This window comes from Podarcis pityusensis, assembly GCF_964106645.2.
Source record: "Podarcis pityusensis genome assembly, chromosome: 5".
Classification (NCBI taxonomy): domain Eukaryota; kingdom Metazoa; phylum Chordata; class Lepidosauria; order Squamata; family Lacertidae; genus Podarcis; species Podarcis pityusensis.
The window spans coordinates 30,273,187-30,334,815 of NC_138032.1; the positions used below are offsets into that span (position 1 = coordinate 30,273,187).

At 41.8% G+C, this 61,629-nt stretch overlaps 1 protein-coding gene and 1 long non-coding RNA gene across 8 annotated transcripts; one reads left to right on the forward strand and one right to left on the reverse strand.

The window, feature by feature from the left end:
* Window positions 1–2,465: 2,465 nt before the first annotated feature.
* On the reverse strand, window positions 2,466–56,224 carry ACSL3 (acyl-CoA synthetase long chain family member 3). 6 transcript variants are annotated; one of them, XM_081006895.1, is made up of 18 exons: window positions 56,058–56,224; window positions 42,169–42,208; window positions 39,944–40,042; window positions 37,905–37,981; window positions 36,205–36,628; window positions 29,342–29,519; window positions 21,838–21,947; window positions 19,512–19,650; window positions 18,757–18,913; window positions 17,581–17,704; window positions 16,698–16,769; window positions 15,384–15,523; window positions 14,469–14,641; window positions 14,024–14,098; window positions 11,372–11,563; window positions 10,651–10,765; window positions 8,482–8,639; window positions 2,466–7,782 (listed from the first exon to the last, which is right to left on the reverse strand). In XM_081006895.1, the coding sequence occupies exons 5-18, from the start codon at window positions 36,577–36,579 to the stop codon at window positions 7,619–7,621; spliced, it is 2,172 nt and encodes a 723-aa protein (XP_080863021.1). In that variant the 5' UTR covers window positions 36,580–36,628; window positions 37,905–37,981; window positions 39,944–40,042; window positions 42,169–42,208; window positions 56,058–56,224; the 3' UTR covers window positions 2,466–7,618. The 6 variants fall into 6 exon arrangements, with proteins under 6 accessions (XP_080863021.1, XP_080863019.1, XP_080863024.1 ...); XM_081006893.1 differs by having other exon boundaries at window positions 42,169–42,213; XM_081006898.1 differs by having other exon boundaries at window positions 39,874–40,042; window positions 42,169–42,213.
* Window positions 43,258–55,079, forward strand: LOC308477923. 2 transcript variants are annotated; one of them, XR_013986753.1, is made up of 4 exons: window positions 43,258–43,531; window positions 45,307–45,427; window positions 49,527–49,706; window positions 54,578–55,079. It is a non-coding gene; the product is annotated as an uncharacterized lncRNA (long non-coding RNA). The 2 variants fall into 2 exon arrangements; XR_013986754.1 differs by lacking the exon at window positions 43,258–43,531 and having other exon boundaries at window positions 44,461–45,427.
* Window positions 56,225–61,629: the final 5,405 nt, after the last annotated feature.

Genomic DNA, 61,629 nt, shown 5'->3' on the forward strand with positions numbered 1-61,629 from the left:
CACTACACCAGGCATAGGCAAACTCAGCCCTCCAGATGTTTTGGGACTACAACTCCCACATCCCTGACCACTGGTCCTGTTAGCTAGGGATGATGGGAGTTGTAGTCCCAAAACATCTGGAGGGCCAAAGTTTGCCTATACCTGCACTACACATTATTATGGGAGAGGCTACAGAGGTAAAACCTACAAACTGCTACGGGGTTTTTCTTTTCTTTTCTTTTTGACAATCAAGCAGTATATAAATGTTATGAAATATAATAAAATTAATGTGCATCATTTGGCAACTGCTACAAGAAGCAATGACGTGCAAGAACAGACACAGATCAAATGCTGCAGAAAGCTTTGTATTACCTCAAACGCACTGTAGTTCAATGGAAAGTGTTTCTAGTTCAGCCAAGCATCAATGAGCAATATGATGTTAGGAGCGATGTAGCCGCTTGTACAAATCACTGTGTGTTCACTAGGGCTTTTAAACAGACAACTCCTGTCCAATTACAGCACCCCAGCTTCTGCCGGCAGTGTATACTAAACCTCAGAAAGAGCTGTGGAATCAGAATCAGGAAATAAGCACCATTTCCAATGGGACCAAACCCTCTATAAAAGAGTAGAGCTGCTGGACCATCTGGTCTACATCAATGTTGGCATTTTCAGTGTTGGCATTTATGTAACATTCTCAAGATTTTTTCTTCTTCACATGAAATATGCACATTCTGTATTTCTTGCCAAAATGTTCCCAGAAACCCGAAGGGGACTAAACACTGTCCGAGGAGTTGCGAGACTACAGCACGATACAACTCCACCTAATACTGCGCTTCGCCATTTAAGAAAATGCAAAAAATGCACAATTGCTCACAGGAATTTGGAATGGTGGGCTGCTTTTGAAAGCAAACTTTTTCTGGCCCTTGGGTTCTTATACAAGATAAGGATGCCTCAAGACACACCTCAGTTTCTCCCCTCCACTGCTGATGCTGCTGTTCACATAAAACAGACTAGGTCACAAGAACAGGGGGCACTGGCGCGTCATAAAGGCATCTAAGTCATAATGTCAGTCATAAAGGCATCAAAGAAGTGAGCGTTTTAGTCTTGAGTTGCAGACACTGCTTCCTCTCCCAGCTGAAGAAGGCATTCCCAATTCTGAGTTTGGCTGCAATGATATGCAGTATTCCAGGCTTTCTCAACTTTGGGTCCTCAGATGTTGTTGGACTACAACTCCCATCATCCAGAGCCAGCAGGGGCAGCAGTCAAGGATGATGGGAATGGTAGTCCAACAAGGCTGCTCCATTTCCAGGTGGGGTGGTGTTACGGACAGGCCATGTGGCCTCCTGCTAAGCCCCCGTGTCATCAGGGAGCCCCTGGCTGGACGGCGTGGCTTAGTGCTTTTAAGCAGCCTGGGGATCTCCCTTCTCGTTCAGGCTTCTGCAGATCTCCCACCCTCTCTTCAAGCGTTTGACATATCGGCCTTGCTATGGACCTCGGTTGGTCGCCTGTTGAGGCAGGAATTTTTCCACTTGGCAAATTGGCACTGGCCATTTGGTTTTCGCCTACCTCGTAGCAACCGTCACAACTTTTGGAAGGTTTGGCGATTAGGCATTGGTAAAACCTGGTTTGGGAGAGGGGAGGTGTGGCCATCACTTGCTCCTCCATTTTAAGGGTATTTCGTTAAAGGGATCTGGGAGCGTGGATCTTGTCCGAAGCCCGGGTAGGGGCTAGGGCCATGCCACAACCCCATCGGGGACACTGGGGGGAATTCTTAGTTGATGTACATCAACAGGGCTTCCCCTACCCCAACTGGACTACCTGCATGGCAGGCAGGAGTCAGATATAGTCAGTTCAGTGCCAATTCCTAAGCCAATACCGCTCACATTCTGTAACCAATAAAGTTGTGGCCCAAATTTGCCCATTTACCCTAATATACTGTGTCCAGGTGTTATTATTCGACATAAAGGGAGACCTTGGGGTCTTGACATCTAGGGACCCAAGGTTGAGAAAGGCTGGTATATGCACTTGGTAAAAAGGTAAAGGGACCCCTGACCATTAGGTCCAGTCGTGGCAGACTCTGGGGTTGCGGCGCTCATCTTGCTTTATTGGCCGAGGGAGCTGGTGTACAGCTTCCGGGTCATGTGGCCAGCATGACTAAGCCACTTCTGGCAAACCAGAGCAGCGCACGGAAATGCCATTTACTTTCCCGCTGGAGCGATACCTATTTATCTACTTGCACTTGACGTGCTTTCAAACTGCTAGGTTGGCAGGAGCAGGGACCGAGCAACGGGAGCTCACTCCGTCGCGGGGATTCGAACCGCCGACCTTCTGATCAGCAAGTCCTAGGCATGCACTTACTTGGAGGTAATTCCCATGGAGCAGGCATATAATATATAAGCTTGCACTGTCATTAATTCTATGAAGCAAGGAATAGGGTTAAAGGCCCTTCAGGGTGACTCTCTAGAAAAATACAAAACAGGAAGCAATTTAACTTGTGAAACTCAATTTTAATTTTATTTTTGAAGTGTAAATGTCCAATTACAAATAAATAATTCATACAATATAACTCAAGTTATGACAGACACATTTTCAGGCAGTTCAGAATAACAACCAAGATGAATGAATTTACATTAAATAATCAATTAGTACAATGAACAACTGGTCATCCAGTTATGTTTTCAGCTTGGTCTAATATGTGTACAGCCTTTTAAAACAGTTCTCTCCTTTTGCCACTTTAGAAGACAACAAATGCAAACAATTTTCATACAAGCCCAGAAGAACACACACATTACATTTACTTTAAAAATTTCAAAAATTAGTCAAATGGGTGAAGTGGAAGTCTTAAAGCAGGAAGAAAGAAAACCCAGCTTGTGGAATTTTTGCAGCCAACAGTTATTTTCTAAGGATTTCTATTCTGCTGAATTTGCTGCATAAATTCTCAAGCATTATAGGCTCAAGGAAGTTTTTATTTCAACTCTATACATTTTTCTCATCTTTGCTAAAAAGCAAAAGCCCAGAGAACACTTGTAGGCTTCATTTTGAGTTTTAATTGCACACTGCTTTTAGCTTTAACTTCAGCGAATTATTTTACTGCTAAAAAGACAGCTTCCCCTTGAGGTAAATAGATGTATTAATTGTAAACTGCAATAGCAGCAGCATCAGTAAAACCACATAAAAAGTGTTTCCTGACATAAAAGGGTACAATCACTGCTGCTTTATTCTTTTCTACAGAGTTTGCATGGGGCTCCATCACAAGACCTGGTGAAATGAATGACAGGAAGCAGTTTCTTTTGCATTCATTTCCACATGAAGCTTTGCTTCTCCTTGTTCAAGGATACATGCAGTATCTGGGGCAAAATGTATTGATTTTTTAAACCCTGAACTTTTTTTTTTAAATGTGGCACTTTTACAGTTCATTCTGTTTCCCCATAGTTTCTATCTTGAATGACTATGGACCTCTTCCCTCACCTGCAGTCCTGTGGAAATCACATTCTTGTGGCTTGAACCTTTGTGGTTTTAAGCTGGCAAGATCCACAGGATCACTCACATGCAGGTGGTCATATTATTCACCAGATCCCACAGCAATGTGGAATCCTATGGGAAGATAGATCCCCCTTGGCAGCAGGAAGTCTTAATCACATTTACTGCTGAAATCCATCTTTCAAAACTACATCTTTTCACTGAGACAGGAAGCGAATGGTCCCAAATGTGCCTGTGGGTCAAAGCTAAAGTAGCATATAGCTACATAACCATCTTACTACTATTTTGGAAAATGTGGGGAAGCAGCTACGGGAGCTGTACTCTTAAGCAGAGGGAGGAATTGCTGAACCCTGTCTCACTCCAGCCCATTTCTTTAATTCAGGACTGCTTCTCTCAACTGCTTTTCAAAATATCTTTTTGCTGTGTGGGTAGAAAAGTGGTGATAGAGGGAAGCAGAAAACTGCTTGAAGGTCAAAGCTCAAGAAGGACTTCTCCTCTGCAGCTCTTTTCTTTTTCAAAAAGATGTTTACACACAGTTGCCATGCAATGTCTAGCAATGGCTTTTTTTTAAATGGCAAGGCTCTTAAGTTTCTGAAGCTACACAACTGTGTTTCCAGGTCTGGTTGCTAAGGAAGGCCTACTGCCTGTGCTCACTTCTACTTCTGGTCCTGCTGCAGACCAGCCACAACGGCATGCAGCCAGAGGGATAAAAGAATGCTCACAGTTCAACAGCCTAGAAGATACTGCAGCACAAACAAGGAAAATAAAAAAGAGACTGCCAAAAAACAAACCCAAAAAACCCCACTCCTTTAATTTTGGTGATCAAAGACTATTTATGGCCCATAGTCTTTTCACTTTGGTTCTTTGCTTTAGTACCTGAATCTAAAAAAGCATAAAGAACCCTCCAGCATGAAAACCATTCAATGGAAATAAGAAGCTATTCCATGTAGCCACATGTTAGGCCATTTGGTATCTTCACTGCAAACAATAGCTGTCATATACAACATTTCTCCAATAAAGAGAGCACAGCGATGCTCAGAAAACTAATTTGTGAGAATTCTCAGAGATATGTTAGCAATGATTTTAAAAATCCATCTGTTTTAATGACACGGTTGAACCCATACAATCAGAAATGTGTCATCTAACGTTTTTAAAAAACAGAGGGCAGTATCTAACGTTTGTCATTCTCAGAGCAGACCCACTGGACTCAATGGACTGATCAATCTATTGATTTCAATTAGTTCTGGATTGTGTCACAAATGCTATTTCCCACAAACTGTTATTAAAAAAGGTGTGTAACATTTTTAAGCACAATAGAGGAACTAGATAAATGTGAAATTGAGCAATTCAAGATGAAAGAAATATTTTTAACACCCATCTACCTTATTTTTCTCCAAATGAGTTTTCATGGCCAAGGCAACTTAAACACCGTAATTTTTAAAATGATATCCAAAGTGATTTCGAAAATTAAAAAAATGAACTTCAATTACTCATTTGCAACTGTGGGATCTTGTATCTTAGCTTAGATCGGGCTGCCCCAACCTTGTGCCTTCCAGGCATTGTTGGACCATGCTGGCCCTGCTGGCTGGGGGGGTGATGGGAGTTGTAGTCCAGAAAATCAGGTGAACAGCAGGTTGGGGAAGGCAGATTTAGATAATTCCACCAGCCTATTTCGTTTTATAACATAAAAAGAATAAACCAAATGCAAAATCCTAATGCATTAAATGAGTTCCCAAGGAATACAGTAGTATCTTCAATTAGTGAGCCAACTCATTTTAATTATAGAAACCTACCTGACACTTTGCAATAGAACTCCATACATTAGGAGAACATATCACTCTATACACATTCTGTAATTTTTTTCTAATTAAAATGCAATAGTTAATTTGCCTCCCCAATTAAAGCTTTTTAAGAATCTGTGGCCACAGATTTTTTTCAAGTAAAGGATGGGCATGATTCAACCAAAATTAAGCATTTGTAAGCTCCATTGTTTTCAGTGGGAGAGAAGCAAGCTTTAATTCTCCATCAATGGGTTTTAAAGTGCTTAATGCTGGCCAGATAGTGTCCAAAATCTGAATATCCAATGCCCTACTACCAAGATATAGGTCCAAGGCCACTGTTTTTGTAATTTGATAGAAACCTTTTCAAATTAAAGCCTCTTCCACACAACAGACTTACTCGTGTATGGGAGAGATCAACCGTTGCACCAGCAGATATGCCTCCCCCCCCCACACACACATTCCCAGCCCCCAACCTGCTCCAGAGGATCACCCAACCCAGTAGCATTGGGGGGGGGGGCCCACAAAGGGGTTGTAGGGAAGAGGAGAGGAAGGAGAAATCTCATTTGTGGGATGTCACAATTGGATATCAATTACTCTACATCTTCTATATTCTCAAGTTGACCATAGCAATTATATTTGTAATATTGCCGGGGGGGGGGGGCGTGTAAGTAGATGAACCAAATATTGAAAGGTTTTCCAGACTGAGACCTTATGTGGCACTTAAAACTTTCTCAACACATTATAACAATCTGGAACTCCAGTTAACCCTCAGATGCCCACACAGAACTGAATCAGCAGGGGCTGCGCCACCACTTCAATGTCAGGAAAAGCGCAGCGTGCCCATGCCACTGCCTGCACACTGCTTTCCCCAATTCTACAGTCCGTCCTGTTCTGCTTCTACAGTTATCTGTGCGCACACCAGAGCATGTGGACTGGAGCCCAATGGTAGTACTTATAATGAAGCACACAAAGGAACACATTTTCAAACTGCAGATTTTGGGCACAACAATGACCCAAAAAAAATGTGACTCAAGGTTATTAGCTCAAATACGCTTAATCTGGAAGAATGTTTTCTTTTGAAACGAAACAAAAAACAGCAAATTCTATGCCCAAGTAACTTGCGTTCAGGAGTAAGGTACCAACAATGGGATAATTAAAGACGACATTTCCATCAGCACCCATGACATTGAGACAGACAATAGTAAACAAATCACCATCAGTACATTTGAAAATGTTCTCCAACGGCACAATCCACCATGAATTTATCTTGTGCAAACCCTCTACACACACACACATGCAATTCAAATCCATTTTGGCTAGGCTTGTGCAGGAGAACGTCGCAATCGACTGTGTTCTTAAAACATTTGGGCTTCAGCTAGACCTGAACTGGACTGTAACTGCTGATTTATACGCACATAATAATAATAAAAAAAGAGAGAAGCAGCCTGAATTGTAAAGCAGATAAAAATCAACACACATAAAAGTCCCATCTTAGTAAAGGACATTGTCAATCAGAATGCAATTCATTTAAAACTGAGTTGTCACTAGTTTTACCAAGTCAATTTCTTTATAAAATGGCCTCAATATATTTTCAAAATTGAACTATGTCTGTTAAACAGATTATTCACAGGTGTCACATCTGCTGTGTTAGAACATACTTTGCATGACTCAAGTCTCGTTCACCCTTGTTATGCAGGAAGGCCTGCTTATATAGAGCACTTTGCCATGACCATTTTTCCTTATTTCAGATAAAAATAAAATATATATGTAGGAGGAAATTGTCAGGCACATACTTCAGCTGTTACTTTATAAGTCAGAATATCAGACTATTTCTCTTGCAATTTTATACAAAACAATTGCACAGCAACAAATAATCTGGTGTTCTGGCCAACAATGATTTTCACCTATAAGTCATTTCATTGTACATAATTTCACATTGATACCTCTTTAATATTTAAATATTTACGTAAAAAAAGGCCCCCAAACTAATCATTTTGTATATAGCCAAGTTCTCCCTCTATATATCCAAACTTCAAAAAGTTACGAATGGAAACATTATACAGGATTTATAAATCAGGTTTAAAAACTTGAGGCTTCAAAATCAGGTTAGCCCAAAAGGACGTTTAGGAAAATCCACTCACTGACAAGGTAGCAGAAAAAAACTAAGGGAGGGGAAAAGGAGACAGACACCAATTTTCTGCCTTAACATTTTACTAATCCTGCCAGTTAAAGACGCTGATATTATCAGAAGAAACAGCATAAGCTGAGAGTGAATAAAGATGTTTTTAATGTTGGTCCCAAGTGATGAGACATGTGATTCAAGTATTTCCTATTTGATCTGAGCTCACCATAGCAAAGTGGTGCAAGAAAAAAAACCATTATTTTATTTTTGTTCCATACATTCGATTAATATCTTCCTGGTAGTGTGCAGTAAGCTCTTTCCGTTTTAGTTTGAAGGCATCTGTCACCAAGCCCGTCTCTGGGGTCCAAGGTTCAGGGCTCAAACGAATTTTGAGTGGGATTTCAAATTTCTCCAGATTAGCTACAATAACAGAGAGAGAAAAAACATCCAATTATACAGTGTATTACAAAGAGGACAGCACAGAGCTGGGAAAGGTGCAGAAAAAGGTCAACCAAAACAATCAAGGAACTGCAGCATCACCCCCTCTGAGGAAAGGCTAAAACATTTTGGGTGTTTAGCTTAGAAAAATGGGAATCACAGAGGTTTTGAAAAACAGGTATGGGGTGCAGAAAGAAAGCAAGTTCTTCCCGCTTTGACAATACTGTACTAAAGTTGGTGTCATCCAATGAAAGAAATGGGCAGCAAATTCAAGGCAGACAAATGAGGTATTTTACACAATGAATCATTAATTTGTGGAATCCCATGCAATGAGATGTGGTGATGAACATGAGCTTAGAGGTCTTCAACAGAAGATTAGTCACATTCATGGAAGATGAGTATGTGAATGGGGAATATGAACAGCAACAGCAGGGAAGAGCTGTTGCCTTAATGCCTTGGTTGTGAACTTCCTGAAAGCATGTGGTTGGCTAGTGTGGGAAACAGGATGTGGGAAAGCAGATGAAGCTCTTCTGTAATTTTTAATTGTTGCTTTTTAAGCAATTCCTCAACAACTAGTGGTGATGAAAACGAATCTAATCTTTTCAAGAAGATCCTATCACTTTTCTGATACCTTTCTTTAATTAACAGTTATTCTGCATTTTACTTTGCAACTTTGCTTACCTATGTGAGCAGCTTCAGCTATAATCTTCTGTGCTTCTTTTTCCATTTCAGGACTGTTACATATCTCCTCCACAGTTCCTTTAAATCCTTTCTTTCGTGCTAACTCTTTAAGTTCTTTATGGTTTGGCACAACAAATCCAATGACGTAAGACTGGAAACTAAAGAGAGAGAGTGAGAGAGATGCACACCATTTCAGACTGATGTTTATATTTCTTCTTGGCTTTATGCAACTTTTCGTATTTTACTATACAGTGGTACCTCAGGTTACGTACGCTTCAAGTTACATACACTTCAGGTTACAGACTCCGCTAACCCAGAAATAGTGCTTCAGGTTAAGAACTTTGCTTCAGGATAAGAACAGGAATCGTGCTCCGGCGGCGCGGCGGCAGCAGGAGGCCCCATTAGCTAAAGTGGTGCTTCAGGTTAAGAACAGTTTCAGGTTAAGAACGGACCTCCGGAACGAATTAAGTACTTAACCCGAGGTACCACTGTACATGGATCACATTTTTTCCTAAACTTATGCCCAAGTATAGAGTGGAGCACATGTTACTTTTGCCAAAGAGTTACTATTGCAGCGTGCACCCCATGGCAAGTTTACACTGTAAAGCCATCGTATCAGACTTGCTCAGACATAAAACCAAAACCATGGTTTGACATTACAGGAACAAACCTTTAAAGACCCTCAGCAACAGAGCCCCTGGGAAACCAAAGGAGCAGGAAATACTTTTTTTCAGGCAAAGAGACAATTGTTAAATCTTAAAAGGGCAAAGGGGACCCCTGACCATTAGGTCCAGTCGTGACCGACTCTGGGGTTGCGGAGCTCATCTCGCTTTATTGGCCAAGGGAGTCGACGTACAGCTTCCGGGTCATGTGGCCAGCATGACTAAGCCGCTTCTGGCGAACCAGAGCAGCGCACGGAAACGCCATTTACCTTCCCACCAGAGCGGTATCTATCTATCTACTTGCACTTTGAGGTGCTTTCGAACTGCTAGGTTGGCAGGATGTTAAATCTTACTGATTAGTTAAATCTTGTTTGTTAAGTGTCAGTAGGAGTTGATGGGGAACAATGAAGATTTGCAATTGCACTTTCCACAGGACGCACTAGATTAAAATGAACAAAAACCTGGAGTACTGTGTCCAGTTCTGGGCACCACAGTTCAAGAAGGACACTGACAAACTGGAACGTGTCCAGAGGAGGGCAACCAAAATGGTCAAAGGCCTGGAAACGATGCCTTATGAGGAACGGCTAAGGGAGCTGGGCATGTTTAGCCTGGAGAAGAGGAGGTTAAGGGGTGATATGATAGCCATGTTCAAATATATAAAAGGATGTCACATAGAGGAGGGAGAAAGGTTGTTTTCTGCTGCTCCAGAGAAGCGGACACGGAGCAATGGATCCAAACTGCAAGAAAGAAGATTCCACCTAAACATTAGGAAGAACTTCCTGACAGTAAGAGCTGTTCGACAGTGGAATTTGCTGCCAAGGAGTGTGGTGGAGTCTCCTTCTTTGGAGGTCTTTAAGCAGAGGCTTGACAACCATATGTCAGGAGTGCTCTGATGGTGTTTCCTGCTTGGCAGGGGGTTGGACTCGATGGCCCTTGTGGTCTCTTCCAGCTCTATGATTCTATGATTCTATGATTCTATGAAAACAAAACACCTCTGTCAGGCAAAAAGCTATTTCCTACTCTCTTCATTTGCTCGGTACCCTTCCTCCTTCCTAGGAGATCAGGGAAAGGCAATGGGTGAGCCTGGGCTTGAAGACACTCCATTTCTCCTTGCCCGACAGGACAAGATGTGGGAAGGAGAGCTTCAGGATTCCAGTATCTGCTTCCAGTGTGAACAGCTGTAACATGTAGCCAAGATCTAAGCTTATGGGAGTTCTGTAAACCAATTCAGCAGTTGGTCTTGGGACAAAAACCTATTAGCAGTTCCCTTCAAAGACAATTAAATATGGATGTTTTTGGACAGTAACTCACAGCTAGCTTTAATTTTTCTTCTTCTTTGCCATTGATTCACCAGCTGGTGATGAATGGATCAGAAGGAATTTATTCTCCTATCAAGTCTATGCAAATTCAAAAGGGCATGTGATAACTTTTCAGCTAAAAGCATATAAAAGTTTCTAGATGCAAACACTGCTCTAGCACAAACGCAAGATTACATGGGCTGTCTTACCTGCTCGCATATACACAAATATTATCTATCAGTGGAAGATTCTTCAAAGCAGCTTCAACTTTACCGAGAGAAACATATTCTCCCGCTTGAAGTTTTACAAGATCTTTTTTCCGATCTATAAAAAGGAGAAATAAAATTAATGTGATATTCATTAAAAGTTCAGAATACATTAAACACAGGTGTACAGGAGGAGACTCACTGCAGACGTGGAGTTTCTTTTATTTTTATTTACTTAACGGATTTCTATTCTGCCTTTTGTGAACCACACTCCACAAAGCAGCTCACAAAGATATACGAAACCATCCAAATCCTATACAATATGAAACCATTTAAGATATCCATTTCCTAACACCAAAAGCCTAATCATCAATATAATAGTAAAAACTAAAATACAGTAATGAAGCGAAGGTCTTCAGGACCAGCTTCACAGAATTCCGTAATCACTCCCTCTTCAGGGAAATCTGAGATTTAATTATCTAGACTGGATTTCTGTGGTTAACTTCTGCTAATGTGCTTAGCCCTTCAACAGATCAATCATGGGCTGGACTTTTTAAAAAAATGATCTTGCATTAAACCTTTTGTCTAGTGACTTCATAAAGTCCCACAACATGCATTTAAATCTTGAACATGCTCATATAAATCATAGAAAAACCATGTTCATGGCATGAAATGGTATTACTGCAATAGTCTAGCTCAGTCAAATATTACAGGATTAACTCACCAATAATTTTTAGACAACCATCTGCCTGGAATTCCCCAATGTCACCAGTGTAGAGCCACCTCTGTCCATTCTCATCTACCATGAAATCACTTCGGGTTCGTTCTTCATTTTTGTAGTAGCCCATAGTTATGTTCTGACCTCCAATAACAATCTCACCTCTAGGATATGGTTTGTCTGTGTTAAAGTATCCACCTATAATATAAATTCCATGAAGGGGGGGTTTTAATGTGTAAATATTTACAGTATATTTTTAAAATACAGAGTAGCCACATTCCAAAATATGTTATGCTATGTTTCAAGGCAACATAAACTTGAAAAGCGTAAGCAATAATACCTCAGAATGTTACAATGCCCAAACCACTGAGGATGTGCAGAGGAAGAGAACTTTGGGTGGAATTCACTGTTGCACTGTGATGAATGTTCCAACAGCGCAAGTATTACAGCTTGCCAGATAGAACAATCCCCCTTTCCTCCCTTGTGTGCTGTTCTGGGGTGTCTCCTGACCCCAGACAAGCCAATTTCAGGGAGCACAGGATGCGAATGAATCAATTTGAACTTCAAAAGCTGTCTAGAGATTGTACAGGTTATTTAGATAACAGATGAAATGAGATGCCACTTCACACACACTTAGCAAAATAGAAAAGGATATATGATGCAATGGGGCAAAACATGTGCTCTTCCAATATGCAGATTACGTTTCTCAACACAGAGGTTAGTATGTGCAGTGGCCCTGAAAGCAATGCCTAAGAACAAGATTTTGAGCCCAAGTCTTCCACATCTGAATCCAAACAATTCACTCTAACACACAGCTGCTAGGGTGCCAGTTTTATAGACCTAGTTGTCTACATTTATCTCATTAACAATGACTCACAGTTTCCATCATGAGGCTCAAAGTAAGCAGGGAAACAAATCAAATGCAGTTTACACTGAACTTTAGTGAATCCAGCATTTTGAAGCATTGCAAGTCCTTGTGTATGTTTCTCTTCGTTAATATTTCTTTATCTAGCAGACTTTATAATATAATTTAAAAGAGAAACAAAAATATATAGTGCTTGGATTATTTCTCCAGACTGCTGAAAATAGAACAAATACGCTGAAAATATTGCTGATCTTCTTGCCCTTTCTTTTAAGAATATTTATTCCAACATTTCTGTGCACAACACGACAGGTGATTTATTGAAAAACTGACACAAGATGTTCTGCTAGAAAACCAATGTATCATTTCTTCCCAGCATGAATTCAGGATTCCTATTTCTTATGGAATGCATCCATACTCATTTGCCTTCCATAAGTTGCAACTGGTGGAAACCACAGGAGAGAAGAGTCCTCTGGTGCTCAGGTCCTGCTTATGAGTTTGGCATGTATGGCTGGTTGGACACCATGAGAACAGGATGTTGGAGTAGATGTTCCTAGGTTCTTATGTTCCTAGGTTGACATTTCTCTTGTCTGAAAGATGGGAAATAAGAGCTCCAAAAACCCCTTGTGCCTATAACCTACACAGGGCAGACAGGGGAAGACTAGCAGTATCTAGCTATAAAAATATATTTAAAAAATAAGAAAAAATTGTCCAGCAGCACCTTAGAGACCAACTAAGAAGTGTCCATACACAAGAAAGCTTATACCAAGCACAAACTTAGTTGGTCTCTAAGGTGCTACTGGACAATTTTTTATTTTTATATATATATTTCTTCTGCATCAGACCAACACGGCTACCTACCAGTATCTAGCTATGTGTGGGCTATTTAAGGGGGAATTCTATGGAGACTTAAAACACTTCACACCTGGGAGAGAGGCAGCAGTACGATATTGTGCAGAATAGCAAGAGATCATAAGTTTCCAGTCTTAGGAAATGTAATTAGAGACAGGGAAAAAGGATTGTGTTTAACCCTTTGTTCTTTTTGCTCAATTAATTGACTAAGCTGTCTCTCCACCGACTACTACTTTTTGAGAAGACACAAACAAAACCTTGTGCTAATTGATAAAGTGCACCTTGCGGGAGGGGGGGAAGGTTTCAAGGGAAGGGTGAGCTGAGCAAAGGGGTTTTAGCTCTCTTTCCTCAGATGGCATGGAACGCAGATCATGGGTGATATTCAGCTGGCAGTGACGCTGGAGGAAAACAAGCAACCTGCCTCTTGACCTCAAGCTTTTCACCATGGAACATAAGGCATGGAAGAATGTGTAGCAGAGAGGACCTGCATTTGGGGTACTATGCGCCTAACACATGTCCTCCCAAGCCGAATTTTCTCTCTCAGAGACGTCGCTGTTTCCTCCCCTCCACCTGTTGCTAAGAGTTTCAGTGGGCTGCTTCACAGTCTTGGAAATAGTCAAAGGAAAAGGATCATTAAATGCAGGGCTACATCTTCAACCCAAATCAGGTGCCACTGGCTGTTTTTAAAGCTAATGCAGGGGAAATATCATCATGGGAAAGCTGATAAATGATCTCTGATGTTAGGACTAGTTCTGCTCTCATAGGTAGTTTATGAAACATCAGAGGGAGTTGCTTTTAGTCCAGCCACCAGCAAGCCAGCCTTTGGAAGCATGTTAATAAAGAGCTCACTGGATCACTGCCACAGTATTCGATTTAAACAAAATGCTTTAGTCTGTCTTCAAACAAAAGGATAATAATCACACATTGAATAAAGAACTTCCCACCTTCTACCCAATTCATGAGCTTGATTTCACAGCAAACCAAGGGTGCGCCCACTCTGCCTGTGGCATAGTCCCAAACTGAAATTTTGGAAAATAAAACATCATTAGGAACTCAAGAAGTACAGCTTAGAAACCATCGAAATATTTCTTTGAATACCTCATGCACCATTTGTTTTTATTTATTTAATAGAATTTGTATACCGTTTAAATCATAAAAACCTCTAAACTAGACATTAATAATTATCAAGCAAAGTCAGGTGTAAAAACAAGCTGAACTAAAAGACTGACAAATCAGCAGTTAAAAATACATTATTATAGAAGAAAATTCCATATTAAAATACACGTCAACTTTACAGAGATTTTGGAGTAAAGTACTATGACTTTACTGGTAACACCTAACTAAAGCTCTACACCTGGATTGGCAACTCAACCTAAACCCGCCACTTACCTTCTGTTATCGTTCCAGCCCCAGAGGATTCTGTTAGTCCATAGCCCTGTCCCACTGGGCAACAGAAACAGATGTTCATGAATCTCTGAGTTGCTGCAGAAAGTGGAGCTCCTCCACACAACAAGACCCGAATCTTCCCACCCAGCAGCATCCGGACTTTCCGGAAAATAAGTCTAAAAAGGTTGAGAGTATGTTTTTATTGCTCAATAAAAATAATATCAATAATAAAGAAGACACGGAAATCACTGCACATAGCAAGTTCTGCAACATATATGGCACAATTTATGTGGAAACTGTTCGATTTTGTATACTTTTTGATGTGTTTTGCTTATTATTTATAACTACTCCTGTAGTTAGCCACTTTGAGCATGGTTTTTCTATGGAAAGGGATCATATTTTTAAAAAATGATGTATTCTATGCATGCTTATGGAGAAGCAAGTCCCACTGATTTTAATGGGAATTACCGTACTTCCTAGAAAGTGTGTGTAAGTTTATAAACAAAGGCAGATGAGAGGGAATACAGACCGGGCAATACAGACGAGGCAACTGAGTAATATAAATGTTTTTTTCTTTCTTTTAAATACCTTATTATTTTTACTGTTTAAATTTGCATGCTGCTTTCCCACAGAAATATGCCCAAAGACACTCAGAAAACAACGGCAATACTCTTCAATTTATTTCCAGGCTCAATTCAAAGTACTGGTTTTGATCATTAATTAAGGTACCTATCCCCCCCATCCAGACTACCAGATTTGTGTATTGCTACCTAGCCCTGTCTTCTAATAGCCAGCAAAAGTGTCCTGGTTCCGTGACAGATTCAGCCATGCAGGCCGCTCTTCATCCGTCCATCTCCCCAAGTAAAATCTTCACCCCTTAAGGGGAAAAACACGCACACCACTCCATCAGTTACCTACCTGTCACACAATGGAGTAGTGTAGCCTTTTGAAATCTGTTCCATCTTGTAATTATAAGCCAATATAAACAGATTACGTTGGAAATTGGACATTTCGTTAACTCGATTCATGACATTTTTGTAGATTCGATCCATGATTTCCTAGATACAGAAATGAATTAGGCATATCAAAGCAAGCCAACAACAGGCGATACATTTCGATTTACTGCACAGGTCTCTGAGGGTATTAGTATTAGAGAACATTAGAGGGGGCAGGCCAAATTTGACAGGTGGGCTTTGGTTTTCAGGAGTTCAAAGAGCAGTGTAGGGCTGCTTGAAAGCCCTTTGCGAACATCCCCACGTAGCTCCTGAAACCTCCTAAAACAGGGCCATTAGGAACAGTGCCGTGCTGTTTACAAAGGGCTGTTTAAAAGCCCTTTCCCTAACCATTCTGCACTGCTTCCAAAGTCTTCAGAGGTTTGAGGAGCAGCACAGAGGTTTTAAAGAGCAGTGCAGGACTGTTTGGGAAAGGGCTTTCAAACAGTACAACACTTTAACCGCCAGCTTTTGGAGGTTCAAAGAGCAGCACTGGGAGAAGTTTCAACTGAATGGAAACAGCTTCCCCCTCCTTCAGCAAGGTGTGCTCTCACCAGAGCTCACTTTAAGCTCCCAACTGTTCCTCTGAAGCCCCATCCTTACCAACATCATGGACAATTTCAGGTCTAGAGGTCTAGAGTGGGTGGACATGGCTTCCTAAAAAATGGCCTGGTGGGACAAATGGGGAGGCCTGGCATGTCAAGTTTTGCCTGTGGGCCAGCAGTTCCCCGCCCTTGATACACAGCATGAACTATAACAGAAAGCTTGGCATAAAACAACTTCAAACGTTAACTGTTTCCCCCTCAAATCTATCTGCTCATACTACTTTTTGAGGGGCTGCACTGAGGAGGCGAGAGGAGGAAAATAAGCTTTATTCCACTTGTGATTGTCAGGAAACATGTCACAGTAAATATTAATACTATGTTTTAAGCAACTTATTAATAATATAAATTGGCAGGATTAGTTTTATCATTGTTGTTGATTGAAAACATGAATTCACCCAACCATGTGGATATTTCAGGGAAGTTCCAGAAGCAGGAGGCATTTAGTGAAGCAACTACAGACCTGTCATGAGATCCTGCATATTATTCCCATGCACAGTCCCATAGTGGAATGAAGGATTACATGGGAACCGCTTAAGCAGGCAATAGAGAAATTCCTAAGGTACTATACTACCTTCAAATCATCATCTCATCGTATGTAACTCTTGAAAAAGGCAGGCTTCAAATGCACAACTTACCGGCACAGCTGCCATTAGAGTTGGCTTCAGTGCAGAAACATCACCTTTACTTCCTTTCTTTATTTTAGAGGACTAAAAGAGAAGTGAATAAAGCAACATGTAACCTTAAGTTAGTCTTCATCAAAAATCCTCTTGTTTGCTCGGCGTAAAAGATGCACACGCTGAAAAGAAATCATGTTTCACCATAGCGCTGGGTCAGAAAGCATCTACGACATATTTTCGTCAGAGATATTGAAACAGGGTACTTAAGAGGGTATCTCTTAAGTAGACAAATACTTAATTTCACATATATTTTAGACAAGTTTAAAAATGCATAATTTGATACTGTGATCCAAGGTTGTTTTCAGTGGGTAGTTGGACACAAAATGTTGTGTGTACAGTTGGAGAGTGGATGATGCAGATTTTGAAAAAAAGGGGGGGGGATTAGTCACGTTATGCTTGTGTGTTTATTAAGCACTTACATGCCAGGCAGTATCAGGGCAGAACGTGCACAAATTATAAGGGTAAAGTGCACTCAGTTTCCATGCTTAAAACAAATTGCCCAAATAATACAAAGAACTTTCTTTTAGGACAGAAACACCACTTCTTTACCTTCATCTTTGGGCAGGCAACCCTTCCTTGTAAATACCCTTAAAGTGCTTTTTTTGTTTCCGCTGAACTAAGGCAGATTCATAAATGAATCATTGCTGCATAGTAGATCAGAACTACTGACTCCCATGAAGAAGCCGCCATTGATACAAGGTCTAAGCAAAGCAGACTGTGTGCTTATTCAGCTTTCTCTCCTTTTAGTGTGGGGTGTCAGATGGGGAATTTGTGTAGTAGAAAAACGTGCTTTTAAAAACCGTGCTATGGTCTGATTTGATTGGAAGTGGGAGACCCTTACCTGATCACTTAATGTTTGAGGTGATGAGTAGCCAATACGGCATCCGTGAGTCAAGCAAACAAGTTCAGCACTTAACTCCAAAACATGAGCAAGTGGCAAGTATCCAATGTAAGTATCTTTCTCTCTAAGGGAATAAGAGAGAGATTACGATAAACTCTGTGCCAAGTTGTGTCAACCCACTGCTTGAGACTGCAGCAGCATTATAATCTAAAGAGCATCCTGGCACAACAACTTTGCAATGCTGGCATATTGTCATATTTAAACAAGAGCAGGCTGAATTATACATTCTCCTCATGCATGTGGTAAAGCATTCTGGCAGCACGATTTACCAGAAGTAAGACTACTAACCATTCTTCTTCTTAAATCAGTCAGAACATTTCATCTCCATACTTAATTAACATAAAATGCAGCACCATTGCGGGGGGGGGGACCTCTGGTCCACAAAGTCTCCCCATTTGGCCTGTGAGGCAGTTTTGGCCAAATCACACACTCATCTGCCCTAGGCCCAAGTCATAGGACATCAGTTGTCGGGGAAGGTAAATACAGGGCTAAGCCAAAAGGGAGGTTGCAGGCACTGGTGCTGTGACTTTTCTGGCGTGGCTTCATTTCAAAATCTGCTTGGCCAAAAACAGGTCACTTGATGTTACTGCAATTTCAGGTATTGGCAAGTAGACGCCCCCGCCCATTTGCCCATGGATGGGTGTCTCTGCAGTATATTTAAGCTTCAACTATCAAAGGGTAAACAAAGCTACAGGAAAGCCCTTGTTCCAAATAGCTTTGAGGTTTCAATAAACATGTTTGTCTTTGCAAAATACAATCACACTAGTGCAAAAAGGTCTGGGTTTTTTTGTGATTTATCATTCCTGACAATCTATTTGTACTGAAAATGGTATTCTTGCCAGACTTCCAAAACAGTCGCAGAACTTCTCTTTTCTGAATATCCAATACTAAAGAACATAAACCAGAACAATTCGACCACATATATTCCAACATTTTAGGTGAGCATGAAGAGTTCTTACAGTAGGGGTTCTTTTTGTGCAACAGAAGTTTAACTAAAGCCAGCATTGTACTATATTTCTCTAAGGACGTTAACAACATATACACTAATGTGTTCATTTCAATAATTTTAGTGATAAAGTGATAAAAGCGTCATTTAGGATTACGTGTGTTACATACCCAAGATTAGGAATCCTTTCAGCCATCCCAGTTATACCAGAAATAAGATTACAATGCGAGATCATAACGCCTTTTGGGACACCTGTAGAACCACTGGTATACATTATTACTGCAATGTCCGACGGCAACGGTCTCTGCTTCTGCTTGTTGGCTGGAACTTAAACAAAAAAGAAGCAAGCGTCAAAACAATTTGAAAGAAAGCAAAATTGAAAGATTCTGAAAATCTAAAATACTGACTACTAAGTTATTCTTGTTGTAAACCTTAATGTGTTCTACATTTTTATATGTCACCATTTTAAGCCAATGAGTGAAGTCAGGGCTGTGACTGATAAGTGGTTTCTCTGGACACTAAGGAACAGGAACCCTGAAAGTCCTAAAGTGCTGCTGTTTCCCGCTACCCTACAATACATTTTTCCTGCTTCCATCTTATTTTCTAGTAGTCCCTGGAATCTTCATTTGCCCTTCATGTTTTACTAGCAACCAGGATGCATCTTTCCACTGGTAGGTTCACCTGATATCAGGTATTCCTTAGAAGTTATTTTCTTTAAAAAATACTGCTACACAAACTCTGTATCCTGATTAAACAAACATACGCTAAAAATAATAAGTTATCAACACAACACCCATCCACCATATACCCTGGGCAGAATATAACTGGCAAGATATTAACCACATTTAGCATTATCATGTCTTAGATTTCCTTCACTTTTTTCAAGAAAATACTATCATTAGGAAAAAGGAAAAGGTATACGTACAGTTTTCTGTTTTCTCTCCCATAGCTTGAACAGATGCCATTGTGTGGACGATTACCCCTTTGGGGAATTCTGACCATGTTGTTGGTGTGCCATCCACAGTAATAATATGGCGCATCAGAGGAATCTGAGAAGCAATACTCTGCAGAAAAAGATGGGGCAAACAGTTTAACTGTTTCCATCATAATAATCATAATGCCCTACATTTGCAGTTCTATACTTTAATAGTTCAACCTGCTGTAAATAGAGCGCATTCAAAAAAGCTAATTTGATGTCATCTAAGCTGCTAGGTGGGGACGCAGGTGGCGCTGTGGGTTAAACCACAGAGCCTAGGGCTTGCCGATCAGAAGGTCGGCGGTTCGAATCCCCGTGACGGGGTGAGCTCCCGTTGCTCGGTCCCTGCTCCTGCCAACCTAGCAGTTCGAAAGCACGTCAAAGTGCAAGTAGATAAATAGATACCGCTCTGGAGGGAAGGTAAACGGCGTTTCTGTGCGCTGCTCTGGTTCGCCAGAAGCAGCTTAGTCATGCTGGCCACACGACCCGGAAGCTGTACGCCGGCTCCCTTGGCCAATAAAGCGAGATGAGCGCCGCAACCCCAGAGTCAGTCACGACTGGACCTAATGGTCAGGGGTCCCTTTACCCTTAACCTTTAGTGCTAACAGTGCTAATATATTTTTAAGGTATATTCTTTCAGTCGTAACTTGTTTTAACCCTATTCTTTTGGTTGCAAATTGTTTTAACCAATTTTAAGATTTAATTTTCACATTTTAACTATTCCTGGAACCTTATGGTAAAGGGTGGGTAAAAAGAGGGCAAGTTGATTAATTACTATTTACTACCACAACCAGCCAGTTGTGAAATTTCAATATGTTTGGAATAAACAGTATCAATGTAATTTATAACAATTCTTGCTGACACTAAAAACGGTGTGCATTAAAGTTCTAATGATGAACTTAAAAAGGCACGGCTTTTCTCAGCTGCCCATTTCGCTTGTCATTTCCCCTCAGAATTCTTCTCCATATATCCTTTCTTCTTCTTCTTCTTCTTCTCCTCCTCCTCCATATATCCTTTCTTCTTCTTCTTCTTCTCCTCCTCCTCCATATATCCTTTCTTCTTCTTCTTCTTCTTCTTCGTCTTCTTCTTCCTCTTCTTCTGTCCACTCCTTCCTCTAGCCATCTTATCTTTTGGTTCCCTGGCTCTGCTGCTACAAATACTTTTAGTGAATTATAATATAGATTACACTTGGAGACATATGGTCCCCAAAGTGCTTTTATGGTTACACTGTGAGTCAAGATGTTGGCCTATGAAGCCAATGCTCAAAAACAGGATATTTAACAAACCCTTTTATGGAAAGAAACTTCAGATCTGCAATGATTTTTCCATGCTTCGTTCAATTAAAAGCAAATAGAGAGCAACCATCACGTCTTGACAAGTTTGCTGGCTCCCCTCCCCCCCCCCCAGCAAATCTTGTTAAAATTGTTTAGGCTGTATTACTGGCTAACTGATGTACACAGCTTTTTACAATATAAGATCAAACCATGGCAGCTAGATTACAAATTCAGAAGCACACAAACCCCACCTTCCACCTGAGCTGCACCTCCTGACTTGCTTTGGGGACAGATCCAGGACAGGGTGGTAGGTTCCCAGGTTGCTACAAGCAGGGCAGATTGGCTTGATCCAGGGCCAAGAGGCCACAAATGGAAGATATGGGGCAGCATAGCTCTACTAAGGGTAGGATATAAATAAATATAACAACAACTACTACCACAATACTAGGATATGAAACATTTATACATAGCACACCGTCCATGTACATGACACTTTGCAAGAATGAAAAATTGCCCACATACCCTGAAGTGTGTGTCAGTGTCAGAGGACTATCTAGTACAGTGGTACCTCTAGTTGCGTTCACCTCTGGTTACGTATCCTTCAGGAACAGACTCCTTCGGGATGCATACACGGCAAACTCAGAAGTATTCTTCCGGGTTTTGCTGTGCGCATGCGCAGGACCTCCAGTTGCGAATTCCTTGGGATGCGGCCGGAGCTCCGGAACGGATCCCGTTCACAACCAGAAGTACCACTGTATTGAGTTAAGCACCATTTTGGGGGTGGGGATCACAGTCCTTTTTTAAATGGAAACTATAGGTGCATCCAAATCATTTACACTTCCATAATTTTCTGTTACATAAGAACATAAATCTGTAGAGCAAGAGAAAAAACCTGCACTATATGTATATCACCTTTTCCTCTACAGAATTGAATAAACAAACAAACAAAATCCACATTTGGATACATGCAACCAATTTGTCTAGTCAAGGACAATCCTTACCTTCAGTTTTGTTTGCATCAATTCTCTGCTGGTAATAATGGTCGTCACTGCAGTTTCATTTAACCCATGTACTATCGCAGGGCCTCCTAGAGTGGCATAAAGTGTAACAACTGGGGAGGAAATGAATAATGAATTTCCTATTATTAATTATTATTATTAGACTCATATACTATAAATGTCCAGGATACAAAAGATACACTGCATGCTGAAAATGTCACAGTACACTGCTGCTTCAAATTCAAGATTTCAAACTTTGAGAAACATAAAATGCAAATGTACTTTGGTTTCACTATGCATATTTGTACTCTGAAGAATTGAGGTCTTATTTTCCAAGCCACACTAGCAGGATCCCTCTTCTTTTCTTTACAGAAGAGGTCATGTGACTTTTTAGTTCTACACCGCACTCTCAACACAATATGAGAGCACAGAGCACAGAAAGGACTTCCACCTTAGATACTTCCCTCCCATATTATCATCGGATCATAGAACTGTAGAGTTGGAAAGGACCACAAGGGGCATCTACTCAAACCCCCTGCAATGCAGGAATCTTTTGCCCAATGTGGGACTCGAACCCACGACCCTGAAATTAAGACTCTCACGTTCTACCAACTGAGTTATCCCAGTGAAGTAATATCTTAATGTAATTACTTTAAGACAGGGGTCAGCAAACTAAGGGCCGCAGGCCATATCAGGTCCATTTGCCTTCAAGATCCGGCCTGCGGACTGTCCGTGGATCGGCATGGAGATTCTGTTCATTCGGGCTGTGCCGTTTTTTCCCTGTGCCATTCCATTCCCCCCCCCTTCCTCACACACACCGTGGCGGCGGTGCCTCCCTCCCTCCTCCTGGCTTCTCCCCGCCCTGCCTAGAGGAGGAAGGGGGCTGGGCTGAGCTGGCTGAGCGCCATTTTAAGCAGTCCAGAGCCAGCCCTTTCGCACCACTCATCTTCCACCGCTGCCCTGGTGCTCCTGTGGGCCAGAGAGCAGAGCAGACAAGCTCACTCTGCCTACCCATGAGAAGCAGCAGCGGCAGCTGCTTCTCTGGTCCGCCACAAGATCTGAGGGACAGTGGACCAGCCTGCGGCTAAACATTTTTTGCCAACTCCTGCTTTAAGAGTTAATTCGGGCATACAATTATTCTCCAAACAAACTTGAAAAGCAAGTAACATTGGCCACAATTATATTTAAGTTACAGTGGTACCTCAGGTTACATACGCTTCAGGTTACATACGCTTCAGGTTACAGACTCCGCTAACCCAGAAATTGTACCTTGGGTTAAGTACTTTGCTTCAGGATGAGAACAGAAATCGTGCTCCAGTGGCGCGGCGGCAACGGGAGGCCCCATTAGTTAAAGTGGTGCTTCAGGTTAAGAACAGTTTCAGGTTAAGAACAGACCTCCGGAACGAATTAAGTACTTAACCCGAGGTACCACTGTATTGTGATGTAGCAAAATTTGGTTTTGCAGTGGCGGAAGGAGTATCTAATATTTGCAGGAATATGGCACTCTGATCACCTGCTTGGGGACTTTGCTTTCAGCTAGTCTCCTCAGCACTGAGAAAACAGATGGTTGCTTTATTACTTTGGCAGGAAAGGACCTCATACATAGCACTCTGTATGCAACTCACTGCTGTGCACAAGGATCTGGATCAATGCGGGAATTCTACAAATATAAATGGGTTTGCTTTATGGACATCAGAGCTGTGTATATTCGCTGCTCACTTGAAAGCAAGCTCTGCTATAACATCCTGATTATTGTGCAAAGTGCTTTAAAAAGCAGCCTCTGCCATTTTTCTGACCCCAACTGTAGCTGTGCTATGTAATGCCAGCCATCTCATCATTCTGGTCCTATGCATGGAGAGTTTCTGTGTCAGTGTCAGCCACTTCCCAGAAGCCATAGCAGTAGCCTGGGAATGAAAGTGTCAGAATGAAAGCCTGGGCTTGGCAGAAGTACGTTAACACAACAAAACGGTTTCCAGTAGTCTCAGCTTAAAGCTATAACATGCACATCAGCTCATACATCTCAGCAAACATGTTTAAGATGTCTATTTATATACATAAACAGCAATTAACCTATACGGTATGGGATTGTAAAGCGCTTTTTAAAAGATATGCACACATATTTGCTGCGAAAGAATTTGCTGTTGCTTGCTTGTGGATTTTGAAGCGTGCATTTGCACCTGAAAAACAGCCTTGTATGTTGATAAATCAAAACCATGTAGTGTAATCCTAAACAAAGTTTAACAGGACATTTCATCAGGGAAGTGTGCTGTAGAATTGCAACCTTATACTCAGATACAAGGTCCTGAAATTGATAGTCCCAGGCATACAATTCAGCTATTAGTTGCAATGCAGTTCTTTGGAGTCACTGGTTACAACAAAAACCATTTTCCTTGATTCAGAAATCTGAATGGTTGCCATGAGGGTATTTAACAAGGAACACAATTCCAAACTGTTGCAAAGCAAGTACACATGTACATTGTTTTCTTTAATTTGGTGGGAGCAAAGTACAAAAGATTGCCTTTATTAGTTCCCATGTGCTCTCTGTGCTCAGTCCAATGACCCTCATTATATAAACACAAGATTTCCCTAGCAGGCTCTCAGCAAGCTGAGGAAGAAAGAGTATAATATCTCAAAAAACCATTGATATTATTCACCTAAAAACTGGAGGGAGAAAGGGGGGGGGGGGAGATGAACGAAGTGAAAAACAATTAGCCAGTTAATGAAGTCAAGAAGCTTGTCCAGTTTACAAAATGCTGCACTGATGTCATGGAGAAAGAGATGAAGTGAGCCACAGCAGCTGCAAGTGATTATCGTGCAGTCTGATCCACCGAGTTGCCACTTAACACTGTATATAGCACTTCTCTATGCACACATAAAATCTGATTAAAAATTATAGTGTTACAAACTGTAAAGTAGAAGCCACCAGGTGTAGATTTGTTACTTTCTAGCAATGACAAAGCAGAAAAAGCTTTCCAAGACTTGTTATGGAGCTATTTTCAAATATCGCATTTTTCGCTCCATATGACGCACCAGACCATAAGGCGCACCTAGTTTTGGGAGGAGGAAAACAAGAAAAAAAAATATTCTGAATCCCAGAAGCCAGAACAGCAAGAGGGATCTGGCTTCTGGGATGGCCTCTGGCTGTTCTGACTTATGGGATAGCCATGCCAAGCCTCTTCAGGGCAGCGGGATGAAGGCTCCCCCTGCCCGAAGAGGCTGCGAGCGGCTAAGGCAGAAGCCAGGAGAGGCACTGCGCTGAGCAGAGAGCGAGAGCTGCGCAGCGTCCCTTCAGCGAAGTGGGAGGAGGAACAGAAGGAGCCCCTCCTGTTCCTCCTCTGGCTTCGCAGGACAGGCGCGTCGCTCAAGGGGTGCTGCGCAGAGAGAGAGAACTGCGCAGCGCCCCTTTAGCGAAGTGGGGAGGAGGAACAGAAGGAGCCCCTCCTGTTCCTCCTCCCGCTTCACTGAAGGGGCACTGCGCAGCTCTCCCTCTCTGCGCAGCACCATTCGCTCCATAAGACACACTCACATTTCCCCTTACTTTTTATGAGGAAAAAAGTGCGTCTTATGGAGCAAAAAATACGGTGCTTAAAGAAATTAATTCTGGGCAGGGGAGGGTGGGGCTAATTTAAGGGACATGCTCTACTGTTTGTCCCATTGGACCGTGAACAGTGTTCATTCACTTATCTCTAAGGAATAAAATATTATCAAGAACAAAAATCAGGGCAGTTTTGGCTAAATATGCACATAAGCTACCATAACAATCAGGCAGAAAAATCCTTTAAAATAACAGTGAAGTTTAAAATGCAGTTAGTAGATGGAGGGGACATGTGCCACAGAAGAATGAAGAGCAGTACTTGGCCAAATCTAGATTAGCAAACATATTTCCTTGAAAAATTAAACAAAATTTAATTCGTTGCGTTTCACTGCCTGCAACTCAAGTTTCAGAAATGACTACGTGAAAAGCATATGACAATATTACCATCTGCCAGCAAGCAAGTCAGCCAAGTTCATTCATTTGACATCACCAAATGCTGTGTCACGCTGTGAGCTGAAGCACGTCTCAGAAACTTGAAACATCCACTTAAATCCCCACCATCTCCCTTCCTACCAACCCCCCTTTCAAATGCAAATTTCTTGATTCCACACATTTCAGCATTTCCCTACATTATCACGTTACCTTAAACTGACCCTTTTGAAAGTTAAAAGTTTTATAAAGGTCTTAAGTGGAACTTGCCACAGAATTGCAGTATTTCTGATGGTGCTTTTTATCTATCTATCTATCTATCTATCTATCTGTCTGTCTATCTACCTATCTATCTATCCATCCAGCTTTTAGGTACTTTAATAACTCTCCTTATTTTTTTTAAGGCAAACAGAGGGGGGGGGGACTATCCATAATGCTGCCTTCCAGTGTAATTTATTTCTTTGCAGCAGTGTTTTCCACAATGCCCCCTGCAGGCAAGTACTGAGCTAGTTCAGATGTCACGCCAAATTATGAACGATGGCTTTGTGACTATGAGCTTTATTACCACACCACAATTCTGATTACCTCTCTTAGCTCCAAGGTGTCAGCAAACAATAATTTGCAATTTCACCCAAACCTAGGCAAACCATAATTTGTGTATGCCATAGAACCAAAATAGATATTACTTGTGTTGATACTTAAGTCTCTATTGATTCACAATAAGGATTTGCAAATGTGATGTGGATAGCTGTTGTTTTCAATTATTGAGTGTTTGACAAGGGAGAGAATGCACTGGAAATGCATTATGTACTGTATTTGTGTACAGTATGACAGGGTTACAAGCAGCTATAAAATGGAGTATAGGAGCATTTCCATTACTTTCATAAACATATTCCAAGAGGTCTGAGGATATTGTGCATGCCCCATGTGCTCCACAGATCACTGGAGGAGGGAACTAAACTCTACATAACTATGACAGGCATGGCCAGGTAAAGGCATACTGGTGAACAAGGTGGTTATGGAGGAGGAACTTACCATGGAACCACAGAGATGAACATGGAGGGAAGGAAGATGCAGAGCAGAAGCAGCCAAGTCAGCTAGTAGTTATCAGATCATATTTGACTCAGCTAGCTTTCTAGTTGTGATTCTGTCTATTAAAATAATTGAGATTCCTAACTGCAGGGGGTTGGATTAGCTGACACTCAGGGTTCCTTGCAACTCCAATATTTGTGATTCATGGAAATCCCATATGCTTGATTGCCAGAATGATTTAATAATCAAGGTGGATGAAGCAAGTCACAGACAGCAGAGAACTGTTGGCTCTGAAACTAAATGCAGAATACGACTGCGAGTGGGTAAAATCCTTTTTTTTTCTAGGAAATGTTTACGGTTATGAGTGTTGAATTTTTTATTGTTGTAAAAGATATCGGATACTGCAATTTTTTATGAGAGGTGCACTTTTTTATTGTAGTATTGTATGATTTGGTGAGAGCCCTTGGCTACACAATAAAGATGTGAGATTAATGAATAAAAAAGAAGCAAAGATCATCACTCAATCTAGTAGTGAACTAAGCTGCGGAGTGCTGACAGAAATGGTACTCGGAGGGGAAAACATTCATTCGCTGAGGAACAGGGAAAGGCAAAGGTTTAATAAACTACCTTTTTTAAAAACCCTAAAAATAAAGAGCCATAATGAGTCTCTCCCCACTGCCAAAAAAAAGGGGACTGAGCATGCTCAGTAACTAAGACACACCAAGTATCATTTGGAAAAGAACAACAAAAAATGGAAGATGGGAATGTCAAGCTTGAACTTCCTCTAAGCTTACCATTTCCCTACCATTGGGTTGTTCTTGTCTTTATTTTGATTAAGTATATTTTGTGGTTTTATGTTGTGATTTTATCCTGTGAAACACCCTGAGACCTGTGGGTATAGGGTGTTAGAAGAAGAAGGAGGAGGAGGAGGAGGAGGAGGAGGAGGAAGCAACTACCACTACATAGCCTGTACAATAATGGAAGCTGTACTAGTTTTTCTTTTATTCCATCGTCTAGAACAGAAGTAGCCATGATACTGGTACTTTCCAGAATTTTGGACTACAACTCTCATCAGCTGCAACCAGCACAGCCAATGATAATTGGGAGTGACAGGAGTCACAGTTCATAACATCAGGAGGGCACGATGTCATTGATTCCTGGTCTAGAAACAATAGCAGGCAGCCCCCCTGTCAGCAGCCACTTCCTGCCACTGGCTTAGCTCCAAAAGCTGCATCTTTACACTGGAGAAGGGGGCTACTGCCCAAGCCCGGACCATGCTCTTGCCAAGCCCTGCAGCTCCAGAAAGTAGCAAAAGTACTACACGCAAAGCTTGTGGAGATTTTGCAAAGATACATGTTACATGTCCAGCTTACATTCAAAGAGATGCTTTCCTTTTATATGGGTGTCAGTTCTATTTTCCTCAGAATATACTGAAGTAATTAGAGCAAAAACTATGAGGGGAGACAGAAGCAGCAAAGCTTCCGTTGAAAGAAAAGCTGTAACAAGCTACTCCCACAGCTATAGAGAAGCTATATATAATAATCTGCCAAGGAAGAATTACCAAATCTGCAAAGTGCTTTTTGCAATTGCTTACAATGGCCTATTATACCAGTCTCAGTTCCTTTTTCTACTTGGGCTTTAAGTGATTTCTCTTTTGAGTTGTAATTTAACATTCTGCAAAACTGTTCTCTGAATGAAACAAATTTCATTCATATACGTTTGCTGTTTTTACCATGAAAGGGTCTTTTAATTGCTCCTATTAACTTTTTGGTGAGAACATACAATACAAATATATAAAAATCGGAAAGAATTGTTCAGTCTTCTACAGACATTGTTCTCTGCCTCTTACCAAGGAAGATGCTTTTATTGGTGTCCTTTAGAATCACAGAGTTGTAGAGCTGGAAGAGACCCAAAAGGCCTTTCAGTCCAACCCCCTGCAATGCAGGAATTATAAGTGGAGAATCCCTGACAGATGACCATCCAACCTCTGCTTAAAAACCTGCAATGAAGGAGAGTCTAGTACCTTCCAAGGTAGTCCGTTCCACTGTCAAACAGCTCTTACTGTCACAAAGTTCTTCCTAATGCTCTAGCACTGCTGAAGCACTGCTCTTGCACAAATGAACTGGAATTGGACTTGTAACGATGATTTTCCGGGCTGGAAAGAAGTGTGATGCTTGGAAGAAAACTGCCTGCCCTCCAAAACTGTCACATGTGCTTGGAGGAAACCGAACCTAAGAAAGGCTGTGTGAGAAAGGGAAATTCCCACCCTTCCCAAAGCCAGAAGGTTAACCATCGGCTCATCCTAGGAATTGGTATCTTTGCAATTCCATGGAGATGGCAACCCAAGTCCTAGGAGGAGACAGAGGAAGAATCTTCAAAACAAAACTTAATCATACTAATTTAGGGACAATAGTAGCTGCCCTACACAAGTCATTAAAAGTGTTAGGAAAACCTTCTCAGTGTATCCAAAAGCACACAAAAAAACTGATATTGCCATTAAAAAATGCTTACGTATGAAGTTGTTCATGAAGCAAGCTTGGGCAGCGATCATCCACTCTGCTCTAGTTTCACAGAAGATGGCAATGTTCGTCTTCGGTTGAATGCCCAACACAGTTAATCCATCTCCAAATTTTTTCGCTTTATTGAAAACATCATCGTACGAGAGCCACATATATTTTCCAAGGATAACCTTAATAAAAAAAAAAGACTTTTTAAAAAATCACAAACAAGCCTAAGCATGCATAACCGCATTTCTGTGTACTTGCTTACCTTTGTCTTTCATCTCCATGTTTGTTTTCCTGACTAACAATATTTAGATTGAAAGGCCCATGAGACGCAGACATGACATTTTGCATAGGTTACTTTCCAAAACTTACCGTGCAAAGTGGTGCTATATGAATAAAAATACAATACAGAAAAGGAAGGGTACGGAACTGTTTCTTATCTCCCTAGTCAAGTGAATGGAATAATTTTGTTATACCAAATGCCATATTGGTCTTGAATATAAGCCTCACTTTTTCCCCCAAATTCCGACCATGAAAAGTGAAAGTGCGGCTTAAATTCGCAACCTTACAAAAATGGGCTTTTACGATATCACTGCTGAAACAGACATACGGTGAAACGGAACAAAAAAATGTGTCATTGCCTATTTGAGAGCTTAAGACGGTTCATTTGCCATTTGCGGGTGTGAGTGCCTGCGGAAATGTAGCAATTGAATTGCAATTTGCACTTTTAGCAATTGTACGGTAACTTTTGCGGGCTTGCAAGATCAAAGCCTTAAACTGGCTAAGAGTTACAATTCTACCAACCGCAGCAATTTTCAGCCTGCAACCCAATTTTAAGGGAGTGGCTTATATTCGGGTATTGTCTTCCCCCCCCCCTTTGAATTTTAAAGGTGTGGCTTCTTTGCAAGTGTGGCTTATATTCAAGCCAATACGGTATCAGAATTGTATCAATTATCTGTAAGTGCTATTCAAGAAGAATTCAGGTGTTAAACAATCCCAAGCCCCAATCCACCATGCTGGAGAGGATACTGAATAGAGCAGAGGGGTCCTCTACTCAGTGCTGCACAGCTTCTTTGGCCTTCACCATCAGGAAAACTCTGCCAGCCTCCGACATTGGGGAAGGCCTGCTGGTGAGGGGTGCCCCAAAGTGCCCACACAAATGGCAGGTGGAATGTACCAGCAGTAGTATCTCCACCAGAAACCCCCCAGAAGCAGGGCATTTTGGAGTGGGGATGGGATGACAGAAGATCCTATGCAGACTTGCCACCGCCACATGATAGTGACAGGCCCAATCTTAGCATCCATGCTGTACCAGCCAAAGAGATGACCCACAAATGACCCACAAAGGGGCATTCGCCCCTGGACCCCACCTCCTGCCTTGGCTAGCGCAAGTGCGCTGCCAACCAAGGGCTAGGACTGCAACAGGCAGTTTCCCAAAAGCAGTCTTGCCACTCACAACATCAGGAGGGGTTTCAATTAAATTTCAAAGGGATTTCAAAGGGTGTTCATTGTTATCAACAATTAGACATTTCAGATTGAAAACCCAATAACAACTTTGATTTTCAGATTCATACCAGCCTTTTGGACTACGTTTGTGTTTATAAAAAAAAAGGACTGAAGTTACTAATACATCTAGGCCAGGCATGTCCAACCGGTTGATTGCAAAAACTGTGGTCCATTTTCCCTAAAAAAGCTGATCTAGGCTATGGGTTTCCAGATCAGCAAAACAGATAACAGTTTTTTCCTGTTAAAGCTCCTACACGGAGTAGCAACTGTGGGTAAGGGGCCCATGCTGCACAGTGTTTGCGCCAGATCCCAGACAGGCCTTGCTCTTGGTCTCCTCCACTGAGGAACTGAGTGTGGTCGCCAGCCCCCTGCCTCACACCACGACAGCAGCTTTAATAGGAAGAGACTGGGGTGCCTAATCTATGCAATTTCACACACAGAAGGCTATTTACCTAGTGCTGCACCACACAAGCAAAAAGCGTTCGACAAAAATGAGCATAAAAAGATAAGCACTGCTCTCTAGTGTGTGCTTTCTGTTATAACACTTAAGTACAAATACGAGTCTCTGCTGTGATCAAAAATAAAGTAAATTTCAATGTGGCCATGAGGTTACTAAGGTTGTGCTCCTAAGAAGACCTGCTAGGAGTAAGCCCCCACTGCCGTCAATGAGACCTCCATTCAAATCAACATGCACAAAATGGCAACTTGCACCCTTCAGCTTGCATTCCTTCATTGAATTAAAAGGAAAGCCTCATCTTCAGATTCCATACAGGAGTTTTGACAAAAATTATGAACCTTATGTGCCACTTAGGACACAGAGGAAGATTACAAACATTTACTGCACTGCAATTTTCTCCTAAATGTATAAAATTCTATTTTTCAGTACAAAAGAAATAAACAATTCTCAGATGGGAATGCAGAATTTTGTTGTAAATATTCCCAAAAACTTTAGATTTTTATGCATAAGCTCTTAAATTTCAGTAATGGAAGGAAAAAGTAAGACAAGCAGTTAAATTCACCAGCAATTATGCACTTGAAAATAAACAGGATTTTATAATCTACACTTGGGGTTTTTTGTTTGTGTTTAAATAAACTAGAACATATCCAATACTGCCATCATATGGAACAAAACAGAATAGCAACAAGTGTGCTTATTCTGATTGCTATTCACCAGAGAGCCTTCTTGACATTAGTATTATAAATAATGTCTCATATATATATATATATATATATATATATATATATACACACACACACACACACACACACACACTGCAGCAGTTTACAACAACATAAAACCAGACGATAAAATTATAGAAAGTTAAAAACTAGTTTAAAACAAATAGAAATTAAAAGCATACATCAATTGACCATGGGGGGGGTGTACTCTTAACTACATGCATAGTTCTGGAGGAACAGAAAAGTTTTCAGCATGTTTCTAAAAGTCAGCACAGATGAATTGGAGGCTATGATTCTTAGTTGTATTTTACAGCTTGGTTTTTGTTTGTTTTTGGTTATTGTATTTGTATTTGTGAACTGCCCTGAGAAACCTGGTGATGACGGGGCATGATATAAATCTACACTTGATCTTAGCTAAAAGGCTGAAAGCAGTAACAAAAATTATCCAATGACTTATCTGCATGGATATTTGAACCTGTTTTTAACATCACACCACGCTCACCATTTCAGTGGTCTAGCACGTTCAATAAAAGCCAATATGGCTTTTAAAATACTTTGTGTGAGCTGTACCAAATGCAGCCTGACAACTCCTTTTTCCCTATTGTAGCCACCCTGTAAACACTGACGTGGAGCTGGGAGAATGAGGCTTGCTGAAGGAATAAGTGTTCCAGTTATGTGACTCACTTCTCTGCAGGAGGTTGGGCAGGAGCAACTTGGAAGGTTCTATCGGTTCTCCCCACCCCAAAAAGTGGCACACACAATTGTGGAGAGGAGGTCAGCTCTGTGGAGTTCACGGTCCCCCCTTGACATTATCCAAGCTGCTTTAGAGTGTAAGGGGCAAAGAACTGAACTCTCACTTCTCTTTCTTCTCACTTACCAGATCCAGCTTGGGGGGGGGGGGGGTCAAACAGAAGCTCAGAAAGGAAGACAGCCCTTCATAAAGCTTTGCCAGACACATTATTATAAAAAGTAGGGAAACTAAGATGACCAGTCTGCTAGAGGAAGGACACGTGGGCTGAAGTGTCCTGGAAAAGCTTGTCCTGGGCTACACTTCAGGGCCAAAGAACTACAATGCTCCCACAACTCAAAAGTGGTCCGCCAGTGGATAAACTCAACATTTTAATCAGATCATTCTTCCCTGTCCCCACCTCTTTCCCTTAAAAAGAAAAATAAGAGGAGAATAAGCAGTTCCAACCCTGCATTTTGCAACTGCCAAGTAGTTTAATAACTTGCATAACAGAATGACCTAAAGCTCCCTCATACTGAACATTCATTCCACTTATTACGCTTAGAAAATAAACTTACTAAGTAGCTAAAATGTTAATCTATGCTCAAAAGCAGTGTGCAGGCAGTAACAACTTGTTTTCTGTAACTTTTCAAGCCAACCAGGATGAGGGTCATGCACATTTATGAATCACAAGCCCTCGGTGCTCATGAATAGCAAGTTTTAGCTGGACTCACTAGGAAGCCAGTATTTGTGGCTGCCCGCAATGATCACCAATCCATCCCCTGCCTCAAGACCTCTGGCAGCCCGTGCTTCCTATTAAAATTCTCCATATGCAACAAGAAGAAACTTAAGAGGATAAAAAACAGGTTAGAGAGCAGTTGTACAAGGGCAATATGACTAATTTGTTCACTGGATGAGCTCCCTGCACTGCTGCTGAATGTGTGAAGGAGGGTCTTAACTCAGCAGTAGTGCACATAGAGAGGGTCCAAGATTAGTCCCCAGTCTCTCTATATGGGGATGGTAAAAGACCCCTGAAGATGGACTGGCCAGGCATTAACACAATTTCCTTTGTTTTAAGAAAATGGTAGGAAAGTCAAAAGCTGGTTCAGTGTATAACGTTTGGTTTGTTTTATTTATTAATAGTTATAACAACAATTTTAATAAGAGTAGCAGCTGTGGCACTAATGAGCGCTCCTACCTCTTCTCAATTCTAATAATGCTACTCTATAGGCACAATTTAAGCTATGTTTAACACCATATCCCAGTTACGTGATTCTCCAGAAACAGAAGACTTTAAATGGACAGTTAAAAGTGACTGCTGGGACAGAAAATAAAGACAGCTACTGAACAGATCTATAAGAAACCTGTACCTCCATGCTAGGAAGGGATTAATCACCCAGACTTTAAAATCACAAGAGCACTCCTCCCTTTTACAGCGTCGTTGTTCACATTGCCTGCACAGGTAATGGCCATTTTGCTGTGCAGCTAAGCCATTTTTTGGCTTTGTGTTGTCATCTGAACCCAGTCTCCTAGTTTAGCACTCCAGACAAACCACAAAATGTGAATCTTGGGGCAACCTTTTGTCACAGCTCTTGGCATGTCTGAAAAGAGCTAACCCATGTCTGAATGACACATTAATCCAAACCATGGCCTGGTTCAGTACAGCGACAAAACAACCAGGGAGGAGCAAAACTGTCCCATTATTTTATGTGGCAGTTTGCTTGTTTGCACTAAGTCAAACTATGTCTTGGGTTTACATATGCACTGGGCCAATATTTTTGAAGCACTGGAACTAAATGGAGAATGTTGAGTTTAACTCCTGCACATGGAAGTGTCTACCAACACCAAAATGCCCACTAGAGCACCTCGAACTGTTTTGGAGAAGAAAAAGATGTGGCATGAACAACTTACACCGATTCTTTCCTTCACCAAAATGAGCCAAGAGAAAAAGTCAAAGGACTTGGAGTTGGGAGGTGCTGGTCTGTCAAATACAAGTATTTTTTCTGCAGTGTATGGAGAACTTGGGCAAACAGATCTTTGCGTTCAGGACAGTCATCAAAGCATAGCTGTCAAGTGTCCCTTATTTGAAGGGACAGTCCCTTATTCCAGCGCCATGTCCCGCTGCTGTCCCTTATTGATGGATGTCCCTTAAATGATGTCACTTAAATTTCAAAGGAAGCAGCTCCTCTCCCTCCCTCCCTGCTGGCCAGGGAGGAGGGAGGCTCCAACTGTGTTGCTTGGCTGTGTTGCTCACCCAATAAGAAGTCTAAGAACGACTGGGGGGTGGAGCTTGCATGCCTTGTGTGTGGCTAGTTAATGCAAGCTGAGGGGGTTTTTGAATGCTGGATGCCATTTTGTTGCACGTGCTGCTGCAAACTTTGCAGTGCAAAGCCAGGCCGGGGAGCCATCTTAAGTTGAGGCTGCCTAGGCCTCGTGGTGCATGTGATTCAGATTCTATTCAGTTGAACCTCTGGTTACAAAGTTGGTTGGACAGTGTTCTCGAAGCTACCAGCATGAGTTTGACCAGACTGCAGGAGGACAGGAAGACTGGATTGCCTGGAACAGGTGAGGCTGCAGGTCCCTTATTTTCAAGGCTGCTGGTCCCTTATTTTCAAATCTGTAAGTTGACAGCTATGCGTCAAAGAGGGAGGAGCAGATGCCATCAGTAACTTGGCAATGGGATTTCTAGGTTCATGAAAACAAAGTAAAAACCCACTCAAGCCATGCATCAGTGATTCTCTACTATCATAAGCAAGTCTGAAGTCTCCAGCCATTTCCCACAGTGCTATTTCACACAAACTATTGTGCGGCCTGTGGGGGCCCTCCAAGATTCCAGGCGATTGCTGCCCCGGGCATCCTTTCCTTCTTGTCCCCTCCACCATTTAAAGCCTGGGAACTTCTCCCAGCAAGGGTGCAAGTCAACAAAGTTTGAAAAACTAGAGCAATAGTAGATGACCATCAGCCATAAAAAATGTACCCACCTCCATGAATTTGATTAGTAAACTGGAAGTTTGAGACTGCACTATCACACCCAACGGTAGCAAACATACAAATTATCCATCAAGACCCAGGAGATGATTTGTGAGAACTCATCTGTAGCCAACTGTTCTGAAAAGGTCCACACAGTAGACATGCTTCCCTCTGTCAAATCAAACTTACCAAGGAGCACTATTATATTTAAATTTGCCGCAAAAACATACACTAGCCTGCTTTCCATACCATGACTGCACATACACTGTCTATACTCCTTCCTTACAACATAAAATATTTTACACTAGGAGTGGGGAACCTGATGTTGGCAGACTCCCAAAGGCCACCAGTGCCAGCCAGTATGGCGAATAGGCAGGGAGGATGGGAGATGTAGTTCAGCAATATGTGGAGGGTTACAGGTTCCTCATCTCTGCTTCACATTCCATTTAAAAAGGGATGTTTTTAAAAAAGACGGAAACATAGCCTACCTTTTTAAAAACCTTTCCAGATGGCTGGATTTCATCTTCCTCCTTCAAGACTTCCCGTGTTCCCAGGAGTTTTCTGTCCTTAAATTTACTCCTAGCATACTTGAAAGCTTTGTCGAGTGTATCACAACCAGGGTATAATACAGATGCTAAGCAATGCAAACTGTTAACAGATCTGTATGCACTGCCTGGCCTGCAACTCACAGGTTTAGCTTTAATTTGCTTTGACTTGGCTATGACATGTCTTGCTCCAGAAAATAAATACCATGGAATAAAAGTTATAACTGTGTAAAGCAAGATTACAAAGTTTATAAAAAAAAGAAGCAATGGATTGATATCATGCTTTAGCTTCATAGAGTCCATTTTTGAAGATTTCATGCTCTCCTGTGTAGCTTACAAAGTATATCACAAAAAGATCAATGAAGTCCTGAAACAGAAAAGAAGGGGGAAAACTATCATCACACATTGACCGCATTGACTTAGGTTTCATAATTAAAACTCATATTCCATTTATGGAACTATAACAAAGTTAAAAAGGCCAAGCAAAAGTGGAGAGGTTAAATGTTTGAGCACATCTTTCATGTATGAGTCCCCCATATTTGATTCCCAGCACCTCCAGTTAAAGGGTTCTGAGGTAGGAAACTGAGAAAGACATTTACCTACCCCTCCTCTCTACACAGGTCCCTCTTCCACTTTCTTGTTTTCTTTAACCAAATTTTTCACGACGAACTCATAAAATCACAGAATTGTGGGGCTAATTGTCAAATGAAGGTTAGCGCTTTCCTCCAAGGGTTCCTGGTTCATCTAATCAAAATTCAAAACAGCAGCCCAATTGACAAATGATGTTTAGCACTTTGCCTCCAAGCAATGGCTGACAAACCTATTTCAATCCGTAGTTGAAAGGCAAACTGCTGCCAAGTGGTTGATCATGATAAAATGATTAGGTAAACTGGGAAGTGTAGAAGGAAAGATGCATTTTAGGCACAAGGAGTCTGCATCACATTCTCGAACCTCTGAACCATGATTTGGAGAATGTGTTTGGGACATCTGAATTGAGCCCATACAGTGGTACCTCGGTTTAAGGACAGTCCGGTTTAAGAACAATCTGGTTTACAAACTTCGCAAAACCAGAAATAGTGTCTTGGCTTGAGAACTTTACCTCAGTCAATGAACGGTGGAAGGGCACGGGTGGTGGGAGGCCTCATTAGGGAAAGCATGCCTCGGTTTAAGAACGGTTTTGGTTTAAGAACGGACTTAATGGATTAAGTTCATAAACAGAGGTACCACTGTATAAAGATACCTGTGAACAATGTCTAGACCTCATAAAGTCAAATATATGTTGTTCAAAAGGATAGTACAAAATTCTCAGTATACTTAGAAGAGTCATTCTTAAAATATACTCAAAAATAAATTGCAAAAAACCCCAAAAACTTTTTTTTTCAAAAAGCACAGGAAACCCGAAATTTTCTACTGAATCTGCCACTGGTCCGCATAGCTCACAATTTCCTACCAAACTGACTAGCTGCAGTCCTCCTATCCAGTACTTACTGCAAATTATAGACATACATTAAAGCTAAATTAAGCAAGGAATATGAATGACACAGTGTTTACAAATACCCTTTTTAAAAAAAATTAGGAACATTTTTTGAACATTGAGAAATGGCACATCATAAAATGTCATCTTACTTGTTCACCTTACTTACCAAGCCATATTGCTATGTGGCCTTTAAATGTATGTTTAATTCACTGGCAGAACTTGCATTAACACCTTCTGTTGTGCCTGTAAGAAAGCAAGAGAAATGGTATGCTTTTAGCTCACAAACCAAAGTTCAGATAATGATAGAAGGGCATGCTCTCGCCACAAATTATCATACTACATTCATAGTACTTCAAATGAATTTTACTACAAGCTATAATAAGCTATCTGAAAAACGATGGGATAAAAATATATTACAAAATATTTTACATGCAATTACATTTCACAATTATTAACCAAGGCTACCACAACATTCAGCAAACCCAACCCAGCCAACTTTTCTGCGTGTGTTCTGGAGTAAGCAAGCTACAGACAAGCCTGGCTAATGCTATTAAGATTGTGGTCAAAATCTACAAACTAGGGGATTTGCAAACTTTTACACAGAACTCTTCAACAAACAGTCACGCTATCAATAAAATTGAATCGTAGCACTTAACATTGCACAATGTGCACTAAAAGACCTAAATAATATAGGAGTCATAACCATAACAAAGAAAATAGCAGCTAAATGTGCTAATATCAATATTTAAATGGATGCTAAAAGGCCCGGGAGGACAGGAAAATCCCTGCCTGGTACCAGCACAACATTAGAGAGAATTCTGCCAACCAGTTTCAGACAGCAATTAACATCCATGAATTTAACAGTTTTGTGGCACTTTACTTTTAAAAACTAACGAATTTATGAAGTTGATTAAAGATTCCTTTCTTCATGTAAAGAGAAAGCTATACCAATAGCCCCAATTTCTGTCGTGAAATATGCAGTGCAAAGCAGAAGGCTTGATGGCAGTTTCTGTATACTTCTAGTAAACAATTCAAGTAAGAATTTGGGCAGGGAGATTGTACCTGTGGGCTTGGTCATAAAAAGCCCACAGGCCCACTGGACAAAAAGATCAGCTGCGTCTTCCCCATTGTTCAGTTCCTCTACTAATCAACAGAGAACCAACTTGTTGTAACGCAGGTCTTAATTTCTAAAGCCTCTCTTTCCTGCAGTCCCTCTGCGATAGTGTGGGCATCTAGGTTGAAAAGAAGATACTGGCTTTGTTCTAGTGCCACAACCTTGGTCTTTCCTCTTCACTGGACATGGTCTGAAGGACTGATGGGTGCTCCAAGTCCTGCAGGAACTGTCCCCTTTGTGCTGGTCTATTTTCACCTGGCCTGGGTGGGTGGGTGGGGCCCTGACTGACTCCAGCTACAAGAGGTGGTGCTGCGGCAGTGGCGGCAGCCAGAGACCTCTTTATCCTGTGACCCCTGAAATTCTTCCTTTTTATTGAGTTCTTGGGGGGGGGGGCGGAGGTGGGATACCAATAGCATTTTTTTCCTGGGAATTTGATTTCCCTGAAATTGCTACTTGTGAGTTTCCAGAAAGTATACCACATGGTCTATCTTCTCCATCTCGAAGAAAGAACACAAATCATGGCAAGCATTTTAGGTTTCAATAACAAAGAACAAGTTTCAAAGGCAAAGCTAAAATTAAATTATATTTCTTCAAAAGCACCTGCTAACTCTGATTGTTAAAGATAAAACGAGTAGTCCCAGTCAACTCTGAAATACAAGGGGGTAGGGAGAAGGCAGGTTGAGTCCCCACTTCACCCTTTCTAAGCTGCACCCTGGTACTACAAGAAGCAAGGTGGCTTATATAGTCTTTCTTTGCTGTATTTTGCCCACAATCTCTTTGGTGACATACTATATTATGGTTGCAGCTTTAAATAATTTTTTGCCAAGTTCCACTCAAGTATTAAATAAAAAAGCCTGTTTCAAAGAAAATGTATTTTAGGATTTATTCAAAATCAGTCTGTCCAGAGTTCTGAGAAATGCACTGACTGATCCCATTATACAATTATTATACAATAATTACTTTCAGAGGTACAGTTCTTAAATGGGAAAGTGGGGGGAAATCCAGATAAAAATGTGTTTACCAGCTGATCTGATAATCCTGTGACGAACAATTAAACTAGAATAAAGCACAAAGTGTCAAGACAAAGAAACCTTAAATGACTTCTCATTGTTGTGGTTGGTACCGATGGGACAGCAGTTTCTAGACGCTTCAGTCTCAGCTGAGTATTTCACCCACAACGTTGCAGAAATCTAAAGACAAAAATGTGAAACTAAATTAAAGCAACTATAAAAAAATAATTGCTGCCCTTTCACCTAAATAGATGCAAGATCCAACCTGCAAATTTTCCAAGTTGCACTGCATTAATCAGATATAGACAAAATACAATTACTGCCATTGTACCCCATAGTCCATTGCATCACATTTTATTTATTTCCTGGATTTGTATCTCACCAACACAGCATTCAGGGAGGCTCACAACCAAAAAAACTAAAACCTAACATCCAAGACTAAGCAATTATACATCATATTGATTCCAAGTCACAGGACAATTTATCCAACTATGAGACGTGCACCATCCACTCAAATCTGGATTCTGTTGGTTACTAGCCCATGTCTAACAGATCATGCACATCTACCACCACGTGTGGTATTACATTTTTGGTACATCACAGGGAACAATTGCTTTTTGATAATTTGCCAGTACTCTAAAATTTGAGTCCTGCTCACAGCAGTGGATGCAGACAACCAGGTACCGTAGTACTGGCACAGAAAATATATTCAGGTGCTTCTCTTGCAGACACCACAAAAGCCCACTATCTCACACAGAGGAATTAAGTCACAATGGCCTGTATCCTCCAAATAGCAGAAATGTGTACTTCGCAAACAATAATAAAATTTCAAACATGCAAGAACAACATGCTGAAAGACTGGGCTAGAAGAATTACTGGTGGGCTTAACAAAACAATTATCTCTTCAACTTTTGCACATATGTCCTAAGGAAGGCCAAGGCCACCTGCCCCCAAGATCATAAGGTGAGAATCCAAAAGAATTCAAAAATGCTTAAAACTACAAGAACTTCTAGTGTAGTTTTCATTTTTGATAGGTAAGTGGGTTGTCTGGGTTTTAAAAACATTAACTAGAATCGCCTTGACAATTGCCTAACCTTGATTAGGTTTATTCTTTTTTAACAAGAGCATTCAACTCAGTTCGCAACAGTCAAATCTAATATAGAATAATAAGTTTTTACTAGATAACTCAGTCAGTAGAGCATACGGCTCTAAATCTCAGGGTCAAGGGTTCGAGTACCACACTGAGAAAAAAATTACTGTATTGCAGGGGGTTGGAATAGATGACCCTTGTGGTCCCTTCCAACTCTATGGTTCTATGATAATATGAGAGTGAAGTCCTAGGGCACAGTTTCTCAAACTGCAATCCATGAATTCCATTCAGATAGCCTAAGGAAAAGTTATGGAATGTTCGATAAGATCTGAACTTGGTTGCTTTTTTTCTGAGAACAGTGCATGAGGCACAGTCAAATTATCAAAAAGATTAACAAGGACCCATGATTATCAGAATTATTATTATCAATTTAATTTATACACAATTTAAGGAGGCACAAAATGATTAAATATCTAAAAACAGATGCAGAATGTGACAATGACTCTGGTCTTGAAGGGGCAATAATATTACACTTCATATTTAATCTGGAAACAAAACCTGAATATATATTTTTCTGGCTTGGTATCACCATACTCACTACATACTTTTATTTGGTTGCAATAGGCTGCATATGTTATCATCAGATGCACTTCTGCTAGTGTACATGGTTGGGTATTTTGTGGCTGTTTGTCAACTGTGTGTTTAAGGGTTTCACTTGGTAGAGTTAAACATGGAAGGGAAACAATGTGTAAGCCCATACAGTACATGATGTGATTTTATAGCTGTTATTGAAAAGGAAACTCCCACTTAAAACACAATCCTACTCACACTTGCTCCCCTGCACCTTTTACAGGGCAGAAGTATAATGCAGAGCAGAAGTATAAATGCACGAGGTATCAGCTAAAGCCAATGTGGTGCAATGGTTAGTGATGGACTGAGACTTGGGAGACCGTCCAGTTCAAAATCCTACTCGGTCATAAAGTTCATTGAGTGGCCTTGGGCCAGTCACCATCACTCATTCTCATAACAACCCTGTGAGGTAGGTTAGGCTAACATGAGGAGAGGGAGAATTATGTATGCCACCTTGAGTTCCTTGGAGGAAAGGTGGACTATAAATGTAGCAAATAAAAACAGTATTTTAACAAATGCACCTTGCTATTAATTTTACATATTTATCATAAAGTTGTTTGCATATTATACAGTTTAATTTTACTACCTGCTGAACTTTCTGTGCACTGCTCAGTTGCATTTCAGGGCTATACTGCAAACAAAGAAAAATATGTCACAAAATTACTTTGCTGTAACATATATCAGGCTCCACAGTGAACCAGCAAACCATGTGCTTCTGCCCCAGTTTGGGTGGCAACAATACAGAAAAATAATGGATTGAAAACACCCAGATACAAAATTTAAGCTACTGATCTATTTTATATGTACTTCGCATACAATCCTGTGTGTGTCTACTAAATGTACTAAGTCTACTAAGTGTGATGGGAGTTAAATTGGTCTTACGTTCTGGTGTGTGATTGCAACCTTAGCTTGCAATCCTATGCACATTTACTAGGCTAGGGAGCCTGGGTCAGTGTACATAGGACTGCAGTTAAGTCTTCAGCTACTTCATCAACTAGAAGCAGTAACAGGTGTTGGGTGAGAAGCCTGGTGATAATCTAGCCCCATCAAAAGCTATGCGGCAGCAGTATTCAGTTCAAGGGGAAACTGTCAAATCCGGAACTAATTACGTGAATTAAAGGAAAGATTATTTGGGGCCTCTTTCCTTTTTGATAGCACACGTGCCTTAATGTTTTTATTTCTTCCGCTGTGCTTGTGGCTCGCTATCTTAAAACCCAGAAATCAGTAGTGAGGATAAGCATCTTAAAATTGGAGCGAACATCAAAGAACGGAACAATCGCCCTTTCGCCATTCATTTCTAACAGAACAGGAAAGCGTTGGGGCAACTTGTATCTATATATATCTATATATAGCTTCGGGGAAAACGCGTGGAAGTTGGCGAAGAGAAAGCGCTGAGTGAGCCGAGTGACGCTTGCTTGGCGTCTTTCAGCATCGTCACCCGGATGACGGAGGAGGCGCAGCGCTGTTTCTAAAGGTGCAACTCTGGCTGGGGTGCAAACCTTACCTGGCCAAGTGGGATCCCTTGGTGGGCGGGAGGGAGGGGAGGCGACCTTCGTCCCCCCGCCCCCCACCCGCTAGGTGTACCAGGCAGCACCCACTGCCATCCGATTCCTTGTCCCGGGGGTTGAGAGCAGCCTCGGAGGAGGCGTTGCCGTGGAAACGGAAAATCCGCTTTGTGACGCGGTTCGAAGAGCGGCCGCTTCCCTCTAGCCCGCCCCTCCCCATCCGAGACCCAGACAAAAGGAGCCGCTCGGAGCCCACGTGGCTGCAAGCCGGCAGGCACTGGCCTGTTTCCACGCCCCCAGCCCGAAAACTCCGCCCCCCTCGAGGGGGGTGTCTCAAGGAGCGCCGCGCATCGGGGAAACGTGGCTTCACGCGCATTCCACAGGGGTGCGGTGTTAAAAGATAAAGCAAGGTTTGGCTGCCGGGTTGGAGCCCTACCTTCTAAGGTGCGGCTGCGGTTGTTTCCGGGGGGGGGGGAGCTCTGCTATGGAGATCCCAGTAGTTTTAAGGAAGCCGGTTGCACATGTTTCTGCACAGGAGCGGGTAGTGGGAAACGCCCAACGAGCCCATCACGAGTTTAGGAGAGCTGCAACATGCTTTAAGCGCGATCTCACAAACTTTTAGGATTTTCCCTGCTTCCTTGAATGTGTTACGTTTCAACGCAGCTATAGGAGTGTCGATTAAGCTGCCTTGTGTTGGTTTTTACGGGTCTCGTATGCTGCTTCATGCAACACTTTTCCTGAAGGTTACTCTATTAAAAATTGGACTACACTTCCCATTATTTGCAGCTCACTGGCCTGGCTGGCTGGTGCTGCTGGAAAATGAAGTACAACAATGTCTGGAGAACCACAGTTTCCTCATCCCTTGGGCAGGTCCTGTCACCATGTTTGACAATCTGCACTCTTAAGGCACGTATGCAGCCTAATGGACTGGAATTCTTGCTTCGGTTTCAAACTCTATTTTTGTAATGGCAAAAGTAAAATGAAATAGATCTTTTACCAGGATAGTCATCAAAATTATATAATCTGAGCAAGTCAACAGCAAGTTGGGGTGTGTGAAGGTAAACAAAGTGTTATGATACATGACATAGGTATTTTACTCTGAAGCTTTTTATTAGCTCACCAGGATAGTAAACATTAAATGTTGATTGCCACACAAAAGCAATACAGTCTAGTGATCTGTGAAATGACCATGTATTGGGCACACCCACAGCCTTAAGATTTTATTTGGTAAATATTTTATTAATATGCCTTTAGATTCAAAATTTCCACGGTGGCTTTTTAAATTATAAACAAGCTTTCAGGTAAAACAAGTTTTCACACTATAAAAAGGTGGCAATTGTGGGGTATTCTTATTCATTCTACATTGCAGTAGTACAATTTTCACCCTTTGTTAGTCAAATGCTAGCTAAAACCCAAAAGTATATTCTCTACGTTAAAGATAGTGTTTTGTGATTTAGCATAGCTTTGTAAATTAAGCCCACAAAGCTTACTCCCCAGCAAAAAATTTAGTGCAAGCCCCCTTCTCTGCAGCTAGTATGGAAATGCAAACTTAGTGGCCTCTTAGCAGGCTAGTGAAAACAGAACAAAAAGCTTGCCTTCTATTAGAAAGAAAAGCAAAGGGCGTCCCTCCTGTGTTGAATGTGGAAGAGAAGGAGTTTTCCATCCTTTGCCATTAACGTGGTATCCAAGTGGAGTGCGGCAAGAGTATTCACCTGCATAGAATTCCTCATCACTCACAGCTACCTGGCAAGTTGTTAAATACAAGACTGATTTAATGGCCACAAACACATTAGTCATCCCTTAAGTGGTTTTAAGAGAGCTATTTTATGCACTGGGGCATAAGAACAATCTATGGCAATTCATTCCAAAGATGAACTCTGCACTGAGAGAATTGAAAAGCCGCAGCTTAAAGCTGGTAATCAAAATTATATATACCTCAGATGAATAATATATAGAGAGAGAAAAGGTAAAGGACTCCTGGACGGTTAAGTCCAGTCAAAGGTAACTATGGGGTTGTGGCGTTCATCTCGCTTTTCAGGCTGAGAGAGCCAGCATTTGTCCACAGACAGCTTTCCGCATCATGTGGCCAGCATGACTAAACCACTTCCGGTGCAATGGGACACAGTAACGAGTGCCAGAGCCCATGGAAACGCTGTTTACCTTCCTGCCACAGTGATACCTATTTATCTACTTGCACTGGTGTGCTTTTGAACTGCTAGGTTGGCAGAAGCTGGGACAGTGCAACGGGAGCTCACCCCATTGTGCGGATTTGAACCACCGACCTTCCGATCAGCAAACCCAAGAGCCTCAGTGGTTTCCAGGTGTCTCACACTATCTGAGGTACAGCAATATGAAGTGTAAGGTCCCTAAAGATAACACCATAAACTTTATGAAGAAGTTTAAGATTGACTGTTTAGCTAGCAGTATCTCAGTTGTGCAACACAATGACTATGCATGACCCTTTTTTTGTAACTGTTTCAGAGATTGGGAAAGGATAGGAGAGATATTCCACAACCCAGGGCACACTGAGGATTGAAAGCATATTACTACAATCCAGCACTTTCCTCAGTACACTGGATCTTGCAGGGGGTGGGGTTATCTCCAGTAGCAGACAACAGAAATAGCAGAGCAACAGAGAATAGGAATTGTTCATGCAGTCATTGATAGTGAAGACTAGGCAAGCAAACAGGAGCATCTTTTGCCTGGGCTATTAAATAACTGCATGACAGAAGGCAGCAAAGGAGGAGGAAAGGAGGAAATAGTGGCTTCTTCATGACTCATGTGCTGTCCCTATTATGTACTGTTACTTAGTGGTAGGTTGAATTAGCAAGGGCTGGTATTGATTGATGCTTTATCATGTCAATCACCTGTCAATGTAACTTGCTGAATATCTCTTACTATTAACTAGCAGCCACAATCCAAATTGCACAACTCAGGCATTGCAGCCAACTATGATAATCACAGCCAAGGAAGCAATCAGTACAGTCTCCAAGGAATCTTTCTTTTAACATATGGAGTTTCCTTCTGCTAGTTTGCTTTTGATATAAATTGCCTTATGCCAAATCAGACCACTGGTCCAGCTTGCTTATGGTCTGCAGTCTCAACAATGACTGGCAATAGGTCTCTGGAGTTCCAAGACAAAGTTTTTCCCCAGCCCTACCTGGAGATACCAGGAACTGAACTTGGAATCCTTTCCATGAAAAACGTGCTCTACCACTGAGCTACAGTCATTCATATGTTAAACACTTATTAACTGAATGTTGGATAATTTGTTACAAAGTACCCAAAAAGTCCAGCTTTTGTTTTGGTAGCCTGTAGCTGAGAATGAAGTTAATTTGGCCTGGAGAGAATCTCCATTAAAGTAACTCAGTCAGAGCACATTCAAGAGATACAACACTTCCTGTGAAATCAATTGATTTCTTCACTGTGAATCTTTCTAAACACTTCTAAATTGAAAGTTAAATAAAAGAACAACAGACACCTTCTAAACATGTGAAGCCAAGATGCAAATACTTAAAATCTTACTTCCTTCCCCACAATAGCTAATCTGGTATTTTCAAAGGCCCAAGGCTCCCACCAGAAAACCCACAAAAGAAATTACCGGTAATCCTTTTCCTTCTACTCGTTAGGACAGCAGAATAAAGATGCACTTGTAGGAGCCATACCTCAGATATTTAGGACAAGCTTCCTGTCTGTCACCATTTAAAAACTTTTAACACCCAATTACTACCAGCATTTGTAGTCTTTTTTATATTAATATTTAAGACCAACTTGAGCATAAAACATGTTTTTCACCTTAGCAACCAGGAATCTTTGGAACCCACTACAGAAATGTTACTTTCCACACAGTAGCACATACACATCACTGTCCTTGTCTCTTTTTTACCTTCTACTACTTCTCACTTCAGAAGTCTCCATACTACCACCCCCCAACAAACTCCAACATATGAGAAATAAAGGCAGATATGAAATCTCGCTCCTCTCTTCCCTGGCAAGCAAGTCCATTGGCTAGCCAAACCCTTCATTTTCCCCCTTGCTTTCTCTACCAGCCCCAAGCCATCTACTTCACCCACTTTCTGCTCCATAGAGCAGAATGCCCCTTCTCTTTTAGCTTTTTACTCTGTCATCCCAGTCTCTCTGTGTCTCAGCCAGTCCCTTTCTCTCCCTGCTCCTTTTATCTTGTGCTTTCAAGCCCCTAATTGGGTCCCTTCCTCTTGAAGGAAATCTGCCCTTTTCCTGTGCTAAATATCTCATTCTATTTTGCTCATTTGCTGATCACAGACTACTGCTTTACTGCAGGTGGGCATAATTTGGGGAAATCATGCTTGTGGACTAAATCTGAACCCCTGCTGGGTCACGTTTGGCCTGCAGACTCTAGTCTAGAGGTTCATCACCCCTGTTCTACTCAGTGTCAGTTTTCCTTCCAATATCAACTTCAGCCAAATCTTCTTCATCCAATATAATACTCCACTTTCCCTAACCAATTTTACTGCATCCTAGGTTTTCTATGTTCTGAGGCATGCTTTCCAATATAATTAATTATAGTCTTTTATTGGTTTTTAATTCAACCTATTTTTAACACACACACAGCTTCTTCAATTTTTTTTTAGTAAGAATACTTATTTTCTTTTTGATAAAATAAAATGGTCTTTTTTCTTCTTCTTTTTTTGCTATCCTTGTTGACATTTGAGGTGCCAAATTCTGGAGTCCATTCAGGTCTCAATGTCAAAAGAGCCTTTAAAAATGTGAGCAGGGGTTTATGTTACAACTTTAGGCTTGCAGGCACACTTGAGGAAGTCCTCAAGGCATTTGTTCTGTATTTTCAGAAGCATAAGTAACCCTCAAATGTTACAGTAAGATGTGGTCAGTATATAGTGCTAATTCATTGCTGTAAGATGCCAAGCAGCCCCAACACTTTCATCTTTTGTAATTCCCACCGAATTCATTTATCCAATGAGATCAAAAAGTTGCTTAGGCTTTGCATCATGTGTGCATGGTTAAGAAACAATGAAAACCTTTATTACTAAGCCTTTCAAACATAAGAGATAACATTCCTTACTATAGATACAACAGATGTCCTTTGTCTACAGAATTAGAGCATCATTGTGACTAAGTACCACTTGGTAGTTGACTAAGATTAATTGGATAAACAGAAGACTATAGTCACCAGCTCTAGATACCCAGACATGTTCCCTTCAATAATGACCAAGCTGCAGGTAGGGGAGATGTGAGATGCAAACTTATCCAGTCTACAAGAGCAAAGACTACGTAAGTCCCTGGTGTTTACTGAGGTGATACACCATGACTATACCACTTCAGACTGCAGATTCAGCTTCCATAACTGAATAATAATAATAATAATAATAATAATTAACAACAACTATAATAAATCAAATTTGTATACCGCCCTTCATCCATAGATCTCAGGGCATTTCACAGTGTAAAACCTGAATATTGCACCCACTTCTACAAATAAAATATTAGACTATCCCAAGGATTTCATACAGTAAAGCATCCAATTATGCAAGTGGTACAGTTCAGATACAAGTTTGTCACAAAATGAGTACTAGATCTTGGTGAACCAGCAGTAAGATGCACAAACTACAAATATTTGGGCTGAAGGAGCTTCTCTTTTAATGCAGGAGTTTTCCTAAATACCTTAGGAGTTCCTGTCAGCAGTAGAGGCCCCTTCTGTCCCTCCCCTCACATCTGATTTTGGCAAACCATAAACGAAACATGTAATTTTCATCTTTCTTCCCTTAATAGCAAAATGCAATGCCATTATTTTGTTGAAGGACTTGATAGAAGGTGCTTTAGACCTCGGATACAAGAAAAATGTAATTTAAGTTTAGTGTGTTTAATGTCTGAAGTATCTACAAGCGATCTACAAGTATCTACAAGTGATTACCTAAGGACAGCAAGTGGACTAGGTTTCAGTGCTAATCAAGACAGCAAATACCCCAAACCATGAACTCTTGATGCTCATAAAGCAGAGTAGCTAGCCTATCTTTAAGGCTATTCAACTAAGTTCAACTAAGCTTTACTCAGAGGAGACCCACTGCAATTAATGGACCTAACTTGATTCATTTTAATCCATCTACTTCAAGTAAGTTGAATACCACCCATTGTTAGCTCATCAGGTTCAGGCCCTCCGTGAACACTGGAACACATAGAAGACATAGAAAAAGGTGGTCTGGGATAAGTGTACCCACATTTTTAATGTTCTCCCACTGAAACTACATCTTTGTTGACCCCTCTGCATAAGTCATCTTTTCTAACACACTCAAGTTATCCAAACAAAAATTAATTAACTGCTTAGAAGCCATTCAGTAATTAATTAATTAAAATAATTATAATATACTCCAGGGCAAAGAATATAAGTTCCATGCAGCCATATGAATGCACACTCACTTCTAAATTCCCGTTTTGATATTCACAGGTATACAGACAGACAAACAGAAACTTCTCCAAGACACTACAGGGAACTTTAGAAGATAAGTTCTCAGAAGGCCCACATCTCATCTGTAAAAATCTCATTTCTTCCTGCCTGCTTGCTACACGTTAGACTCATGCTACAGATTATACAGGGGGAAAGAAGACGTATCTGTGCCAGTTGGTCGTAACTATGCCATTATATTTTAATTAACTGATTAAGGCAGGCATAGGTAAACTCCGGCCCTCCAGATGTTTGGGACTACAATTCCCATCATCCCTGGCTAACAGGACCAGTGGTCAGGGATGATGGGAATTGTAGTCTCAAACATCTGGAGGGCCAGAGTTTGCCTATGCCTGGATTAAGGAGTTCTAGCTTAAGGTCATATATATCATTTTTATACAATACCATCTATGTACATTATATGTACATAGGAAGTAAGAAGATGCCCCCCAAAAGTCACCTACAATTACAATGATGCAATTTCAAGAATAAAGTTTGAATTATAAAATAGTCTAATTGCTACATTTAAATTTATTTTCTAAGACAAGTCACACAAGCTATATGTTCACCCTGTACTGTTAGTGAAGCATTCTATAAAAATGCACAAAAAATAGCAAACCTCTTACAGTGGTACCTCCGGTTACGAACTTAATTCGTTCTGGAGGTCTGTTCTTAAGCTGAAACCGTTCATAACCCGAGGAGCGCTTTCACTAATGGTGCCTCATACTGCTGCTGTGCATGACTTCCGCTCGCATCCTGGGGGAAAGTTTGCAACCACGAGCATCTACTTCCAGGTAAGCAGAGCTCGTAACCTGAAGTGTTCGCAAGGAGGACGGTACGTAACACGAGGTTCCACTGTACTGTTTAAATATGCATTCCTTGCACTCTACATTCTTTCACACATGAGAATTAGGGTAAATTCACACATTGCAAAGCAAAAAATCCATGTTTGCCATGGCAAATCCTAGCAAAACATATATTGTCTTATACACCAGTAGAACCTTGGTGGTTCTAGGAAGCCTTAGTAGCTTCTTCAATAAGGAAAGCAGAAATAGGGACTAAGGCAGACATAGGCAAACTCGGCCCTCCAGATGTTTTGGGACTACAACTCCCATCATCCCTAGCTAACAGGACCATTGGTCAGGGGTGTTGGGAGTTGTAGTCCCAAAACATCTGGAGGGCCGAGTTTGTCTATGCCTGGGCTGAGGTTTCTTGCACAGTATCTCGCTCACACAAATGGTCTCCTCCTACAGAGAACAGCCAAAGAGCTACAAGGTACCTCTAAAAGTCATGTGAGGCCACAGTGAAGGCTGGCAGGTCTGACTAGAGCTCCACACGACATTAATGACTATATTAAGATAATAGTAAACCATGGTTTATCATTATATGAGTAAGAGGGTCAGGGTCATGCACTGCCCCCTTCTCTTTTCTGCAGCCACAAGATCGGAAGTTTTCACTTCTGTTTTTAAACTAACTGTGGTTTATCATTATGCCCAAACCCGGACAAAGTGATTTTTAACCATAGTTTTTTGTTTGTTTCAATAACCCAGATTTAAACACAATTCAGGGTGCAAGTACAACACTAGACTGCTATTAATTGACACTTTTAATCTCATTGTGGCCCTACCAGACAGGGAGGGAGACGGGTATCGGACAAGATTCAAACACATACTGATAAACCATAGTTTAATGTTACATCTTAACCAGGCCAATATGTGCCAACAAATATTTCCCGAATTCCGCAAAACACACTGGGGTTCCTTCACAAACAAGATGATGATGTTTTAAACATTTGTTATAAGCAATTGTCCTTATTAATGAAGCCTTTGCAATATGCTCACAAAACATTTCCACCATCAAAGCCTTTCCTACTGGGTTAAACTGAAGGACAGGCCCAGTGCATAAATTGTGGTACCATTATGAACATGTTGCAGCACACACAGGACTATGCACTGAGATAAGCAATTTCTGGCATACATAGAAAAGCATTTCCATGATGAAAGGTGCCCACATGCAGGTGATAGCAGAGAAATAAACACTATATTACACCACCATATATGGGTAATAGTTCTGTGATATAGGACCTACAAATTTAAGAAACTCTGTTTGCCTCCCAGAGTATGCAATTTTATTCTGAAAAAAGATAGCTTTGTATGTTTCATCATCTCTGGTGTGAACTCCTATAAAGAAGAAAGTGCCTACCCAAAGGTAAAGGTAAAGGGCCCCTGGACGGTTAAGTCCAGTCAAAGGCAACTATGGGGTTGCAGCACTCATCTCCATTCAGGCTGAGGGAGCCGGCGTTTGTCCACAGACAGCTTTCCGGGTCCTGTGGCCAGCATGACTAAACCACTTCTGGCGCAACGGGACACCATGACAGAAGCCAGAGCGCACAGAAACGCCATTTACCTTCCTGCTGCAGTGGTACCTATTTATCTAATTGCACTGGTGTGCTTTTGAACTGCTAGGTTGGCAGAAGCTGGGACAGAGCAACAGGAGCTCACACCATCATGCAGATTCAAACTGCGAACCTTGCAATCAGCAAGCCCAAGAGGCTCAGTGGGTTAGACCACAGTGCCACCCGTGTCTCTTTTTGTCATGCTAATAACCCTTGCTGTTTAATGTACTGCTCTGAACCTTTAGAAATTTCCACATACCATCCATACATTTATGGTGAATGCCCTTTCCTGCTCATCCAGACACATGCTGTAGGGCACTATTGCCTACACTTATCTCTATTATTACGTTTACTTCAACAACAGATAACACTCCTGATACGCCTCAATATACTTGCGGAACACTGCCAAACCATGACACAACCACTGATCACAAAAAAATCACCTGTGTAATAGAAACCTCAGTGTGCCACCAGAAGAGCAAGATTGAGGCAGTTTTGTATAATTCCCTCTCCAGGCCCAGCAGGAGGAGAGTACTGCTAAACTGGGCCCAAAGCCAGCAGAGTTTGGACTCTGAACTTTCATTTTAAAATAAAATAAAAAAACAAGTCTTTAGCCTTTACGAATCAAGAGTTATGAAGCAAGACATGCAGACACCCCTCTTAACAACTGCTTTGTGAGCCATCAGCCTATTCCTGCTTTTCAGTGCCTCTAGCCAATTTTTGAAACAACAGATGTGACAGACAAGTGCTAGAGAAAAATATTAGAGTCACACATCCACCAGGGAAGACCCTCAAAACCAGGAAGACCCTGGTTCATTTTGAAGCTGACTTTGGGTCTTCCTTCAGATGTGTGTGGATTTTTTTTTCCTGGATTCAGATAACAGAAGAGAATGCATGGTTCATTCTGAAGCTGTCCCCCACCCTTCTTTTCTTGTAGAGTTGTGATTGCTGCCCAGTGAAAACAACTGCTACTGCAAGGCAGAAGGTAGAAACAAGGACTTTATACTCTTGCATTCAGGTTTAAATATTTGCAAAACAATCATTGAGTGTACAAACATTTTAATTCCCTGCAATGAAAATAATATCGTTATTAGTATATCCATTTGGGGGGCAGAGGGAATAGAGTAACAGCTCTGAAGTGTAGCCCAACCCTGGCATGTTGGGGGGGTGTTTATTGGTTATACAGTGGTACCTCGGTTTAAAAACAGCCCTGTTTATGAACTATTCAGTTTACGAACTCCGCAAAAGTAGTGTCCTGATTTGCAAACTTTACTTCGGTCTAAGAACGGAAGCCGAATGGTGGAAGGGCACAGGCAATGGGAGGCCTCATTAGGGAAAGCATTCCTCGGTTTAAGAACGGTTTTGGTTTAAGAACCGACTTCCGGAATGGATTAAGTTCGTAAACTGAGATACAACTGTAGTAGCAACATGGAGACTGTTCCCACACTTATGAGGGGATAAAGAAATTCTCCAGGGGCAATGTTGCTGCTGATATAAATGCTAAAATGGGTATAGCTATGTAAAAGGTTCATGTCTTTCTTCATAACTCTTGGTGAGGGACAAAGTACAAGCTACATACAGTGCACTAGGCCAAGAAAATCCTGTTGACATCCCTGGTTCTGGCAATCCAGAAAAAGAGAAAGTAATAGCGTTACCACTGAACTATGCTACATGGTCTGTCTGTTTATTTTTCTTTACACAAATGTTTTATTTTACTATAAATATGTCTGAACTCCCGTATTATGGAGAGGTAGCTTGACAATGAATAGTCAGCTATAGTGTATCAAAGAAACAACCTAAACAAAGCCTATCAGTTATGTCGTGAAATCTCATGATTTTAAGAGCCCTACTTTTGCCCATTTGAAATTAGTAACTGCAATTACCTATCTACAAGATCCAGTGAGTACACAAAAGGCTTGAATTATTCAAAATGCCATAATTATGTCCTGAAATGAAAATGAGGGGGGGGGGGGGGACTACCCAGAAATATGGCTTACATGGAAAAATTGCAGGAATTTTTTGAATGCACATCCTGTACTTATGTTTTACCAATACAGTAGACCCTCAACTTGTGTGAGAGTTACGTTCCAGGGATTGTGCCTAAAGCCAAAATCACGCATAGTCAAAACCCATTGTGTTCAATGGTAGGTGGAATTACCAAAGTCATTTTCCCTGCCCCTTTTTAATTTTATTTTTTAATGTTTTGCCGCATGCATAAAGCTGAATATGCACAAATTAAATGCGTGCAAGTTGCAGGCTTACCGTAACAGTTGATATTTAATTAACCCTAGTAAGATTTCAATGTAGCTTAATGATTAATCATGTATCAGTGTAGTTCAATCAATTAGCATCAAAACAAAGAACTACCTCTCCAACTCTGATGAAAGAATCTAGTATCATGTCAGAAGTGCAACATTACAGGTTGGTCTCTACTCTACACTGTTGATACAAACTCAATGCATACCTCATCAGCCAGCATGAATACAATCATGTTAGCTGTGATCCTCTAGTTACAATGCTCATTTCAATTTCTCATTATCAACTTTTCAGAATCAGTTTATAAACAGTGTTTTAAACTGCAGCCAACTATGTCTGACTGGGAGGCTACATTTTTCATCCTCCACACTAACACTATTGTATATCTTTCCCTGTTCTTTAGAATCAGAAAGGGAAACAAAAACCAGGAGATGTCTCCATGAGAGGTTGCTGCAACCCAACAGAGAGGACAGATCTGTGAGAAATCAAAATCTTGTAGTAACACTAGCCAGTCCCTACCAACTTCACTGTTAACAAGCCGAACCAATCCATAACAGCTTGAGTCTTCAGCTTCCCTAAACACCAGGAACATACTTAATATGAATGGATGCCAGGTTGCAGCCTCATCTGCATTTCTAGGCAACATGTTATGCACCCCAGCAATGTGTATCAATGAACATGCATATTTGGAACAGGATTTGAGTGAAAGTTGTCTTCATATACATTGGGGGGGGCGGTCCACCTAACCCAAGGACAGAACGCTAACCATGTCCACTGAGAAGCAAGTCCTATTGAATTCATTTATGTGTACCCCAAGTTAAGAGGGGTTAGGATTATAGCCTTATTATCCTTTCGTACATGGCAAAAGGAAAAGCAGTGTAAAAGTGGGTTTTCCCTACTCTTTCCATGCTTGTTTATACATTTTCTGTACACCAACCAGTATCATATTGTTGTTATATGTGCATTTGGAAGAGCTTCCTAACATACTAAAAGAGAACTGGGGTCCTCGCCATTCCACTATCTTTACACAAGCAGAGAATTAGCACTGTAATTCTAGCTGGCACGAAGTGACAGAGCCTCAGAACTGTGTGTGCACATGCACCCCAGTATCGTTTACAGGAGTGTAGGCTCTACTACTCCTGATTTTTTTCCCTCCTAGCTGAGACTATAAGAAAGGTCTTTTTTAGGCAATCCTAAACCTAAATCATATTGGGGTCTAAATCCTACTGTACACAACGGAGCCTCCTGCATAGGACAGCCCTGCGGACACAAGCTCACCGCCTGCTTATTTATCAGCGGACTCCGTTCCAGGCGACGGATCTGCACGTGTGAAAAAGCCGCTGCCTTTCCGGCGCACCGCGCACGACTTTGCACACCCACCCGGGGCAAGGCAGAGACGTGCCTGGAAGGCGGGACGTCCTAGTAAGTACATGCCGCGGCTCAACCCAGGGCACGTCTGCTCGGAAGCAAAACCCTCGGAGGGGGAAAGCGTGCGCGCAGCTGCCACCTTCGCGGGCCTCAACCGAGCCAAAAATAAATAAAAAGCGAAAGTGCCGACGTGTAGCTCGGTGTGAAGTTACTCGGGATTTAATCGGAATGAAATCGGGTGGTCCCGAAGCCAGAAGGCCTAGCGCCGCGAAGCGCCCACCCCCGGCCCCTTCCCCACGTGCACCTCCAGGCCCGTGGCCGCCTCCCTGTCCCGATGCTATGGGCCCCGATCCCGTGCTTCCCTCCCCTTGAGAGGAGACCCTGTTCGTCAGCCAGCGCCTGAGAGGCTCCCGCCGCCTGAGACCCTCCTGCCCCGCCGCCTCTGACCCGCCGCCCCGCTAAGCTGGGCTCGCCCTCGCCCTCGCCCGCCCACCGGCTCCCCAGCCCTGACTCACCGCCGCGGCCGGAGCAGGGGGAAGCCGGCGAAGGGATCTGCGCGTGTGCCGAGGGTCGCCTCGGCCGGCCGCGCTGTGTAGCTCCAGCTTCGGGGGGCGGGCCCAACCCCCTCGGAGCCAATGAGCGGCGCCCAGGCCTCGGAGCTGCCCCGCCACCGCCTCCTTTCTCTCTCTCTCGCTCGCCGATCCCTCCCTCCCTTCCTTCCGCTCCGAGCTGGCGCACCTCACAATCGCCACCGCCGCCGAGGAGCATCCTCATTCCATATGCCTCGGCGGAGGATCCTCATTGGCTGGCGAGGGGTGGCGCGCGAGGGGCTGGCGCTGCCGCGTTCTAAAACGGCTGTGTCTGCGAGGAGGGTTGCGCGAGGGAGCTGCGCGAAGGGTTACTATCGGTCACCGCCGGGCCTGGGGTTACGGGAGCCGCTGGCGGGCCGCTGGTGAATGACACAGGAGACCCATTAACAGCTGCTGCTGGGGGAAAGTAGGCTCCAAGTGCAATATTATATATATCTTGTCTTTGCATTGCAAATAAACACGACACTCTCGTGGGCTTATCGGCTCTTGCATTAGTAGTAGTAGCAGCAGCAGCGTTACAGTACTTTCGTCATCGTCATGTGTTGCTCCTGATCCAATGTGATGATACAAGTCGTGTCGTGCATGTTCCAGTCAGAAAATATCATGCACACAGCATTGCAGCCTGATATGTATACGGGGGAGAGAGAGGGAGGGAGAAATCACCCAATTCTTCTGATTGCTAATTACTTTTAATGCTGTTATTCTGTATCGTTGCAACCCTTCCCGGCACCTCGCGGTGAAAGGCCGGTAGGAAATGGAATAAATACAATTAATGGTTCGTGTGTAGTTTAGCATACGGATCAATGAGGCTTGCCTGCTCGACTCCTGCCATTTAATTCTACCTTCTAAGCAAGTTATTATTTATTACATAACGATGTAATCCCCACATGTTCTTTCTCAACCACTATTGAGACTGCAGGAAAACCATGAATGGAGCACAGAAAACTCGGCTTCAGCGTTTTTGCTGATTTGAAGGAAGGAATCCATTTTAAATTGGGGGGGGGGTTTCCCCTCACACTTGACATTTATTTAAGATGTTTCATATTATCATAGCTGTCAACTTTCAGATTTGAAAATAAGGGATCAGCAGCCTCACCTGTCCTGGGGACAGTCTACGGGATATCTAACAATCCGGGACAGCAGCGGGAAGCGGCGCTGGAATAAGGGAATTTCCTGCAAAAAAAGGGAAGGTTGACAGCTATGCATATTATAGCAAGTATGGTTGCTACTAACTGCATCAGGAAGAAGGCAACACAATCTTGCATATGTTTACATAGCGGTTCACGCCATTGATTTAAAATGGAAATTACAACACCCTTTCGATTCACTTATCTGCACTTGGCAATGAACTCTGTACCTTTGAACATGCTCTGATTCCTGGTGAGTGTACCAGGGATGTGAGCCTTAGGGCAGGTGATTATTTCCTACTGATGTCACAGAGAATTGCTCTATAGGTGTGGCAAATGTGATCCCCACAACACTCTGCTACTTCATACAGCAGTGGGGAGGAGAAGGACAGCGTAGATACCACAATCTACAATGGAGGATGTTGCACTGACTGCCATCCACAACATCCTTTCTCTTTTCTAAGGTCTTTCCCCCCACGCTTTCAGTTTAGTGCTAAAGTCCTGAGCAAAGCTGTACAGGAAGCAGCTGTTGTCTGAGTCTCTAATCTGCTCACTATGAGAAGCTCCACACATCAGTCATGTTTGCTATATTACACTAGTTTTCTGGGGCAAATGTACAACGTGTGAGCAACAGGTGCACACCCATAAGTGTCAGCTGACATGGGGCTGAGAGCCCTGGTTGTACTAAACCCTCCATCCCAAGCACATGAGCATTTAAGAGCATGTACCTGGCAGTTTAAGCATGGGTAGTACCATTGTACCTTTGACAAACAACTCACATAAAGCATGGAGCCACTTTTAATGGTTAAGAACATAAGGAAAACCTACTGGATCAAGCCAGTGGCCTGTTTAGTCCAGCGTCCTGTTCTCACAATGGCCACCAGATGCCTGCAGGCGAGACCCAAGCTCAGGAGCACTTCCCCTCTTGGCTATTGATACTGATTTTGCAGATTTCCAGGGATTTATAGGAGTTTCCTTCTAATGGCCTGCATCCTCTTCTGACTTCCTTTCATTATGCCTGTTAAGTAAACTTGGATGGTTTTAAATGGGGTTTAGACAAATTCCATTGTCAGAGGCTTCGCCATGTCCTCCTTGAGGGGCTCCCCATAGAAATCTGGTTGGCTACCGTGAGAACAAGCTGCCAGACTAGATGGGCCCCTGATCTTATTCAACTCTTTAGAACTTTTCACTGATTTTTGTATTGTATATTTATATTGCTATAACCCATCCTGGGACCTTGGGATGAAAGGTGGGTGAGCAATTCAGTTAGTAGCAACTTAAGTAAGTGCACGTGTTTGTTATATCACTAATCATTATGGCAATGTAACTATAAAACAAATATGTACAGTTACTTAAGAACATGTATGATGATAATAATAATATCTCACTCTTTGTCCTAGACCCCAGAATGGGTTGCAACAACATAATGCATTCAGTGCATCAATGCATGGTTAAATTACCTCATTACACCTAGGATATCAGTCACCCCCCTTGAATTTAAGAGATTTGTGCCTTTTGCAAGAATAATTCTAATGCATGCAACCATGAATTGTTGATAACAATGACCATTCACTGTGGGTAACCAATGGCCAGAGCTTTGCGCCTGAGAAATAACATGTGATCCATGAGGTGGAGAATGTCCCCTTGACCTCCTTAGAGGCACCTTGGTCTTGACCAGGAGTCACTGGAACTAAGCTGCTTCTGTTCTCCCATCTAATTTTAGAAGCCCTTCCTACTGTCTCTTTAAAGAGGTGGCCAGTTGGGGTAAAGGGAAGAGTGAGGCAAGGTAGAGACTGTGGAGGGAGCAGCAGCCCAAAGGGCTGTTAATTTGTAACAGCCAAGGTAAGATCAGCAGACAGGGTAAAGTCAACAGATAGCATAGAATGAGCAGACAAGATAAAAGTCAGCAGGTCAAGTAAGTCTTAGTGGCCAATCTGCTGGTTGAGGCAACCATTAATCATCATTGCCCCTTTGTCAATGGTTTATTTACATGGCCCCAGTTACAAAGGACAAGTCCTCAAGAGGCTGGTTTCTCTGATGACCTGACCCAGTACAAAGAGGAGGATGTGCCATTGCAAATGGCTATTGAGCATTAGAAACAGGAGAATGCTAGCAGTGAGCTAAAGAGACAAAATATAAGACTGAAAAGTGTGGTGCTGCATAATGTTCAGAATGTTGGTCTAGGACTAAGAAGACCCAGATTCAAGTCCTCACGCCACTGTGAAGCTCACTGAGTGACTGTGGGCCAGTCACTCCCTACTACCTCAGACAGTTGTTGCATAGATAAAATTGGGGGACCGGGGGGAGGATGTATGCCATCATTAGCCCCTTGACAGAAGGACGGAATATAAATACAATAATTGAAATAATAACCAGCATTTAAGAAAAATTGCAGTGGATAATTATTAATCTTTTCAAGCTTTAAGGTGAACAGTTTGTGTCCAAGATTAGCCTGTATTGTCAACTCCATTCATTCAGATAAACCAACCACAATAAACATGTAAGGGGAAATTACTTACTCCTCCATACAGATACACACACACTCTGCCACCATAGTTTCAAATTCTGGGAACAGGAACAATCTCTATATCATTTCCACACATTTATAAAAATAAAACAAGCCTTTTATGGGGCACAAAACTCTTACATTGTTTATGATAGTTAACTCTACTGTTCATGCCCACTTTCCTTCCTCACAATGACCGGTCTAAAATCTGTGCCTGATTTGGTGCAAATAAAATGCTTGGGGCAGCTTCTAAACCACAAGAATCATGAGATCATCCCTTTTTGGGGTTAACCAGAAATGTTTTACTAGTCTACATGAATATGGGTTACAATGATGGGCAGCTTCCTGGAACAAGATACCAGTGTGAGGATCAACCATCCTAATCTTTTAAATGTGTGACAAGTCTCACAAGATCTCAGACCTGGTGTGAGAAGAATGTTGGCTTAAGTGCATCAGCCTCTTGCCTGAGTTCAGAGCAGATAACTAAGTTACAAGAAGTCCAATTCTTCACTTCTATTGTACTCAGTTACCTGTCCTTTGCTTGAGCTCAACAATAACAAGTGAAGAACCAGCAGGGATGCAAGGCAGGAAATTGAAATGGAGGATGGGCAGATCTGGAATGGTCTGGAGGGTATGAAATACAGCAAGAACTTTCTCCCATCTAAGCACAACCTACTCTGCTTATCAGACTGGTTTTACCTAGTTTTGTGGTTATATATGTACAGTTATTAAGCCACCCCAAAACTGCTGGTTCAAATGATGGGTGAACTCAGCAGTGATACATCAGAAGAGGCTGAATGGCATCTTGTCAAGAGATTCTCCTATGACCTGACCCAGCAGAGAAGGGGAGGTGCCATTATAAATGTCTAGGTCACTGCCAAATTTGTGATAGCAGAAAGGCATACACATCTATCAGTGTCTACTTCTTCAAGTTTCTGATTACTTTTCCTACCATAAGGGAATTGCCAAGATATCTAAATATGGAGGATTAACAGTGCATGGGTGAAAAAGACTAAGCTTTTCTCCCTCCCTTCCACCCACCCTTCCTCTTTGTGGCCAAAGCCTTGATTATCTATCAATAACCAAACTATCGGTGAGGGAGGAAATGCCCTGTGTAAGCTGGACATTGATCTCAGCGTTAAAAACTGAGCCAGCAGGATGGAGCTGAACACACTTGAACTTTACTCTGTTAGAAACCTTTGTCCAACTTTTTGTATCTCAGGGACATATTCCAAATGAAATGCCATCCCCTTGCACTTTAACTTGGTAATCTAAGAGCCAAAGTGCACATCATGCTCAGCTGTATTAATGTTCTCCCAGAGGGGGGCAGAGGTTGAAATCAGACTTGGAAATTCACGTGGAAGAGAGAGAGAGAGATTTACCTCCCCCCATCACCCATGGGCTATTTTTCTTACTATAAAACTAACTTGTGGCAGTGAAAGAGATGGGAAGCATCTGCTGAAAGAACTAGCTTCTGTCTCTAACTGTTCAATTTCAGCTGGTCATTATAAGAACTGCTATTTAACTTTTAATGGCTCTCCACTAGACAACCTGTTTATTTGAACATTCATCCTAGTTGGCTAGCACAAAATTTATTTGGAGGTTAAGCTATGTCCACCCTTTACTGAGCATTTGTACAGATTTGTTTGCGGAGAGGTTATACGCGGGTGGTGCTGTGGTCTAAACCACTGAGCCTCTTGGGCTTGCCGATCACAAGATCAGCAGTTTGAATTCCCACGACGGAGTGAGCTCCCATTGCGCCATCCCAGCTCCTGCCAACCTAGCAGTTCAAAAGCACACCAGTGCAAGTAGATAAATAGGTACTGCTGTGGCGGGAAGGTAAACAGTGTTTCCATGTGCTCCA

Bases quoted from the DNA above. Each gene is read 5' to 3' on its own strand.
- ACSL3 (XM_081006896.1), bottom strand. From the start codon at position 36,579: ATGAAATCTTCAAAAATGGACTCTATGAAGCTAAAGCATGATATCAAT. The intron at 29,520-36,204 runs GTAGGCTATGTT...TTTTTTATTAAG, and splicing joins CTGGAAAGGTTTTTAAAAAG to GTTATCCTTGGAAAATATAT. The intron at 11,564-14,023 runs GTGGGAAGTTCT...TTTATATTATAG, and splicing joins GCTCATGAATTGGGTAGAAG to GTGGATACTTTAACACAGAC.